Source organism: Camelus bactrianus, chromosome 2 (genome assembly GCF_048773025.1).
Source record: "Camelus bactrianus isolate YW-2024 breed Bactrian camel chromosome 2, ASM4877302v1, whole genome shotgun sequence".
NCBI lineage: Eukaryota > Metazoa > Chordata > Mammalia > Artiodactyla > Camelidae > Camelus > Camelus bactrianus.
In genome coordinates this window covers 82,482,728-82,554,816 of record NC_133540.1, presented here as the reverse complement: position 1 = coordinate 82,554,816, position 72,089 = coordinate 82,482,728, and the positions used below count along the sequence as shown (strand labels likewise).

Sequence of the window (72,089 nt, the reverse complement as noted above, 5' to 3'; positions counted from 1 at the left end):
AAGGTTCCCTTTTCTCCACAGCCTCTCCAGCATTTGTCATTTGTGGATTTTTGAATGACGGCCATTCTGACTGGTGTGAGGTGATACCTCATCATAATTTTGATTTGCATTCCTCTGATAATTAGTGATACTGAGTATTTTTTCATGTGCCTATTGATCATATGTATTTCTTCCTTGGAGAATTGCTTGTTGAGGTCTTCTGCCCATTTTTGGATTGTGTTGTTTTTTTTTTTTTTCTTATTATGTCATATAAGCTGCTTATATATTCTGGAGATCAAGCCTTTGTGGGTTTCATCATTTACAAAAATTTTCTCCCATTCCATAGGTGGTCATTTTGTTTTGCTTATGGTTCCCTTTGCGGTGCAGAAGCTTGTAAGTTTAATTAGGTCCCATTATTGCTTTTATTTCTATTGCTTTTGTAGACTGTCCTAGGAGAAAATCTTTGAGATGTATGTCAGATAATGTTTTGCCTATATTTTCTTCTAAAAAAGGTTTATTTTATCTTGTCTTATGTTTAATTCTTTGATCCATTTTGAGTTTATTTTTGTATATGGTGTAAGGGAGTGTTCTAGCTTCACTGATTTACATGATGCTGTCCAGTTTTCCCAACACCATTTGCTAAAGAGACTGTCTTTATTCCATAGCATATTCGTGCCTCCTTTGTCGAAGATTAGTTGACCAAAAGTTTGTAGGTTCATTTCTGGGCTCTCTATTCTGTTCCATTGGTCCATATGTCTGTTTTTGTACCAATATCATGCTGTCTTGGTGACTGTAGCTCTATAGTATTGTCTGAAGTCTTGGAGAGTGATTCCTCCAGCCTCTTTCTTTTTCTTCAGTAATGCTTTGGCAATTCTAGGTTTTCTGTCATTCCATATAAATTTTATTATGATTTGTTCTAGCTCTGTGAAATATGTCCTGGGTAAATTGGGACAGATTGCATTAAATCTGTAGATTGCGTTGGGCAATGTGACCATTTTAACAATATTGATTCTTGCAATTCAGGAGCATGGGATATCTTTCCTTTTTTCTTTAAGTCTTCCTTAATTACCTTAATCAGTGTTTTATAGTTTTCCACTTATAAGTCTTTCACCTCCTCGGTTAGATTTACTCCTAGGTATTTTATTACTTTGGGTGATATTTTTAAGGGGATTGTTTCTTTACTTTCTTTTTCTGTTGATTCATCATTAGTGTAAACAAATGCAACTGATTTCTGAAAGTTAATCTTGTAACCTGCTACCTTGCTGAATTCTTCGATCAGCTCTACTAGTTTTTGTGTGGACCTTTTAGGGTTTTCTATACATAGTATCATGTCATCGGCATTTAATGACACTTTTACCACTTCTTTTCCAATTTGGATCCCTTTTATTTCTCTCTCTTGCCTGATCGCTCTGGCTAGGACTTCCAAGACTATGTTGTATAGGAGTGGTGATAGTGGGCAGCCTTGTCTTGTCCCAGATTTTAGTGGGAAGCTTTTGAGCTTTTCACCATTGAGTACTAGGCTGGATGTAGGTTTGTCATATATAGGTTTATTATGTTGAGATATGTTCCCTCTATACCCACTTTGGTGAGAGATTTTATCATAAATGGGTTTGAATTTTATCAAATGCTTTTTCTGCATCTGTTGAGATGATCATGTGGTTTTTGTCCTTTCTCTTGTTGATGTGATGTATTACATTGATGGATTTGCATATATTGAACCACCCTGTGTCCTTGGGATGAACCCCACTTGGTCATGATGTATAATCTATTTCATGTGCTGTTGGAGTCTATTTGCTAATATTTTGGTGAGGATTTTTGTATCTATGTTCATCAGTGATATTGGCCTATAATTCTCTTTTTTGGTGGTGTCTTTGCCTGGTTTGGTGTCAGGGTGATGGTGGCTTCATAGAATGAGTTTGGGAGTATTCCCTCCTTTTCAATCTTTTGAAAGAGTTTGAGAAGGACTGGTATGAATTCTTCCTTGTATGTTTGGTAGAATTCCCTGGTGAAGCTGTCCAGTCCTGGACTTTTATTTGTAGGGAGGATTTTTATTGCTAATTCAATTTCATATCTAGTGATCAGTTTGTTCAAGTGGTCAGTTTCTTCTTGGTTCAGTCTTGGTGGGCTGTGTGTTCCCAGAAACTTGTCCATCTCCTCTAGGTTATCCAGTTCGGTTCCATATAGTTTTTCATAATATTCTTGTATGATATCCTGTATTTCTATGTTATTTGTTGTAATTTCTCCATTTTCATTTCTTATTTTGCTGATTTGTGCTCCCTCTTTTTTCTTCTTTGTGAGTTTGGCCAGAGGTATGTCCATTTTATTTACTTTTTTGAAAACCAGCTTTTGGTTTGATTGATTTTTTATTGTTTTTTTAAACTCCATTTTATTTACTTCCTCCCTGATCTTTATTATTTCATTCCTTCTGCTGCCTTTCGGACTTTTTTGCCCCTTTGTCTAATTCTTTTAGCTGGTGGGTTAGATTATTTGAGATTGTTCTTCTTTTTTGAGGAAAGCCTGTATCGTTCCTTATAAACTTCCCTCTTAGCACTGCCTTTGCTGCATACCATAAATTTTGTGTGGTTGTGTTTTCATTTTCATTTGTCTCAAGGTATTTTTTTAATTTTAACTTTGATTTCATCATTGACCTATTAGGTTTTTAATACCGTCTTGTTTAATCTCCATGCTTTCCTTTTTTTCTTTTTTGTTTCTCTGTTGTTGATTTCTAGTTTCATGGCATTGTGATCAGTAAAGGTGCTAGAGATAATTTCTATCTTCTTAAAGTTGATGAGGCTTCTTTTGTGCCCAAGTACATGATCAATCCTAGAAAATGTTCCATGTGCTCTTGAAAAGAATGTATATCCTATTTTTGAGGGGTGTAATGCTCTGAAAATATCCACCAAATCTAATTTTTCTATTGTATTCTTTAATTGCTCTGTTGCCTTATTTACTTTCTGTCTGGAAGATCTGTCTAGTGATGTTATTGTGGTGTTAAACTCTCCGACTACGATTGTATTCCCATCACTTTCCCCCTTTATCTCTGTTAGTAATTGTTTTATGTACTTAGGTGCTCCTATATTGGGTGCATGTATATTAACGAGTGGAATATCCTCATCTTGTATTACTCTTTTAATCATTATAAAATGTCCTTCTTTATCTTTCTTTATGGCCTTTGTTTTAAAGTCTATTTTGTCTGCTACATGTGCCTTTTTGGCTTTTCCATTTGCATGGAATATCCTTTTCCATCCTTTCACTCTCAATCTATATGTGTCCTTCTCCCTAAAGTGGGTCTCTTGTATGCAGCATATTCAAAGTTCTTGCTTTATTATCCAGTCTGCTACTCTATGTCTTCTGATTGGAGCACTTAGTCCATTAACATTTACAGTAATTATTGATAGATGTGTGTTTATTGCCATTTTGAACTTATTTTTGCAGTTGATTTGGTATTTCCTCTTTGTTTCTTTCTTCTTTCTTTTGTAGTTTGGTAATTTTCCTTTGTATTATCATGGATTTTATTTAGTTTTTGTGACTCACCTGTAACTTTCTGGCTTGTGGTCACCCTTTTTGTAAGTCTATTAACCCATTACTATAACTGTTTGTATTAAACAGTAATACGAGCTCAAACCCATCCTACAGAGAACAAAAAATTTTAAAAATGAAAAAAAATACTCTATATTTTCTTGCTTCCCTCTTCCACTGTTAAAGATTTAGATGTCTTCTTTTATAATTTCATGTTTACTTTATTTGTAATTCATGAGTTATCACCTTTCCAGTTGTGTGTTTCTCATTTCTGTAGCATCCTGCTGCTTTTCTATTTAGAATAGCCCTTTCAATATTTCTTTTAGCATGGGTTTAGTGTTGCTAAACTCCTGCAGCTTTTTTTTTGTCTGTGAAACTCTTTATTTCTCCTTCTATCCTAAAGGATAGCCTTGCTGGGTAAAGTATCCTAGGCTGCATCTTTTTTTCATTCAGGACTTTGAATATATCTTGCCACTCCCTTCTGGCCTGTAGTGTTTGTGTAGAGAAATCAGCTGAGAGCCTTATGGGGGTTCCCTTGTAACTCACTCTTTGTTTTTCTCTTGCTGCCTTTAGGATCATTTCTTTATCCTTGACTCTGGCCATCTTGATTATGATAAGTCTTGCTGTGGGTCTGTTTGTGTTCTTTCTGTTTGGGACCCTCTGAGCTTCCTGCACTTGAATATCTGATTCTTCTTTATGGTTGGGACGTTTTCAGTCATGATTTCTTCAAATACCTTTTCAATTCCCTTTGGTCTTTCTTCCCCTTCTGGAACCCCTATTATGCATAGATTGGCATGCTTCATATTATTCCATAGGTCCCTTATATTGTTTTCATTTGTACTTATTTGTTTTTCTCTCAGCTATTCTGATTGGGTGCTTTCTGTTGCCCTGTCTTCTAGGTCACTTATTCATTCCTCTGCATTATCTAGCCTGCTTTGTACAGCCTTTAGATCTGTTCTCATCTCAGCCAATGCATTTACCAATTCTACTTGGCTCTTCTTTATAGCTTCAGTTTCGTTTTTGACATATTCTATACCTTTAAACACTCTCTTTTAGTTCCTTCAGTACTTTGATCAGTCCTTTTTTGAAATCTTCATCTAGTAGGCCATCAACGTCTATTCCACTGATTGTTCTTTCAGGGGATTTCTCTTGCCCTTTTAATTGGAAGTGGTTCCTCTACTTCTTCATATTGCTCATATCTCTCTGGCACTGTGGCTTATGGAGTATCAGTTATCTATTGTGGTCCTTAAGGAGTTAATTTATTTATCTAAAGCCTATGCAGAAATAAAGCTTAAAAGAGAGAGAGAGAGAGAGAACTTTAAAAGAAGGGAGAAAAAAATGTTTGAAAACAGTAAAATCAATAATAGAAGAGCAACTTGAAGCAGAATGGCATTCGAGTTGAGATGTCTTTTAAAAACCTTAAAAAAGGAGAAAGAAAATCAAAATGCAATATTTGAGACCTGTGTATAATCAATTACAGAAGGCCAATACCAAGAGAAATAAAAATGAAATGAGGTGGATTTTTAAAAATAATAATAATAAACAGATTTGAAAAGAAAAATTTAAAAAGGATTAGAACTGTAGATATATACAATTGTTTAAAAAGTAAAGATTAAAAAGGTAATAAAAAATAGAAGAGATAAAAAAAAGATTTAAAAAAAAAAGGGATTCGTTCTCCTGGAGACTGTGTACTCTTAATGATTTTATCAAGAGGTCTTTCTGTCTTCGCCTTTTTCGCGAACTCAGCTTGCAGTTTCCAGAGGCCCTTCATTGGCGCCCTCATCTGTACTGCTCCCAGTGCCTGTCAGCAAACAGATCATGCCCCCTCCCAACAGTGGGTCAGGTGCTTTACTCCTTCAGGGTGGGCGGGCTGGTCACTCCTCCTCCTGATGCTGCAGTCAGATGCTGAGCTTGGGCGAGGTAGGCGGGCGGATCGTGCCCCCTCCCAGCACCATGGTCAGGTGCTGCATTCCTGCCAGGAAGGGGGGTGGCCACCTGTGCACTCCTGGCACAGGTCGCTCCCCTGCTCTATTCAGCTGCCCACTCTGCCTTGGGTCAGCATCTGTAGGTGGGCTCAGGGAAGAAAGCAGAAGTGCCCCACCCCTGTTCCATGCCAAAACTCAGCTCCTTGTTTGTCTTGGTGGAGCAAGTTCTCTGAGGTGCCAGGGCAGAAAGATCCTATCTTCCTCGGGCTGTAAACAAGGCTCAGTCCTACCTAGGAGGTTGCAGAGCCCCCAGGTGCGGATTCAGGGCTAGGCCCCACTCCAGCCCAGGCGCTGCACACAGGAGGATATGGCAGCTGTGGCTGCGCCCTGCCTCTCTTCTCCCCAGTCTCTCTTTTCCCAGGAAGTGCCAGTAATGGTGTTGCGGGTCTGAGAAGACAAAGGCTATGGCACCCCTCCCTCCAGGGCACACCAGCAGTGTTGCTTTGCTCTTTTTTTTTTTTCGTAATTTTTGGGGGCCCAGGTTGTTCTGCTCCATATGCCCTACCAGCCATGGTGCGCAGCACCCTGCAGTCCCCCGGGGCTGCCTCAGTACAGCCGCCCCAGTCCTCCGCCTGGCTCGGGCAGCCTGTCCCGGCCCCAGCTGCTGGCTCGCTTCTCAGGCTGGGTGTTGCGGGGACCCTCTGTGCCCGTTTAACTTAGTTCTGTCGGACAAGGGGTGCTCTGTACAGATCTGAGCCTCGGAGGCTCCCTGCCACAGTCCCACTGGCCTCTCCGTTGGAGAGGAGAGACCCAGCGGACGAGCACTAGTCCTCCTTTGCCACTCCCTCCCCGCAGGACCTGTCCTGCACTGTTTTGCTTTTTCTTCTTTTTTTTTTTTTTTTTTTTTTCCTTTTATCCTACCAGATTCGTGGCGTCTTTGTCTTTTGAAGAGGGCGATGTTCTGTTGGAGTTCAGCAGGTGCTCTGGTTGGCTGGGTGGGTCCGTTGATATGAGTTTTGGTGTATTTGTGGGACAGGGTGAGTTATGAGCATCCTTCTACTCTGCCATCTTGGCCCCTTCTCTCAGCATTGTTAATTGGAAGAAAAATGCAGAACAAAACTACAATGAGATATCACCTCACACCAGCTAGAATGGCCATCATTAAGAAGTCTACAAGCAATAGATGCTGGAGAGGATGTGGAGATAAGGGAATCCTCCTACACTGTTGGTGTGAGTGTAGATTGTGCAGCCACTATGTAGGACAGTATCGAAGTTCCTTCTTGTTTTTTGTTTTTTTTTTAATTGTTATTATTTTTTACTTTTTTTTTTTTGGAGGGGGCGGTAATTAGGTTTGTTTGTTTGTTTTTAATGGAAGTACTGGGGATTAAACCTAGGACCTCATGCATGCTAAACACACCCTCTACCACTGAGCTATACCCTCCCCCTGCCACAAACTTTGTGAACGCACTTCAGCATTTTTTTCTCCCTTCGGCATCTGTTCTGATCTTATTTGAGATCAAAGAAGTTCATAGCACAAAACAGAACAGAAATCACTGTATTGTGATAATACATGGATACAAGGCTCTCTCAGAAGTTAGTTGCAGTGGCGCATTATAAATCATCCAGTAATACATAAATTAGATAAGATACAGTTCTATTTCAGTCATTTAAGTTGCCTGATCTCACTAGCTAGGCTTGAAAACAAATATAGTAAAGTCAATATTAGAGAGGAAGTGCCTGGTTGGTATTAACCTACAAGTAGATCAAATAAATGTTAATTAAGATTTTTTATAATTTAAATTATGAACTCGAGTTAGTTCATAGTGTGATCAGATGTTTTAATCAATAAATTACAGAGAGACGGAGAAGATGGCAGAGTAGAAGGACACTCGCACGTTACCCTCTCCCACAAATACACCAAGACCCACATCTACAGACCCACTCAGCCAACCAGAGCACCTGTGGAACTCCGACAGAACATCGCCCTCTTCAAAAGATAAAGACGCCAAAAATCTGATAGGAGAAAAGGAAAAAAGAAAGAACAAAAGGCAAAGCAGCACGGGACGGGTCCCGCGGGGAGGGAGCGGCAAAGGAGGACTGGCGCTCGCTCGCTGGGTCTCCCCTCTCCAACTGAGAGGCCAGCAGGACGGAGGGGGAGCCTCCGAGGCTCGGATCTGTACAGAGCAGCCCTTGACTAACAGAACTAAGTTAAATGGGCACACAGCGTCCCCCCGACACCCAGCCTGAGACGCGGGCCGGCAGCGGCGGGCAGGGCCAGGCTGCACAAGCCGGGCGGAGGACGGGGACGGCTGCACGGAGGGAGCCCCGGGGGAACGCAAGGGGCTGAGCGCCGTGGCTGTGGGCGCACAGGGCAGAACAACCTGGGCCCTCCATAAAACAGCAAGGTTGATGTGCTCTCGGGGGAAGGGTGCACACCCCCATCTCTGAAAACCCACGGAAAGTTTTTGGGGGAAGAGAGGCAGGGCTCAGGCACAGCCGCCATATCCTCCGGCACTTAGCACCCAGGCAGAGGCAGGGGCGAAACCTGCATCCGCACCGAAGCGCTTAGCAGCCTCAAAGGCCAGACAGACTGGCCTGCAGCCTGGGGCAGATAGGATCCTCCATCCTGGTCCCTCAGAGAACTTGCTCCACAAAGACAAACAAGGAGCTGGGTTCTGGCTCGGAGCAGGGCCAAGGCTGTCCCTGGGTCTTCCCCCGAGCCCACATGCGGAGCGCCGACCAGGGCAGAGCGCGCAGCCGCACAGAGCAGCGGAGCTACCGGCGGCGCAGGTAGAGCGAGAGCAGCCCCCCGCCTTTTGGGCAGGAACACAGCCCCTGACCGAGGTGCTGGGAGGGGGCACGACCCGCCCCCCTACCCGGCCAGTCTGCAACATCTGACTGCGGCATCCGGAGGGGCAGCGACCCGCCCGCCCACAGCAGAGGAGAGCTGCACCTGACCCAGTGTTAGGAGGAGGCGCGATCTGCTTGCGGACAGGTGCTGGGAGCAGCACAGAAGAGGGCGCCAACGGAGGGCCTCTGAAAACAGTAAGCTGAGCTTCCAAAACAGGACGAAGACAGAAAGACTTCACATTAAAAGCACACAGACTCCAGGAGCACACCGCGACAAACCACCCCCCCCCCTTTTTTTTTAAATCTGTTTTTACCTGTTCTATTTTCTATTACTCTCTTAATTTTTACTTCTTAATTCATTTCTATTTCTCTTGGGTTTTGATGTCCTGTTATTGATTAGACACAGGTTTCAAATACATCGATTCATCTCCCCCCCCCCTTTTTTTTGTTAAGGTTTTAAAAGGACGTCTCAACCCGATTAATACTCTGCTTCAACTCGCTCTTCTATTATTCATTATACACTGTTTTCAAACCCTCTTTCTCCCTTCTTTTAAAATTCTTTCTCTCTCTCTCTTATTTATTTTTTCTTTTTTTCCTAAGTTCTATTCCTAAATAGGCATTAGATAGATAAAATCCTTAAGGACCAAAATAAACAACTGATACTCCATAAACCACAGTGCCAGAGAGGTATGAGCAAGATGAAGAAACGGAAAAACCTTTCCCAATTAAAAGAACAAGAGAAACCCCCTGAAAGAAAGATCAACAAAATAGACATTGATAGCCTACTAGATCAAGATTTCAAAAAAGGAGTGATCGAATTGCTGAAGGAATTAAAAGAGATAGTGTTTAGAGATATAAAATATGTCAAAAATGAAATTGAAGCTATAAAGAAGAGCCAAGTAGAATGGGTAAACTCATTGACAGAGATGAGGAATGATCTAATAGCTGTGCAAAGCTGACTAGATAATGCAGAGGAACGAATTAGTGATCTAGAAGACAGGGCAATAGAAAGCACCCATTCAGAAGAACTACAAGATAAGCAAGTAAAAAATAATGAAAATAGCATAAGGGACCTATGGGATAACATAAAGCGTCCCAATCTTCGCATAATAGGGGTCCCAGAAGGAGAAGAAAGATCAAAGGGGATTGAAAAGGTTTTTGAAGAAATCATGACTGAAAACTTAGAGTCAAGGATAAAGAAATGATTCTAAAGGCAGCAAGAGAAAAGCAAAGAGTAAGTTACAAGGGAACCCCCATAAGGCTCTCAGCTGATTTCTCTACACAAACATTACAGGCCAGAAGGGAGTGGCAAGATATATTCAAAGCCCTGAATGAAAAAAAGATGCAGCCTAGGATCCTTTATCCAGCAAGGCTATCCTTTAGGATAGAAGGAGAAATAAAGAGTTTCACAGACAAAAAAAAGCTGCAGGAGTTTAGCAACACTAAACCCATGCTAAAAGAAATATTGAAAGGGCTATTCTAAATAGAAAAGCAGCAGGATGCTACAGAAATGAGAAACACACAACTGGAAAGGTGATAACTCATGAATTACAAATAAAGTAAACATGAAATTATAAAAGAAGACATACAAATCACTGAGAGTGGGAGAGGGAGGCAGGGAAATATAGAATATCTTTTTCTTTCTTCTTAAAATTTTTTTAACAGTAGGATGGGTTTGAGATCATATTACTATCAGTTTAATAAAAACAGTTATAGTAATGGGTTAATAGATTTACAAAAAAGGGTAACCACAAGCCAAAAATTTACAAAGGAGTCACAAAAACTAAATAAAATCCATGATAATACAAAGGAAAATTACCAAACCACAAAAGGAAGAAGAAAGGAACAAAGAGGATATACCAATTCAACTGCAAAGATAAGTTCAAAATGGCAATAAACACACATCTATCATTAATTACTGTAAATATTAATGGACTAAATGCTCCAGTCAAAAGAATAGAGTGGCAGACTGGATAATAAAGCAAGAACCTTCAATATGCTGCATACAAGAGACCCACTTTAGGGAGAAGGACATATATAGATTGAGAGTGAAAGGATGGAAAAGGATATTCCATGCAAATGGAAAAGCCAAAAAAGCAGGTGTTGCAGTACTGATTTCAGGCAAAATAGACTTTAAAACAAAGGCCATAAAGAAAGATAAAGAAGGACATTTTATAATGATTAAAGGAGTGATACAAGATGAGGATATTACACTCGTTAATATATATGCACCCAATATAGGAGCACCTAAGTACATACAAGAATTACTAACAGAGATAAAGGGGGATATTGATGGGAATACAATCGTAGTCGGAGAGTTTAACACCACAATAACATCACTAGACAGATCTTCCAGACAGAAAATAAACAAGGCAACAGAGCAATTAAATACTACAATAGAAAAACTAGATTTGGTGGATATTTTCAGAGCATTACACCCTCAAGAAATAGGATATATATTCTTTTCAAGTGCACATGGAACATTTTCTAGGATCGATCATGTACTTGGGCACAAAAGAAACCTCAACAATTTTAAGAAGACAGAAATTATCTCAAGCATCTTTACTGACCACAATGCCATGAAACTGGAAATCAACAACAGAGAAACAAAAAAGAAAAAAAGGAAAGGATGGAGAGTAAACAACAAGTTATTAAAAAACCAATGGGTCAATGATGAAATCAAAGCTGAAATTAAAAAATACCTTGATACAAATGATAATGAAAGTACAACCACTCAAAACCTATGGGACACAGCAAAGGCAGTGCTAAGAGGGAAGTTTATAGCGATACAGGCCGTCCTTAAAAAAGAAGAACAATCTCAAATAAACAATTTAACACTCCACCTGAATGAATTAGAAAAAGAAGAACAAAAAGCCCCAAAAAGCAGTAGAAGGAAGGAAATAATAAAGATCAGAGGGGAATTAAATACAATAGAGATTAACAAGACCATAGAAAAAATCAACCAAACCAAAAGCTGGTTTTTTGAAAAAGTAAATAAAATCGACAAACCTCTGGCCAAACTCACAAAGAAGAAAAAAGAGAGAGCACAAATTAGCAAAATAAGAAAGGAAAATGGAGAAATTACAACAAACAAAATAGAAATACAGAATATCATACGAGAATATTATGAAAAACTATATGGAACCAAACTGGATAACCTAGAGGAGATGGACAAGTTTCTGGAAACATACTGTCCACCAAAACTAAATCAAGAAGAATCTGAACACTTGAACAATCCGATCACTAGAAAGGAAATAGAAATAGCAATTAAAAACCTCCCTACAAATAAAAGTCCAGGACCGGACGGCTTCACCAGGGAATTCTACCAAACATACACAGAAGAACTCATTCCAGTCCTTCTCAAACTCTTCCAGACGATTGAAAAGGAGGGAATACTCCCAAACTCATTCTATGAAGCCACCATCACCCTAATACCAAAACCAGGCAAAGACACTACAAAAAAGAGAATTATAGGCCAATATCACTGATGAACATAGATGCCAAAATCCTCACCAAAATTTTAGCAAATAGAATCCAACAACACATAAAAAAGATTATACATCATGACCAAGTGGGGTTCATCCCAGGGACACAAGGCTGGTTCAACATATGCAAATCAATCAGTGTAATACATCACATCAACAAGAGAAAGGACAAAAACCACATGATCATCTCAATCAATGCAGAAAAAGCATTTGATAAAATTCAACACCCATTTATGATAAAAACTCTCGCCAAAGTGGGTATAGAGGGAACATATCTCAACATAATAAAAGCTATATATGACAAACCTACAGCCAGCATAGTACTCAATGGTGAAAAACTCAAAAACTTCCCACTAAAATCTGGGACAAGACAAGGATGCCCACTTTCACCACTCCTATTCAACATAGTCCTGGAAGTCCTAGCCACAGCAGTCAGGCAAGAGAAAGAAATAAAAGGGATCCAAATTGGAAAAGAAGAGGTAAAAGTGTCATTATATGCTGATGACATGTTACTATATATAGAAAACCCTAAAAGGTCCACACAAAAGCTACTAGAGCTGATTGAAGAATTTAGCAAGGTAGCAGGTTACAAAATTAACGTTCAAAAATCAGTTGCATTTCTTTACACTAACGATAAATCAACAGAAGAAGAAAGTAAAGAAACAATCCCCTTTAAAATAGCACCCAAAGTAATAAAATATCTGGGAATAAATCTAGCCAAGGAGGTGAAAGAATTATACAGAGAAAACTATAAACCATTGATGAAGGAAATTAAAGAAGACTTTAAAAAATGGAAAGATATTCCATGCTCTTGGATTGGAAGAATCAATATTGTTAAAATGGTCACACTGCCCAAGGCAATCTACAGATTTAATGCAATCCCTATCCAATTACCCAGGACATATTTCACAGAACTAGAACAAATCATAATAAAATTCATATGGAACCATCAAAGACCTAGAATTGCCAAAGCATTACTGAAGAGAAAGAAAGAGGCTGGAGGAATAACTCTCCCAGACTTCAGACAATACTATAGAGCTACAGTCATCAAGACAGCATGGTATTGGTACCAAAACAGACATATAGACCAACGGAACAGAATAGAGAGCCCAGAAATGAACCCACAAACTTTTGGTCAACTCATCTTTGACAAAGGAGGCAAGAATATACAATGGAATAAAGACAGTCTCTTCAGCAAATAGTGTTGGGAAAACTGGACAGCAGCATGTAAAACAATGAAGCTAGAACACTCCCTTACACCATATACAAAAATCAACTCAAAATGGATTAAAGACTTAAACATAAGACAAGATACATTAAACCTCCTAGAGGAAAACATAGGCAAAACATTATCTGACATACATTTAAAAAATTTTCTCCTAGAAGAAATAAAAGCAAGAATAAACAAATGGGACCTAATGAAACTTACAAGCTTCTGCACAGCAAAGGTAACCAGAAGTAAAACAAGAAGAAAACCTACGGAATGGGAGAAAATTTTTGCAAGTGAAACCGACAAAGGCTTGAGCTCCAGAATATATAAGCAGCTCATACGACTCAATAAGAAAAAAATAAACAACCCGTTCCAAAAATGGGCAGAAGACATAAATAAGCAATTCTCCAAGGAAGACATACAAATGATCAAAAAGCACATGAAAAAATGCTCAATATCACTAATTATCAGAGAAATGCAAATCAAAACTACAATGAGGTATCACCTCACACCAGTCAGAATGGCTGTCATTCAAAAATCCACAAATGACAAATGCTGGAGAGGCTGTGGAGAAAGGGGAACCCTTCTACACTGCTGGTGGGAATGCAGTTTGGTGCAGCCACTATGGAAAACAGTGTGGAGATTCCTCAAAAGACTAGGAATAGACTTACCATATGACCCAGGAATCCCACTCCTGGGCTTGTATCCAGAAGGAAATCTACTTCAGGATGACACCTGCACCCCAATGTTCATAGCAGCACTATTTACAATAGCCAAAACATGGAAACAGCCTAAATGTCCATCAACAGGTGACTGGATAAAGAAGAAGTGGTATATTTATACAATGGAATACTACTCAGCCATAAAAACCGACAACATAATGCCATTTGCAGCAACATGGATGGTCCTACAGAATGTCATTCTAAGTGAAGTAAGCCAGAAAGAGAAAGAAAAATACCATATGAGATCGCTCATATGTGGAATCTAAAAAACAAAACAAACAAACAAACAAAAACAAAGCGTAAATACAGGACAGAAATAGACTCACAGACAGAGAATACAGACTTGTGGTTACCAGGGAGGTGGAGGGTGGGAAGGGATAGACTGGGATTTCAAAATTGTAGAATAGATAAACAAGATTATACTGTATAGCACAGGGAAATATACACAAAATGTTATGATAACTCACAGAGAAAAAAATGTGACAATGAGTGTGTATATGTCCATGAATGACTGAAAAATTGTGCTGAACACTGGAATTTGACACAACATTGTAAAATGATTATAAATCAATAAAAAATGTTAAAAAAAAAAAAAAAGACAGAGAATAAACCAGTAAGCAAATAAATATATTATGTACTGCCAGGTACTTAAAAAAAAAAAAAAAAAAACTTATGCAGTAAAAGCCACCCAGAATAAATAGTTTACAGGCCAAATTTGTGACATTTATTATAAATCACAGCCTTAATTCCCTTAAAATATCTGGGCCAATATCAGAAATAAAATTAACTTTATACTCAAAATTTAAGTGTCCCACATAAAAATAATGTTAATATATGTTATTGCCATTCATTAGGTTTTGAATGAATGAAAATAGGAAGAAATAAACAATAAGAAACTTTGAAAAGCTATTTTCTTAAGAGGTGAAATTAATAAAGCAAGTCAAATATAAGAGCATGAGGCAGAGATAAAAAGAATATAAGACTTAAAATCATTTTTCCTAAGTCTGTCTCTCAATCAATTAATGTACTATTACAAGAAAAAAAAAAAGTTTAATAGATCAGAATCTTAACTGAGGCTTAAACTTAGGGGACTTGTCTGTGTTGGAAATATGAAACACCAGAAAAAGTTGCAGTTAATAACCTGAGGGTTCTTTTTTATGTACATAGAGGTGATTTAACAAGAGCACTTTCCATCTTTTACCAAATCAATTACATGTAACCTCACAGTCAGTTGTATATCATATGTAGCCTATATAATCAGAAAAGCCCACACACCAAGAGACTTCCTGGAAATGCCAAGAAGAAAAGTAGACCAACTCAGTAACCGATGCATTGGACTTGGATGGCATACAAATTCAAGAAGCTGAGCTACATAGACTCCTTTCATTTTGTTCAAGGATCTATTTCCTATTTCCTATTTCAGATTATTTTAAATACTTGTCTTCTATCAACTCCTCCAAAACAACAATAATACAACAAAACAAACAAAAAACCCCACAGTTAATCAAGCAGGGCTAGGTTTATGTGACTTATTACAGGAAGGGGGAACTGCGTTTTGGTACTGTTTCAGAAGAGAGAAGTCATGGGAAGGTAATTCTAAGGTGTTGGGGCCTGGTTGGTGATATCTTCAAGAGCTTTGTAAAGGAAGGAACTGGTTGGAAATGTGCAGAGTTCAGGACAGAACTTTGGATTGCTGGATAAGGTGAGGTGAGGTGAGTTCCTGAACCTTGTCCTGTTGCACAAGCCATGTGTTTTAATAATTACACAATTTGACTTGGTCAAAATCCTGTTATCCTGGGACTAACTGCTAAGTCATTGTTGTTGGATCTTAGTATTATTTAATACAGAACTAGAAAAAAAAAATTCCTGGTCCTACTGTTTGAGACATGGAATAAAATTTACACTGTTTTTACAACTCACTGAAGAAAATTAAACCTGTGTCATCACAATGTGAAAGGTTCTTCACGAGAGACTTTCTCTTTGCTGCCATGTCTTACTGATAACTAATAAATAAATCATCATACTTGCCTAGTAATCAATGATTATACACTGGTTAAAGAAAATAGATTTCATACCACACATCTCTTTCTAAAGGGTTCTATTGGTTTGCATGTTAGAAGATAAGACAATTCTAACAGTGCTTCTCTCTTTAGAAACATGCATTCATTCTCTTCAAACAAACTGAAAAAAGAGAAAATAATTAAATAAACAAGAACTCTCTCTTCGCTGATGCCCTTTCACAGTACAAAAACTATTACTTTTCAGGAGATCGAAGAGTTTATCCAGAGCTCCAGAGAAGATGGCATTGTAGTATTTACTTTGGGGTCAATGGTCCAAAACCTTCCCAAAGAAAGAGCTAGCATGATTGCATCAGCCCTAGCCCAGATTCCACAGAAGGTCTGATAAATTGCCTTCGTACTGAACAACTACTTGAGTGAGTCTCTAAGTTTGGTAGAGTGGATCCATTAACATCGTTTTTGAAAAGAGAGAGAATTTCATAAGGCAGTTAAGTCAAAATGAACTGGTATGATTGTTTTTCTCTTTAAGTTGCATCTTAAAATGGTGCAAGGGGAACACATTTGCTTAAATATTCCTTTCAAGTTTTACTTTGTTCTCAGAGACATTCATATATTAAAGATCAGTGCTATTAAGTTAATAGGAAGAACACAAGGATGCCCAAAATTTACCCCACATATCAAAATTTTTCCCAGTGGACTTCCTGGGGGGCTGTGGAAATTATGAGCAGCAGAGCAGCATCACAGAACTGTTCAATTGGTAGCTGTGCTCGATATTCAATGTTCAAAATAGAATTTTGCTGAGTTGAAGCAAAAAGATTTCAAGTCCTTCCCTTCTTCTCCTCCTCCCTCTTCTCCCAAGATGAAAACAGCATATATCTTAAAACTAATCCTTGAGAAAAAGACCAAAAGAGAAGCCTGAGGGCCAGGCTTTCTTTCCTGTTACAGCAGGAAAGGGCAACAGGAAGAGGCACCGGCTCTGACTTTAAGGTCTCCTAGTCCTGCCCATTAGCAGCTTGGCCTAATCAACATACTGTTCTGACCAACTGGATTAACAACTACTTTCTGAGAGGTGGGGAGGAAGAGGAGAGGCAAAAACCAGGAAGGCACGGGGAGAGTCAGGGTTAAGCACACAGAAAATTACAGAAGTCCTCCTTCCCATAAAATGCTGTAGTTATGTTTATGACAGTACAAGTTCAGTCTGCACTCTCTCACTAGCTGTGAACTACTTGCCACCTTCGCGCATGATATAAACTGCCCCAGACAACCCACAGTCCTTTTACCTTTGAAAGCCTGGAATCGGGCTGACTGCCTTGACAAGTAATAGACAGTCATCTATCTGCCTTTAAAAAAAAAATGAATTGAGAAGTATTTCAGCATCAGTCATTTCTTAGGGCTGGATATAGCATCTTTAATACATTCTAAATTAGTGTTTTCTATTGTATAAAATGCAATTCTTGCTCTTGACAGCACAAACTGCTAATCTGCCTACTTTAGCTTATAATGATCAAGGAAAATTAATGTGGCTTTGTTCATTTTTTAAAAAATGTTATCACTTGTATAATTCTGCAGTTACTAGCTTTGTATAATAAATATGTAAAACTGTGCATGGATATTTCCACTATTAATGCCTTGGTAGGAAAAATACTGAGATAATGCCAGGGAAATTTACACTTAAAAGATTATATGAAGCAGTGATTTTCCAACATTTAACCTAAAATACTTTATATTCCCTCTATCAGTAGAAGAAACTTTATCCCTTTTTCCCAAGTAGAAGAAAGTATACTTCTGAGAATACAGAATAGAAAGACATAAATATTCATTAAAATACTTCATGAAGAACGTGAACATAGCAAATTCTCACTTATTCTTCCCAGAAACTGCTAAGCAAGCAAAGCCTCCTCCAGAGTAAAACCACAAGGTTGCTGTATAAGATAGTCGCATGAAACAAAGTGGTAGAAATTTCAGTCAACTTTGTGTTTACACTCCAGTTCTGATTGATTCATGAATGCTTTTAACTATTAAAATACATCATTTACAAATGAATTTACCTCAGCTCTTTACAACTAATAATAACATGTTGTAGTAAACTCTACGAAAAGATAGTTGATAAACAGGTTCCCAGGTTTTTGGTACTTTAATTTTTTTTAAACTATACAACAGCACTCATTATTTAACATTTCTGGGAAGAAATGTTCACATCTGTTAATTGAAGGAAGCTGGGCAAGACGCCTTCCTAGTAGACTTTAACCTCTATAATGCTCTAAGCCTGTGATCATATTCACGGAGTAGAGCATTTTCTTTGTCTTAACAGGTTCTGTGGAGGTTGAGGAGAAGCCAGACACACTGGGAAACAATACTTGGCTCTATGAGTGGATCCCACAGAATGATCTTGTTAAGATGGTGGCAAACAAGTAGTAAATTCTAATTAAGAGAAAATCTCAGGGAAAATAGTGGAACAGCAATGTAATGCACCATTTGCTTTTGAAAACATCCACAACCAGGTGCTAACTGTCTCTCACCCGTAAATTTTCAATAGCTTCTTGACTGATCTTCTTGCCTCCACAGTCTTCCACCTCATATATCTACTGCTATTCTAGTTCTTTTGTCTAATTTAATATTGGAAATATCCATACTGTTCTATGAACTTTCCGTGCCTCACACTGCCTACAAAATAAAGTACATCCGATAGAATATGACTTTTTGATCAACCCATCCATTATTTGTCCTCTATTCCAAACATCCCCTGAGATTCTCCATATATTATCAGAACAAATCATTCCCTGTACATTTAAGAGACAATGGTTCTTCACTCCATGATTCTGAACATGGTGTTTTTTGAATCAGGAACCACTCCCACACTTGTCAACTGGCCAAAACAACACTATACTAATATGCCTTCTAAGGTAATTTTCCTTTCTTTCATTTCCTCAGACAGACTTTCTTTGGAAATCCACAAATGTTTATAGAATCCCATGAGCATAGTAGTCCTATGCAGAAAATATTGCCCTCTTTATTGGCTTATACTATCAATTTCTAACGATGGGACTTAGAATTTACTGTTTTCATTGATCTCTTTCTTAGGTCACCCCAAAACCAAAGCTTTTATTACTCATGGTGGTGTCAATGGCATCTATGAAGCCATTTACCATGGGATTCCCATTGTGGGACTCCCCACGTTTGTTAACCAACCTGATAACATTGCTCACATGACGGCCAAGGGAGCAGCTATTAGACTGGACTTGAACACAGTGTCAAGTACAGATTTGTTTGATGCATTTAAGACCATCATTAATGACCCTTTGTGAGTATAAACTTTTTTAACTGAGTAGTATTTATAGATAAGTTCTCTTTTCAAGTATGAGCTTTTTTCTCCTTATTAAAAAACTGATTTTGAAGTAATTAAAATGATATAACCAAACTGAAATTCACTTTTACATTCAACCAGTTATTTCAAAGTAGCATTTTAATCCTCTGGATTGATAAGCAACTAGTTAGTGCAACAATTTTCCATGCAAAGAAAAAATTCAAAGCTATATAGTTTATATTAAGGCACACATTTTTATGTTGTATTAGTTGCTGATGTACAGCATGGATGGACTTGGAAGGCATCATGCTAAGTGAAATAAGTCAGACAAAGACAAATAGTATAAGATACCACTTACATGTGGAATCTAAAAAAATACAACAAACTAGTGAATATAACAGAAAAGAAACAGACTTAACAGATGTAGAGAAGGAACTAGTGGTTACCAGTGGGGAGAGAGAAAAGAGAGGGGGAAGATGGAGGTGGAGGATTAAGAGGTACAAACTACCAGGTATAAAATAAGCTACAAGAATGTATTGTACAACATGAGAAATACAGCCAATATTTTATAATAACTATAGATGGAGTATAACCTGTAAAAATTGTGAATCACTGTATTGTGTACCTGTAACATATAATATTGTACATTAACTATATCTCAGTTTAAAAATATGATACTGTAAAAGAAATACATACATTTTAAAAAGTAAAGAGCAAAAAAAAAAGCATGTATTTTTAAAAATATGACTGAATCCACAGAAGACTGAAAAATGTTAAAGAAAATAGTTTAATTTAATACTTCAAATTTCCAAAACTATAAAAATACTAAAAATGACTAATCTTTCTGCCTCTATGGAGCTGCCTATTCTGAACACTTTATATAAATGGCGTCATCCAGTATGTGGCCTTTTGCAATTGACTTCTTTTTCTTAGCAACTTTAACTTTTTAGTTGCATTCACATTCCAGCATGTATCAGTACTTTGTTCCTTTATATCGTTCAGTAATATCCTATGGCATGAATATAACACATTCATTATTAATGTACCACATTCATTATTAATGTGGTATTAATTTTAATTAATTATTATGAGCTATTAATATATTCACCAGTTTTGTCTATCATGAACAATGATGCTACAAAACACTGTTATACATATTTTGGTGTGAACATATGCTTTTATTGCTTTTTGGTATATATCTTGGTATCATATACTGGGTCATATGATAACTTTATGTTTATGAGGAGCTACCAAACTATCTTCCAAAATAGTCACATCATTTCACATTCCCACCAACAGTGTCTAAGAGTTCCAATCCTCTGTAACATTGCCAATACACATATTATATATTATTATAATTTTATTATAGTCATTCTAGTGGGTGTGAAGTGGTCTCTTTGTGGTCTTGATTTGCATTTTACTCATGTTTACTAATGTTGAGAATATTTTCATGTACTTATTGGCTATTTTTATATCTTCTTTGGAGACATTTCTCTTCCAATTCTTTACCCTGTTTTTAGTTGGGTTATCTGTCTTTTTATTATTAAACTGTTAGAACTCTTTTGTATCATATACACATGTCCTTTATCAGATAAATGATTTGAAAATATATTCTCAAGTAGTAAGTTATTTTTCTTGCCAGTGTCCTTAGAAACACAATTTTTAAAAAAATTGATGGAATAAATCTTTAATAATTAAGTGTTTCCATACTCAGCTGAGTCTGTTAAAACTGTTAAAACTTCCTAGAAAGGCAACTCCCAGCACAGATGCCTTCACTAGTGAATACTTTCAAGTACTTAAAAAAGAAATACCACCAATCTTCCACAAACTCTTCCAGATAATCTCATACTAACACTCTCCAAGTCATTTTATGAGGACATAATATCCTTAATATCAGACCCAGATAAAGATATTACAACACAAAAGAATTTAAAAACAATTCCTTCCCTAAATCAAATATAAAAGAACTAAATAGAGTATCATATGAAAAGAACAAAACATCATGGCCAAAATGGGTTTATTACAAGATTCCATTATTGTTATTCCATTTTTCCATATTATTCCATTATTCCAAGATTCCTATATGTATAAAAATCAATAAAAATTATTCAATGAATTGTCAAAATAAAAGAAAAAAAAATATTATGACCATTCCAATGTTTCAGAAAAATTGATAAAAGTCAACATCCATTCATAATACTTTAAAAAAAAAAAAACCTTTTGCAAACTAGAAATAGAAAGAAATGCCCTTAATCTTATAATGATTATATAAAATCCCTATAAAATATTACACTCACTGGCAAAATATATACAGCTTTATCCTCTTCATTAGTCATCAGGAAAATATAAACTAAAACTTCACTATTAACTCATCATAAAAACTAAAATTTAAGGACTATCCCTATCAAGCATTGACAAGAATGTGGAGAAATAGGGACTCTCCCATACTACTGGTGAGAACACAAGTTAATAAACCACTTCAGAAAACTGTTTAGTGATAGCAACGAAACCCAAACATACATGCACCTTTCCCTCAGCCAATCCATTCCTTGATATATGACTAACAAAAATGTATAACTATGTAAACCAAAAGACATATACAAGAGTTATTGCAACCACATTAATAGTAATGGCCAAAAAACTGTGTATAATCTAAATGTGCATTGATCAAAGAATGAATTAATTATTTGTGGTATTGTCATACATGGGAATACTATACAACAATGGAATTAGCCACCATTTGCTACACAGGACAGACACAGAAAAGTATATACTAAATGATTCCAATATATATACAAGTATAATACTTCTATGGTGTTAGAAGTCAGGCTACTACTTACTTTGGGGAAGACAGAAGTGACTGGAGGCATCCACAAGGAAGGGGTACTTCTGGGGAGCTTACAGTACTCTATAGCATGATCAGGGCAGGGAGCTATCATTGTGTTTCACTTGGTGATCATTTTCTAGCTAATTTTGAATTTTGAGCTCTTTGCTTGGGATTTGTGCAGTTTTCATACATATTTTATACTTAAAGGTTTTAGAAAATATAACATTTAAATTTTCCTGCACATTAAATAGCAAAATAAACAACAAAAACAATAGAAGAAATGCCCACAACTACTATCGTAATGTGGTCAGGAAAATCCACTCTGAAGATGACACTGAAGCAAAGTCCTCAATCAAGAGGTAGAAGCAAGACCCAGGGGGTTGTGGGGAAGAATAATCCAGGAGAAGGACAGAGGGGACTGACAGTGCAAAGGTGCTGAGGTGAGAACATATTTGCAACGTGGAGGAACAGAAGGCCAATGTTCCTACAACCACAACAGAGTGTGCATGGAACAAAGTGACCAAGGAAGAGATTGCCAGGGGTCTGAACATGCAGGATGCTATCAGTAAAAGAGCAGCTTTGGGTTTTATTCTAAAAGTGATGAGAAGTCAGATGGAAATTTTGAGTAGCGGGGTATAATAATCTAAGACGTGTTTCCAAAAAATCATTCTGGCCACTGGTAGAAGATAGCTGGTAGAAGAGAGAAGAGTCAAAGCACCAGGATTGATTAAGAGTCATTTCACTATCCATGATTCAATTACTCTTTAAAAACTATAAGAGCATCATCCTAAAATGATACTTCCACCACCCAATTTATAGTGATTAGACTGGCTCATATCAATTCTGCCACTAGAAAAGACTGAATTTTCCCACCTGACCTTCCATTTTCACTGTTTAACTATTTGTTTATCAGAGAATTTTAAGTTAAGAGCCAAACTTTCTATGATGACCCAAATAAAAATGTCTACTATTTCTGTAACTGTATGACATTTATTTTGAATAATTCGTACGACATCTTGGAAAAACTATTTATGCTATTAGTATGCTAAAGCAAATTAACTATATTTAAATGTTGATATCTTTGTGCTTCTCCTTTAGCTATAAAGAGAATATTACGAGGTTATCAAGGATTCCCATGATCAGCCAGTGAAGCCCCTGGACCGAGCGGTCTTCTGGATAGAGTTTGTCATGCGCCACAAAGGAGCAAGCACCTGAGGCCAGCCACCCACAACCTCACCTGGTACCAGTACCACTCTCTGGATGTGACTGGCCTGTGTGGCAACTGCTGTCTTTGTCATCACAAAATGCTGTCTGTTTTGCTGCCAGAGATTTCCTAAAGCAGGAAAGAAGAAAAAAAGGGAGTAGCTCTATCTGAGGCCTAAAACAGGAATGCCCCATACATGACCCTCTTTCAGCTGACTCGAGCAAGAAGGAGTTATGATGAGGTTCCTGTCCTCCTGTGACAAATGGACTTTTCACAATTTAGCTTCAAAGGTCAAAATTTGCTTTCAAGGGGTTTTCATCCTGCTTGAGAGTTAGAAATATGTTGTGAAAAGAGAAAAGCTGCTGAAAATTAAATAAAAATAAAACTATAAGGGTATATATATTGAAATTGATTATTTTAATTAAAATTTTATACTAAAAAGAAATCATTGAATTTAATTCCATTTCACAAGATATGCACGGACAAAAGAACCATAACAAGTCTACTCACAGTATCAATATTATTTTGTAGATATTCAGAATATTTTAACTTTATTTTGGTGCAGAATTTTATAGTTTTATCTTGCTACAGAAACTGTTCAATACTTGAAATTGTGTAAAAGATACACTCTTCCATTTCATTTGTGAGTCCATGAACACTTCTTGGATTTTACTGTGCATCCAGCCTCAGCATCACTCCTTACCTAAAGCCATGGCAACTCACTTGCATTCCTCCGGGTTAAGTCATGTCCCAGTGAAATGTCTGTGGAATCAGTCATACAGCAACTGCTACCTGCTTCCTATTATAAAACTGAGCCATTTGTGAAAATCTTTGATTTCATGACTGAATTTTCTTTTTCTCCTTAACTTTAAAAATATTCACCTGATCTCTTTCATTCTTATATTCAGCCTTTGATAATAGATAAAACTTTTCAATTGTAAACCAAGAAAATATACAACCTGTACTCTACAGGGAATTACTGAATTTTCATTCTCTCCAAATGTACCTAAATATATTACATACCATATCTATATCTATATACATTCCTTCAAAACAAGACAGAGCATCACTTAGCTACTTGCAAAACAGTGTGAAATTCAATGTGTTTGTTAAACACAGAATGAAATAATTACTATTGTCCCATATACCATACTTCAGATTATGTGTGCCATTCTTCTGTCTCTTTTCTCAAGAGCTTAGTTCTCCATCTGTCCCACAACAATTATCTGTAAACATTCAATCCTTTGCCAAAACCAAAAATAATAAAAGCATCATTTTCTTTAAACCTAGGTCCTCCTTGACTTATGTAATCGGTAACAGTAGGTAGAATACAAAAATTATATAAATTTTATGGAAAATTGGTAAATCAAATGAAAGAAATCTTAAGGCACTCTTGAAAACTGCACATCAAGAAAGGACTTTAGTATCAAAGTGATCAGATGAGAAAAAGCATAATTGTCTTATTGGTCAAAACTATCATCTAAATCATATGACAATCATTCCTCAGCCTAAGGCATAATTTATTTTTAAAATAAATTACAACATTGATGTCTAGGGAATTATTGAAAAAATGTGCCACAGAATTTTCAATACAACTCATACATATACTTGACACTTTAAAAAAAAATGGAACTAATATGGTGTCATAGTATATAATATTTTTAAATCACATATCTAGACTTAAATAATTTTCTTCAAATTGATTCTACAACATGTGTAACAGAGAAAAGATTGGTAGTCATTGTCCAGTGAGAACTACTTCTAATCTCCAATAAAAAGTCATTCAATATGAAATTAGATGAAGCATATGAATTTTCAGGATTTTCCCAGAAGTGAAATTGCCAATGATATATGAAAGGTGACATAGGTCACTGATGAATTTGGAAACAAAAATTAAGTCAGTGAATTATTTTCCTGGAGATGATCTGCAGAACAAATAAACTTGGGGCACACCTTTTCTGAAGTATACTGTGGAAATACCCGTTTAAATAAAATATAAACATACTGTTTGAAATTGCAACTCTACATCTAGGAATCTTCATGCAGAAACACTTGTTTATGTTCATAATTATATTCTGAATATTCCCACTAGATTTTAAATGGCTATTCATTAGTGAGCATGGCTACAACATGGTATGCGTAATACAGCCAGGAGAGGAAGCACAGATTATGGGTAATACTGTTGAATGCTCTCCATGTCACTTTACTAAATAAAGAACAAGTCCAGAGATTACAAAAAAAGAGAGCATGACATTCTCCTTTGGAAATAAAATTAAATATATGTAAATTTGTAAACCATAGAGGAAATTCTCTTAAAGAATACACTGAATTCCCAATGATGAGAATTAAAATTTTTATTCTCTGGACATTATTATTTGACCTTTCACAATAGTTTTCATTTGTTAATTACATGGTTTAAAAATTAGTGAAATCAACATATTGATTCAAGATATTAAGTTCTATAATTTTCATATCTTATTATCAGTGTATTAGTTTCACTCAGAACACTTTACTGGAAACCTGACATACTATGAAATATATCAAATTAGGGCCTTTTTATAGTACACCAATTTCAGGTTTTATAGAGAAATATATTACATGTATTTGCAATTTCAATAGTCTTAAACGTCCTGACTCACAAAAATTTAATGACTTTACTATGGTTTTAATGTCAATACTGGAATAATTTTAGAATAGCTCAGGGACCTCTGCCAGCTTACTTCAAATATTTATATTTATAGTGTTTTATATAACTAAAAATACTTTGACATCTCTCCCATCAAGTAATTTCCACTCTCTTGACCTTTAGAAAGTCTTGTTGCTGGGAGGGGAAGGGTATAGCTCGGGATGCTGTGCGTGCTTAGCTTGCACAAAGTCCTGGGTTCAAACCCCAGGACTTCCATTAAAATAAGTAAATAAACCTAACTACTTCCCTTTCAAAAAATTTTTTTAAAGTTTAAAAAGAAAACTTTGTTGCTGTCTCACAAATGTTGCAGTCTAACCTCCAATACTCAGTTACAAAATGCAACACATTGTCTATTTATTTGTCTGTCTTTCTCTCTCTCTATCTGCCTCTCTCTTCCCTCCCTAGCTCCCTACTCATCATGGAGCCCTGAACCACACCCAAAGTCCCCATGGTAAATGATCATTTGTGGAGAGTTCATAGATATGTCTGAAAATATCCAGTACTTCGGCCCTCCAGCAGATTGAGTCTTCTAAAACCAATCACCAGATATGTCCAGATAATTACAACCCCAGCCACACAGGATTGTAACCAACTGAGAAACCTCCTACAACACTCCTGTAGCTAAGCGTAGACAACACCCAGAACTATAACAGATAAAAATAAAATGAGGACTGCTATTCTAAGCCCCTACTTTTAAGGGCACTTATTACGCAGTAATACCCCACTGGGAAAATAATTATACTTTTGTCGTAATATTACAATTAAGATATAGCTTAATAATGGGACATTATCAATGTTACGCCTTGGAAAACTGTAACCCAAAAAGGAGATCCACTATATCAAAACGGTTAAGAGGTTGCACTCTGTACTCAGACAGCATGGATTTAAGTCCCCGAAGAACTGCCACAGACTTGTGTGGGCTTGGGAGTGTTACTGTATCTCCCTAAGCCTCAGCTGCCCCATCAATGAAATGTAGATAAAGTAATGATATTAACCACTTCATGGAGTTGTTGAAAGTCTGAATACACTAACCTTGTAAAGCACTAAACGTAGTTGGTGTATATAGTGGAATATAGTTTACATTAACTATTCCCATTTAAAGGAATAGAAACATGTTCACAATACTTTTCATCCTCAGGTTTATGTAATATGTATTTTAACATAACTTGTTTCAAATGTAAATAATGATAATAACAGCATTTCCTGTAAATATGCAGAAATTAAATGAGGAATAAATCGATGGCACAGGACTGTGCCAAGAGTAGGAGGACATGGAGCTCACAATCCTCACAAACACATCAAAAATACATCTTCATGTGGAACAACTATCACAGAAAACTAACTGTAAACTGACAGAACTACAAAAGCAAAGCTACAAAAGTGTTCCCTATAACCAGATATGATGGAAAAAAGGTAAAGGATTGGGACCTCTGTCCCTGGGAAGGATCTAAAAAGAAAGGGTGGACCCTCACCCTATGGAGCTAATGAGTGGAGCCACGGACGGGGTGTCCCAGTCCTGGTGTTCTATTTGGAGAAAACAAGACTCTTAGATGCTGGGGAACTACTTAGACAAACAGCAGAGCTGGAGAGTCCATCAATCCACTCTCAAAAAATGCACAGGTGCTGGCTGGCAAAAACAAACAAACAAACAAACAAAACAGTAAGGATAAACTCTACACTGGCAGCTGTTGCCTTGCCAAAATCCCAGATATGAGGGAGGCAAGTATCCCATCCTGTTCATTCCACACCATAGATTGACACAACATCTGGAATAGCTGGACCCTGGGAAAAGGCTCAGTCTAGCTGTGCAGAGAATGCTTGGGCCTTGGGTGTCGTCTGGTTGTGGAGGCCGTTTCCAGTGCTGTTGCTTATTAGCCAGCGTTACAAGAGTCACAGGGACCAGCAAGTGACAGTCCATCTACCAGCTGAACAAGTGCTCTGGCCCCACCTACTCCACATCTCAGTTTTGCAATACATCTGGTACAACCACAACAAGGTGAGGGACACAAACCAGGGCTGCACCTGAGCAGAGCCAAAGATGCCTACACACGTGGTATATCTTGACATCTGTGAGCACACAGGCCTTGCTTGCTTCAGCACTCCCTGCCCTTGGAGCAAGGAACACTATCAAAAAGAAAGGCCATGATTGTGTCCAAACATCCAGGCTTCTACTCCAACAACTGTGGAGCAGACATTCCCCTGCACAGGTTTTAGACAGCCACAACACTCCCTATCAAGGCAATAATGGCCAGCACAAACTAAGGAAAGACGTAGCTGACTACCATTTCCAATGAGGGCTCACATCAAAGACACTGGAAACATGCAGTTTACACAGGGATGCTCCCACATAAAAACACCCCTTCAAGACCACAATACAGAAGAGTTTCTCCTAAATTCAGAGACAGAGAAAGTTAACTGAAATGAAAAAGCAGGGGTGATACTTCCAATTCAAAGAGTAAGAGAAATTCCCTTAAAGAAGAAATAATGACACAGGAACACAAGTCTACCAGACCTTGAGTTCAAAAAGTAGGTAATAAAATAATCTAAGTGAATTCAGAAAAATTATAGATATAAATACAGATCACTGTAACAAATAGAAGTTATGATGACCAACTAGTCAAAAATAGATAATTCAATTTGTGAGATAAAAATTAGCACACAGAAAAACAATTTTAAAAAATGAAAGCAACATATGAGATCAATAGGATTATATAAAAGCACTGAATAATATAAAGCAAATACTAACAGAAATTAAGGCAGAAATTGATAGGAATACAATAATAGAAGGAGATTTATAACACCCCACAGACATCAATGGACAGATTGTTCAGACAGAAAACCCATAAGGCAACAGAGGTCCTAAAGACACAGTAGAACACTAGGATTAATATCTACAGAACACCACATCCAAAAAAGCAGAACACAGATGCTTTTCAAGCACATATGGAAGATTCTCTAGGAGACACCACAGAGTAGGTCACAAAACAAACCTCAAAAAATTAAAGAGGATAGAAATTACATCAAGCATTTATTAAACCACACAATGGTATGAAACTAGAAATCAGCTACAGAAAGAAAAAGAGTAAAAGGATGAACACTTTGAGGCTAAAAACATGATACTTAACAATGGATCAAAGATGAAATCAAAGAAGACATAAGAAAACATCACAAGACAGGGGGTAGGGTGTAGCTCAGTGGTAGAGTGCCTGCCTAGCATGCATGAAATCCTGGGTTCAATTCTCAGCATCTCTGCTAAAAATAAATAATTGATTAAATAAATAACCAATTACCTCTCCCCATTAAAAAAAGTTTTTTTAATCACAAGACAACTGAAAATGAAAACCCAACTTTACAAAATCTATGGGATGAAGCAAAAGCAGTTCTAAGAGGGAAGGTCATAGTGATGCAGGCCTTCCTCAAGAAAAAAGAAAAATCTCAAATAAACAACTTAACATACCTAAATAGACTTTAAAATAAAGACTGTTACAAGAGACAAAGAAGGAAACTACTCAATGCTCAAGGGAACAATCCAAGAAGATGTTAATATATATGCACCTAATACAGGAGCACCTCAACATATAAGGCAACTGTTAACAGACATACAAGGAGAAATCAACAATAACACAATAATAATGGAGGACCTTCGCACCTCACTTACATCAGTGGACAGATTATCCAGACAAAAAAATCAATAAGGAAACACAGGCCTTAAATGATGCATTAGGCCAGGTGGCCTGAATTGACATTTATAGAGCATTCTATCCAAAAGGAGCAGAATACACATTCTTCTCAAGTGCATGCGGAACATTCTCCAGAATAGATCACATGCTATCCTACAAATCAAGCCTTGGTAAATTTAAGAAAACTGAAACCACATCAAGTATCTTTTTCAACTACTACATCAGGAGATAGGAAATCAATGACAAGAAAAAAATTGCAAAAACCACAAACACACGGAGGCTAAACAATATGTTACTAAACAAACAATGGATCAGTGCAGAAATCAAAAAATACTTAGAGACAAATGAAAATGAAAACATGATGATCCAAAATCTCTGGGACACAGCAAAAGCAGTTCTAAGAAGGAAGTTTACAGTGATACAAGCTTACCTCAGGAAACAGAAACTTCTCAATAAACAACCTAATCTTACAGCTAAAGCAACTAGAGAAAGAACAAACAAACCCCAAAATTAGTAGAAGGAAAGAAATCATAAAGATTAGAGTAGAAATGAAACAGAGACCAAAAAAAAAAAAAAAAAAAAAAAAGAAATAGAAAAGATCATTGAAACTAAAAGCTGGTTCTTTGAATAGATAAACAAAATTGATAAACCTTCCATCAGACTCATCAAGAAAAAAAGGAAGAGGGCCTGAATTAATAAAATCAGAAATGAAAAGAAGTTACAAAGGGATCATAAGAGGCTTCCATGAGCAACTATATACTAAGAAAAAGGACAACTTAGAAGAAATGGACAATTTCTTAGAAAAGGACAACTTGCCAAGACTGAACCAGGAAGAAATAGAAAATATGAATAGACCAATTACCAGTACTGAAATTGAATCAGTAATTTAAAATTCCCAACAAACAAAAGTACAGGACCAGATGGCTTCACAGGTGAGTTCTACCAACATTTAGAGAATAGTTAACATCTATTTTTCTGAAACTATTCCAAAACTTTGTAGAGGAAGAAATACTTCTGAATTCATTCTGTGAGGCTCCCATCACACTGATACCAAAACCAGAAAAAGATATCACAAAAAAAATTATAGCCAATAGCACTTACGAATATAGATGCAAAAATCCTAAACAAAATACTAGCATATCAACTCCAACAGTGCATTAAAAGGATCATACATCATGATCAAGTGGGATTTACCCCAGGGATGCAAGTATTATTCAATATCTGTAAATTAATCAATGTAACACACCACATTAACAAATTTAAGAATAACAACCATATGATCATCTCAATAGATGCAGAAAAACTTTTGATAAAATTTAACATCCACTTATGATAAAAACCCTTCAGAAAATGGGCATAGAGGGAACATAGCTCAACATAACAAAGGCCATATATGACAAACCCAGCTAACATCATACTTAATGGTGAAAAACTGAATGCATTTTCTCTAAGATCAGGAACAAGACAAGGATGCCCACTCGTACCACTTTTATTCAACATAGTTTTGGAAGTCCTAATTACAGTAATCAGAGAACAAAACAAAAGAAATCCAAGTTGGAAAAGAAGTAAAACTGTCACTGTTTGCAGATGACATGACATTATACATAGAAAATACTAAAGATGCTACCAGAAAACTACTGAAGCTCATCAATGAATTCAGTAAAGTTGCAGGATACAAAATTAACATACAGAAATCAGTTGCATTCCTATACACCAACAACAAATAGCAGAAAAAGAAACTGGGGAAACAATCCCATTTACCAAAGCATCCAAAAGAATAAAATACCTAGGAATAAACATGCCTAAGGAGGTACTTGCACCAAAAAAGACACATAGATCAATGGGACAGCATGGAAAGCCTAGAAATACACCTACACACTTATGATGAATTAATTTCTGATAAAGGAGATAAGAATATACAATGTGGAAAAGAGAATCTCTTCAATAAGTGGTGATGGGAAAACTGGACAGCTACCTGTAAAAGAATAAATTAGAACATTCTCTAACACCATATACAAAAAAGTAAACTCAGAGTGGATTAAAGACCCAAATGTAAAACTGGATACTCTCAAACTCCTAGAGGAAAACATATGCAGAACACCCTCAGGCATAAATTACAGTGATATATTTTTTGAACCAGCTTCTAGAGTAAATGGAAATCAAATAAAAAATAAACAAATGGGAACTAACTATACTTAAAGGCTTTTGAACAGCTAAGGATACCATCAACAAAACAAAAAGACAACCTACAAATTGGGAAAAAAATATTTGCAAATGATGCAACTGACAAGGGACTAATTGCCAAAATATACAAACAGCTCATTCACATTAATATTAAAAAAATTTTTAAAAATGGGTGGAAGAAATACACAGACATCACTCCAAAGAAGACAGATAAATGGCCAATAAGCATGTGAAAAGATGCTCAACATCACTAATTGTTATAGAAATGGAAATCAAAACTACAATGAGATATCATCTCACACCAATCAGAATGGCCATCATTAAAAAGTCTCCAAATGATAAATGCTGGAGAGGTGGTAGAGAAAAAAAAAACCCTCCAGCACTGTTGGTGGGAATGTAAATTGGCGCAGGAGCTATGGAGGTTCCTTAAAAAACTAAAAATAGACTTACCATATGATCCAGCAATCCCACACTATTTACAACAGTCAAGACACGGAAACAATCCAAATATCCATCTAAAGACGACTGGATAAAGAAAATGTATAAATACTATACACCCTAAAAAGAGAATAAAATAATGCCATTTACAGCAACATGGATGGACCTGGAGATCATAATTCTAAGTCAGCCAGAAACAGAGAGAAAAATATCACATGATATCGCTCATAGGTGAAATCTGAATAAAAAAAAGACACAAATGAACTTATTTATAAAAAGAAAAACTAACTCACAGACATAGAGAACAAACATATGGTTACCAGGGGAGGAAGGGGCTAGGAAGGAGTAAATTGGGAGTTCAAGATTTGCAGATATTAAATACTATATATAAAATAGATAAACAACAAGTTTATATTATATAGCACAGGAAACTATATTCAATATATTATAGTACCCTCTAATGAAAAAGAATATGAATATTTGTATACATACGTATGACTGAAACATTATGCTGTACACCAGAAATTGACACAACATTGTAAACTGACTATACTTTAATAAAAAATAATGAAAGTTTTAAAAATAAAGTATCCCTGCAGAAGAGCCTGAGCTTTTGGGGCTCAGACTCTGGAGCAATCTATGCTTCCAAGATATTCTCATCAACTATAGCCCAATTACCCAACAATTGGTGAAAGCAACAGTAAGAAAACAGACAGTCAAAAGGAGGTCCCTACTAAAACCTGAGGGTATAACTTCCAACTAGCCACATCAGAGGTTTTACACAGTAAAGGGAAGAGACTTCAGTAAAAGTCAACTTAGTCACTAAGCAAATAACAGCAACAATACATGGAACTGGAAAGAACCAGTATCCAGTGTTGCTACACTCTATTATCTAAATGTTCCTCTTTTTAGGAAAACTTTCACAAGACATAAAAAGAAATAGGAAAATGTGACCAACATGAGAGAAAAAAAAAAGCAAGCAATGGAAACTTCCTGTGGCAGGAACAAATGGTTGGCTGTAAGGGGGAAATTTTTCAATTTATCTGTTGTACATGGGTTCAATGACTTAAAGAAAACTACCAAGAAGACAAAACACTCAAAAATAAATAAATAAAATGAGAAACTAAAATAAAAAATATGAATGATCATAAGAGACTACTGTGAATCACAATATTCCTACAAATTGTACAAATTAGAAGAAACGCAAAAATTCCTCGAGGCATACAACCTACTTTCAGGAAACCATGCTTTAAGAAGAAAGGTATTAAAACAATATCCTAAGAACATCTATAAACAAATTGTATTTAACAAAAGAAACAAATGGAAATTGTGGAGCTGAAAATTATGGTATCTGAAATGAAAAATTCACTGGAGGCAGTCAACAGTAGATTTGAAGGAGTTGATAAAAAACCTGCAAACTTGAGATAGATCAAAGGATAACATAATCCAAATAAGAGAGAGAAAAAAGAATGAAAAAAATGGAGAGGCTTAGAGATAGTGGCAAAAAGAAAGAGGAACAGAGCAAAATATTCGAAAAACAGTTTCTGAAGACATCCCAGGTATAATGAAATATATTCATCTACAAATCTCAACAATTTCAGGTAAGATAGAGAAGAGCCACACGCAGACACAACTAAAATGTTAGAAGCTAAAGACAGAAAATGTTCAAGCAGTAAGAAAAAAGTAATTCATGCACACCAGCAAATTCCAATATGATACTGCTTCTATCTCATCAGAAGCAATGGAAGCTCTATGACTGTGGGATGACATATTCAAAGTGCTACAAACCTATCAATCAAAAACTCTGTATCAAACAAACCTACTTTCAAAACTGAGGGCAATATACAAATATCCCTCTATCTCATACTCCACCAAAATAGAATTCATTGGTGGGAAATCTGCCTTACAGGAAAAACTGAAGGAAGATCTTGATGCAAAAGAAAGTAAACCCCGACTGCAGTTCTACTCATCAGGATAAACCAGAGCACAGGTGAAGACAATTAACTAATTATACAACACAGTATAAGTGCACATTTCTTCTCCTTTCTTCTCTTAATAAATATAAAAATTAACTTCCAGGGGGTGGGGTGCAGAGCAGCAGCGGTGTGGCCCTGGTAACGGTGGGGCAGAGCGCTGGCTGAAGACCCAGGGTGAGGGGCAGAGCGCAGCCCTGCGGCCCCAGCAATGAGAGCTTAAAGCCCTGACTCAGGACTCACGGAAGGTGCGTACAGCAGCAGCAGCTCAGCCTAGGGAGTGGCCAGTCAGAGCCACAAGTAGGAATCCAGGGTGAGGTCCGAAGCAGTAGCAGCAGGGCCACATTTATGGCAGGACGCAACCCTGACTCGGAACCTGGGGCTCGGCGCACAGCAGCAGCTCCAGTCACACAGATGGCAAGGCCCGGTGGTAACTCCATCAGGGAGAGCAGGTTACAGGAGGGATGGGGCCCCAGGGTCAGGTCACACCACAGCGACATTTCCAGCCTCAGGAATGACGCAGAAGCAGGGACTCTGGGCAGCTCTGTCAGCTGGAATCTGTGTTGGTGAAGATCTTGGAAGTCCTCGGTGTCAAAGGCCACAAACACCTAGGGTGGAGAGGCTTGCTGGGGTCCTCCTGGTCTCTTCTTCCCCAGGGGGTGAAATGCCTTCAGGGCATCTCTGCTGTGACAGGCTGCTCTGAACTGGGGGATGAGGCGAGGTAGGTAAAGTCTTTCCTGTGCTTTCCTACATGGCCATCGTCAGTTTTGTACTCTGCAGGGATTCTGCTGCCTCTTCATTGTAGTCCAGAGATTTCCCAAAGTAATTCACATTGGTTGCCCTTGCTCATTTACAGTTTCTGCTGTTCTTGTGGAATACAAGTATTGGACTTTCTAACGTAACCCTCCATCTTGCTGATATCACTGTATCTAAATTCTGCATCAAGGAGACTGCAGACAAAAGAGCCTTTCGCTTCCTATTGTTCTCCATCAATCTTATTACTTACATAATACAGCTGACTTGCATGTGCAAGGTCATCGACATTTAGAGGGGTGACAGCACTGACAACACAACAGTAAACACACTGTAGAAACACCAAGTGTTCTACACTTTGCCCTTTCACTTGATTTCCACAGCTGCTGACTACTCATATAATGTACTAGTAGAGATTTAGAAGTTGTATTTTAACTTCCAGATTGATTTCTCCTTCGATATAAGCATGAGCGATAGCAAAAGAATACAATAATCTTTTAACAGCATTGCATCTGAACAAGATGTCTCTGAAATGGATCTCACTTCTGCTGCTGCTGCTGCAGCTGAATTGCTTCTTTAGCTCTGGGAGTTGTGGGAAGGTGCTGGTGTGGCCAGTGGAATATAGTCATTGGATTAATATGAAGACAATTCTGGATGAACTTGTCATGAAGGGTCATGAGGTGACTGTCCTGACATCTCAAGCTTCTGTTCTGATTGATCCCAGCAAACCATCTGCTATTAAATTTGAGATTTTCCCAACACTCTTAACCAAACATGATTTTGAGAATACCATTGAGCATATGCTCAATAAATGGACGTATATGGTAAAAGATTCATTTTGGACCTATTTCTCAACAGTACAAAGTATCTTTCGCGAATTTTTTGATATGCAAATGAAGATCTGTAAAGATGTTGTATCCAACAAGAAACTTATGACAAAACTACATGAATCAAGGTTTGACGTTGTTCTTGCAGATGCCATTGGGCCCTGTGGTGAGCTGCTGGCTGAGATACTTCAAATCCCGTTAGTGTACAGTCTCCGCTTCTCTCCGGGCTTTGCACTGGAGAAGTATGGTGGAAAACTTCCACTCCCACCATCCTACGTACCGGTTATCATGTCAGAATTAGGTGATCAAATGACATTCATGGAGAGGGTGAAAAATATGATGTACGTACTTTATTTTGACTTTTGGTTCCAGACATTTAATGAGAAGAATTGGAATCAGTTTTACAGTGAAGTACTAGGTAAGTCATGTTTCACTTGGTGGCATGAAGTCCTAACTTTTTAGTGCCTTGGGAGATGAAATCGTATAAATCAAAGTCACAGAAATTTATGTTCTATAAATTTGAACATGAAATGATGAAATGAAAATATAAAATTCGGCCTCAGTTTCATAATAAACATGGAAACATTAAGTTACAGGGCAAGGCATGACCCTGTGGCCCATTACTAGTGCAGCACACTCCGAAAAGTCATGAAACACAAATTGAAGCACTTAAGACATCTCCAAGCAATTATGTAATCCATCTTACTAAACTTCATTTTCTAACTTAAAAAAGGTCACTAGAAACCTCCTAAAATATCCTGAAAATAAAAACATGTAGATTTAAGAGCTATGTGCATATTCATACCACAAGTATCTGGATAGCATTTAGAAATACTTTCTACTTGTGTAGCACAGTTTCCGTGTTACAGCATAGTACAGATAATTAAAAATAGATTTGCTTTATCAAAAATAGACACATCTTTGGCTACATCCTTCCAGGTTCCATTTCAGAAATTATCTAACATTTTCACATGATAGTATTGCCATTTAATCTAACATTTGTTCTTTTTGTTCTCATTTTTCCTTTAAGGAAGACCCACTACATTACTGGAGACAATTGGGAAAGCTGACATGTGGCTCATTCGAACCTTTTGGGATTTTGAATTCCCTCGCCCACTGCTACCAAATTTTGAATTTGTTGGAGGCCTCCACTGCAAACCTGCCAAACCTCTGCCTAAGGTCACCTATTCCTGTGTGTTTTGTTTTTGTTACTTTTGCATTTTCAAGAGGAATACTTATGCATTCTTTGTTTAGAGTGATTAATACAGCAGAGAAATGTGCGTAGCTGGATAAACTGACTTGCTTATTAGAAACACATACATTTCTATACCAACACAAATATCTGAATTTCATTATCATTACAGAACAAATTGGGATGATTTGAAACTTTGTTAAACTACAGCCTTCATTATTCAACATATAATAACGCATCAGACAGTCATTAAAAGAATAATTATGAAGGGTCTAGCATCTTCCAGAAGTGAGTGCTCATATGCAGAGAAATAGTATAGACCCAGTTTCTGCTACTTGACAGTCCACCTGAAAAGACAGAATACAGGCAAGTCATAAACACTGTGTGAAGAGGGTTACAATAAGGAAAGACCACAATGCTAAGGAAACATTCACAGAAATCATAGAAAGTATCTCTGATTCTTTGATAATTAAGGTCAGATCTGAACATGTGCAGGAATAAGCAGAAGGGGTAGGTCAGGGGTGGAGGAAGATGCAAAAGACAGCCAGGCAGAGTAGTTAGTGACACTTCCGAAGAAGTCCAAGTTTAGTCTGAAAAGGAAGAGGCTGAGTAAAGACGCAGATGGTGCTGGAGAGATAAGTTTGGAGACAGACATTCTAAGGAGTTTGAAGCATTGAGTAAGACATTAGGGAGAAAATAAGAAGGTTAACCACGGAAGAGGTACGATCACATTTTTAAAAAGAAACAGCCAATGTAGTCACTGGGTTGGTATATAAAGGGGTAAGAGTGCAAAGGGAGACCATTTCACAGGTTGCTGAGAGATACAGGCAACAATGCTGAAAAAGTAGACTACAGTGTTCATAGAGACATGACCACGCTGACTCATGGTAAAAGTGCCAACCTCAAAAAGTTGTAGTGGGGAAAAAATTGTTAGTACACATGGAACATCCAAAATGTCTGGCATACTCACTGATTCAGAAGAAATACTGACTATTGTCATTATTGTTATTTTGTTACTATTACATACTAATAATAAACTAACGTGTGCCAGCCACCTAGATCTAATTCTTAATTGAATAGGAACTGGTTTTCCAAAACATCAAGATTATATCCTCTAGCAAATTCCAAGAGAGTAGATACTCCATGGAGGGCTTGAAAACTAAATTTTAAAATTTTTAATTAAAAAATTAAGTTAATAACAGTAATTTAGTAAAAACTTAAATAAAATGTAATTAATAAAATTAAGAATGTTTTAATGTTAAGAGTTTTTAAGGTTTTGGCAATCTGATGAGCAAGACGACAGGCTAAAATTTTTTTCTAAGGATTGAGGCACTTCACCAGGGCTATAGCTAAAAAGATCATTCCTCAACAATACAAATGTATGCGCTAACAATTTTTGCAGCCAAATCCAAAATTTCCTTCTTTCACAACAGCATTTCAGCCATTCCTTCATTTGAAATCTGAGAATTTTATATCTTACAGCATAAGAGACATAACTTAGTTTATTAGGGCAGGTGTTTTCTGCCTCAACTAACCCTATAGAAGACGTCAGTACAGCACTCTCAAGAATGTAGGTCTCAACCTTGTAGCTGCTGACAGAATGAGCACAGAGAAAATGTACACTGAGTATACAAGCACCATAAATTCTGGACATAAATAACGAAGGGCAAATAATTTCTATCACTGGAATCTGAAAACTTCCCATAGTGTCAAATTATAAAAAATTCTCTTCAGTTTATAGGATGCTATTCCTTATGAAAGGAAGCAAGAATCTAATCTGTTTTACATTAATATGATGTTTTAAATGAATTTAAGACATTAATAGGAGGCAAGCAATCTTTAGCAAACTATCTTGTGAACTTAGGAGATCCTTATTATTTTTTATTGGTGGAAAAATGAAACTGATATCTTTTTCAATGATAAAAATAATAAAATTTTGGACTGCAAATTCTTTTAACATTTTTTATTGAATTATAGTCATTTTAAAATGTGGTGTCAAATTCCAGTGAAGAGGGCAATTTTTCAGTTATCATGAACATACATATATTTGTTGTCACTTTTTTTTTTTTTTTTTTGCTGTAAGCTACAAAGAGATCTTGATATATTTTCCTGTGGTATACAGTATAAACTTGTTTATCTATTCTGCATAAGCCTGTCAGTATCTACAAACTTTGAAATCTCATTCTGTCTCTTCCCACCCACCAGCCCCCTTGGCAACCACAAGTTTGTATACTGTTCCTATGAGTCTGTTTCTGTTTTGTATTTATGTTCTTTTTTTTTCTTTAGATTCCACATATGAGCAATTTCATATGCTATTATTCTTTCTCTTTCTGGCTTACTTCAGTTACCATGACATTCTCCAGGAGCATCCATGTTGCTGCAGATGGTGTTATGTTGCCAGTTTTTACGGCTGAATAGTATTCCATTGTAGAAATATACCACATCTTCTTCATCCACTCATCTGTTGATGGATATTTAGGCTCTTTCCATGACTTGGCTATTGTAAACAGTGCTGCTATGAACATTGGGGTGCAGGTGTCTTTTTGAAGTAGGGTTCTTTCTGGATATATGCCCAGGAGCGGGATGACTGGGTCATAAGGTAAGTCTATTCCTAGTCTTTTGAGGAATCTCCATACCATTTTCTACAGTGGCAGCACCAAACTGCATTCCCACCAGCAATGTAGGAGGGTTCTCTTTTCTCCACAGTCTCTCCAGCATTTGTCATTTGTGAACTTTTGAATGATGGTCATTCTGATTGCTGTGAGGTGATAACAAACTGTAGTTTTGATTTGCATTTCTCTGATAATTAGTGATACTAAGCATTTTTTTCATGTGCCTATTGATCATTTGTATGTCTTCCATGAAGAATTGCATGTTTAGGTCTTTTGCCCATTTTTGGATTGGGTTATTTGTTTTTTTCTTATTAAGTTGTATGAGCTGCTTATATATTATGGAGATCAAGCCTTTGTGGGCTTCATTGTTTACAAAAATTTTCTACCATTTTGTAGGTTGTCGTTTTGTTTCACTTAAGGTTTTCTTTGCTGTGTAGAAGCTTGTAAGTTTAATTAGGTTCCATTTGTTTATTCTTGCTTTTATTTCTACTGCTTGGGTAGACTGCCCTAGGAGAAAATCTTTGAGATGTATGTCAGATAATGTTTTGCCTATATTTTCTTCTAGGAGGTTTATTGTATCTTGTCTTATGTTTAATTCTTTGATCCATTTTGAGTTGATTTTTGTGTGTGGTGTAAGGGAGTGTTCTAGCTTCATTGCTTTACATGCTGCTGTCCAGTTTTCCCAACACCATTTGCTGAAGAGACTGTCTTTATTCCAATGTATATTCTTGCCTCCTTTGTCGAAGATTAGTGACTAAAAGTTTGTGGGTTCATTTGGGCTCTCTATTCTGTTCCATTGGTCTATACGTCTGTTTTTGAACCAATACCATGCTGTCTTGATGACTGCAGCTCTATAGTATTGTCTGAAGTCTGGGAGGGTTATTCCTCCAGCCTCTTTCTTTCTCTTCAGTAATGGTTTGGCCATTCTAGGTCTTTTGTGGTTCCATATAAATTTTATTATGATTTGTTCTAGTTCTGTGAAATATGTCCTGGGTAATTTGGGAAAGATTGCATTAAATCTGTAGATGATGGCCTTGGGCAATGTGACCATTTTAACAATATTGATTCTTGCAATCCAGGAACATGGGATATCTTTCCATTTTCTTAAGTCTTCTTTAATTTCCTTCATCAATGGTTTATAGTTTTCCATGTATAAGTCTTTCACCTCCTTGGTGTGATTTATTCCTAGGTATTTTATTACTTTGGGTGTTATTTTTAAGGGGATTGTTTCTTTACTTTCTTTTTCTTTTGATTCATCATTAGTGTAAACAAATGCAAGTGATTTTTGAACATTAACCTTGTAATCTGCTACCTTGCTGAATTCTTCAATCAGCTCTAGTAGTTCTTCTGTGGACCTTTTAGGATTTTCTATATATACTAACATGTCATCGGCATTTAGTGACACTTTTATCTCTTCTTTTCCAATTTGGATCCCTTTTATTTCTCTCTCATGCCTGATTGTTGTGGCTAGGACTTCTAAGACTATGTTAAGTAGGAGTGGTGATAGTGGGCAGCCTTGTCTTGTCCCAGATTTTAGTGGGAACCTTTTGAAGTTTTCACCATTGAGTACTATGCTGGCTGTAGGTTTGTCATATATACGTTTTATTATGTTGAGATATGTTCCCTCTATACCCATGTTGGTGAGAGTTTTTATCATAAATGGGTTTGAATTTTATCAAATGCTTTTTCTGCATCTATTGAGATGATCATGTGGTTTTTGTCCTTTCTCTTGATGTGATGCATTACATTGACTGATTTGCGTATACTGAACCACCCTGTGTCCTTGGGATGAACCCCACTTGATCATGATGTATAATCTTTTTTATGTGCTGTTGGATTCTATTTGCTAATATTTTGATGAGAAATTTTGTATCTATGTCCATCAGTGATATTGGCCTATAATTCTCTTTTTTGGTAGTGTCTTTGCCTGGTTTTGGTATCAGGGTGATGGTGGCTTCATAGAATGAGTTTGGGAGTATTCCCTCCTTTTCAATTTACTGGAAGAATTTGAGAATGACTGGTATGAGTTCTTCCTTATATGTTTGGTAGAATTCCCTGGTGAAGCCATGCAGTCCTGGAATTTTATTTGTAGGGAGGTTTTTTATTGCTAATACTATTTCATTTCTAGTGATCGGTTTGTTCAAGTGGTCAGTTTCTTCTTGGTTCAGTGTTTGTGGACTGTATGTTTCCAGAAACTTGTCCATCTCCTCTAGGTGATCCATTTTGGTTCCGTATAGTTTTTCATAATATGCTCATATGATATTCTGTATTTCTGTTATTTGTTGTAATTTCTCCATTTTCCTTTCTTATTTTGCATATTTGTGCTCTTTTTTCTTGTTTGTGAGTTTGGCTAGAGGTTTGTCCATTTTATTTACTTTTTCAAAACACGAGCTTTTGGTTTCATTGATTTTTTTCTATTTTTTCTTAATCTCTATTTTATTTATTTCCTCCCTGATCTTTATTATTTCCTTCTGCTGCCTTTTGGGGTTTTTTTGCTATTCCTTGTCTAATTCTTTTAGCTGGTGGGTTAGACCGTTTATTTCAGATTGTTCTTTTTTAAGGAAGGCCTGTATTGCTATAAACTTCCCTGTTATCACTGCCATTGCTGTGACCCATAAAGTTTGTGTCGCTGTGTTTCCATTTTCATCTGTCTCAGGATATTTTTTAACTTCAACTTTGATTTCATCATTGACCCATTGGATTACTATTACCATGTTGTTTAATCTCCATGCTTTCCTTTTTTTCTCCTTTGTTTCTCTGTAGTTGATTTCTAGTTTCATGGCATTGTGATCAGTAAAGTTGCTAGAGATAATTTCTATCTTCTTACAATCATAGAGGCTTCTTTTGTGCCCAAGTACATAATCAATCGTAGAAAATGTTCCATGTGCACTTGAAATGAATGTATATCCTATTTATGGGGTATGTAATGCTCTGAAAATATCCACCAACTCTAATTTTTCTATTGTATTATTTAGTTTCTCTGTTACCTTATTTATTTTCTGTCTGGAAGATCAGTCTAGTGATGTTAATGTGGTGTTAAAATCTCCAACTAGGATTGTATTTCCATCAATATCCCCCTTTATCTCTGTTAGTAATTGTTTTATGTACTTAGGTGCTCCTATATTGGGTGCGTATATATTAACGAGTGGAATATCCTCATCTTGTATTGCTCCTTTAATTCTTATGAAACGTCCTTCTTTATCTTTCTTTATGGCCTTTGTTTTAAAGTCTATTTTGTCTGAAATCAGTACTGCTACACCTGCGTTTTCGGCTTTTCCATTTGCATGGAATATCCTTTTCCATTCTTTCTCTCTCAATCTATATGTGTCCCTCTCCCTAAAGTGGGTCTCTTGTATGCAGCATATTCAAGGTTCTTGCTTTATTGTCCTGTCTGCCACTCTATGTCTTTTGATTGGAGCATTTAGTCCATTAACATTTACAGTAATTAATGATAGATGTGTGTTTATTGCCATTTTGAACTTACCTTTGCAGTTGATTTGGTATTTCCTCTTTGTTCCTTTCTTCTTCCTTTTGTGGTTTGGTAATTTTCCTTTGTATTATCATGGATTTAATTTAGTTTTTGTGACTCCCTTGTAAGTTTTTGGCTTGTGGTTACCCTTTTTTGTAAGTCTATTAACCCATTACTATAACTGTTTGTATTAAACAGATAGTAATATAAGCTCAAACCTATCCTACCGAGAACAAAAAATTCTAAAAAGAAAGAAAAAATACTCTATATATTCTTACCTCCTTCTCCCACTGTTAATGATTTAGAAGTCTTCTTTTACAATTTTGTGTTTATTCTATTTGCAATTCAGGTAGTTATCACCTTTCCAGTGATGAGTTTCTCTTTTCCGTAGCATCCTGCTTCTTTTCTATTGAGAGTAGACCTTTCCATATTTCTTTTAGCATGGGGTTACTGTTGCTAAACTCCTCTAGTTTTTGCTTGGCTGTGAAATTCTTTATCTCTCCTTCTATTCTAAAGGATAGCCTTGCTGGGTAAAGTATCCTAGGCTGCATCTTTTTTTTCATTCAGGACTTTGAATATATCTTGCCACTCCCTTCTGGCCTGTAGTGTTTGTGTAGAGAAATCAGCTGAAAGCCTTATGGAGGTTCGCTTGTAACTCACTCTTTGTTTTTCTCTTGCTGCCTATAGGATCATTTCTTTATCCTTGACTCTAACCATCTCGATTATATGTCTTGGTGTAGGTCTGTTTGGGTTCTTCCTGTTTGGGACTCTCTGAGATTCCTGTACTTGGATATCTGATTCCTTCTTTAAGTTTGGGAAGTTTTCAGTCATGATTTCTTCAAATACCTTTTCAAACCCTTTTGGTTTTTCTTCCACTTCTGGAACTTCTCTTATGTATAGATTGGCATGCTTTATATTATCCCATAGGTCCCTTATACTGTTTTCATTTGTACTTATTTGTTTTTCTCTCAGCTGTTCTGATTGGGTGCTTTCTGTTGTCCTGTCTTCTAGGTCACTTACTTGTTCCTCTGCATCATCTAGCCTGCTTTGTACAGCCTTTAGAACAGCTCTCATCTCAGCCAGTGAGTTTACCAATTCTACTTGGCACTTTATAGCTTCAGTTTCATTTTTGACATATTTTACATCTCTAAACACTATCTCTTTTAGTTCCTTCAGTACTTTGATCACTCCCTTTTTTTTGAAATCTTGATCCAGTAGGCCATCAATGTCTATTTCATTGATCGTTCTTTCAGGGAATTTCTCTTGCTCTTTTAATTGGGAGTGGTTTCCTCTGCTTCTTCATATTGGTCAGATCTCTCTGGCACTGTGGCTTATGGAGTATCCAGTTACCTATTGTGGTCCTTAAGGAGTTTATTTATTTACCCATCTATAGCCTTTGCAGGAATAAAACTTTAAAAAGTACAATTTAAAAAGAAGGGAGAAAAAAAGGTTTAAAGACAGTGTATAATCAATAATGGAACAGCAAGTTGAAGCAGAACAGCAGTTGAGACATCTTTCAAATCCTTAAAAAAAGAGAAAAGATTAAAATATATATATGTTTGAGACCTGTGTATAATCAATTACAGAAGGTCAATACCAAGAGAAATAAAAATGAAATGAGATGGATTTTTAAAAATAATAATAACAAAAATATTTTAGAACAAAAATTTAAAAGGGATTAGAACTGTAGACATATACAATTGTTTAAAAATTAAAGATTAAAAAGGTAATATAAAAGAGAACAGATAAGAAAAGATTTTTTAAAAAAGGGATGTGTTCTCCTGGAGACTGTGCACTCTTTATGATTATATTGAGAAATATTTCTGTCTTCACCCTGTTTCGCAAACTCATCTTGCTGTTTCCAGAGGCCCTCCATTGATGACCTCATCTGTGCTGCTCCCAGTGCCTGTTAGCAAGCAGATTGCACCCTCTCCCAACACTGGGTCAGGTACTGCCCTTTTACAAGGTGGGTAGCAGGTCACTCCCCCTTCCAATGTCGCAGGCAGATGCTGTCTGTGCTCAACCGAGTTAAGCGGGCAGATCGTGCCCCCTCCCAGCATGGCGGTCAGGTGTTGCGTTTCTTCCAGGAAGGCTGGTGGCTGCCTGCCCTCTCCTGGTGCCAGTTGCTCCGCTGCTCTGTGCAGCTGTCCGCCTAGCCTCCGATTGGCACTCCATAGGCCGGCTAGGGGGAAGACCGTGAAACAGCCCCGTCCCTGCTCCATGCCAAAACTCATCTCCTTGTTTGTCTTGGCGGCCCAAGTTCTTTGACGTACCAGGGCAGAAAGATGCTATCTGCATCAAGCTGTAAACAGACCTCAGTCATGCCTAGAAAGTTGCAGAACCCCCAGGTGCGGGTTCAGGTCTTGGCCACACTCCCACCCAAGCATTGCACACAGGAGGATATGACAGCTGTGGCTGGGCCCCGCCTCTGTTCTCCAGAGAAGCGCCAGTAATGGCTCCGCGAGTCTGAAGAGACAAAGTCTACAGCGCCTCTCCCCCCAGGGCACACCAGTAGTGTTGCTTTGTTTTTGTTTTTTTTAGTAATTTATGGGGGACCCAGGTTGTTCTGCTCTGTATCCACTCCAAGCCATGGGGCACAGCACCCTGCATTCCCCCCAGGGTGCCTCAGTGCAGCTGCCCCAGTTCTCCGCCCAGCTTGGGCAGCTTGTCCTGTCCCACAGCTGCCGGCTCATGTCTCAGGCTGGGTGTCACAGGGACACTTAATGCCCGTTTAACTTATTCCTGTCAGTCAAGGGCGGCTGTGTACAGATCCGAGCCTCGGTGGCTCCCCCTCCGCTGCACTGGCCTCTCCGTTGGAGAGGGGGAGACCACATGAATGAGCACTATTCCTTCTTTGCCACTCACTCCCCATGGGACTGGTCCCGCACTGTTTTGCTTTTTCTTCTTTCTTTTTTCCTTTTCTCCTACAAGATTCATGGCGTCTTCGTCTTTTGAAGAGGGCAATGTTCTGTTGGAGTTCAGCAGGTGCTCTGGTGGCTGGGTAGATCAATGGATGTGAGTTTTGGTGTATTTGTGGGAGAGGGTAAGCTATGAGCATCCTTCTACTCTGTCATCTTGGCCCCAAGTTCTGGATTACAAATTCTTTCATTTATTTACGGTAACATTCTCAGTGTCCATAGGCTGAAACAACATTAGTAAAAGTTCTGTGCAATCTAACCCTATTTTTAAAAGACATATTCATTCCCATTTCAGGAAAGTCACAGTGTTTGTAAAAGGAGAAGTTAGGAGCAGAGAAAGGACAAATAGATGATTTGTAGTATAATGATATTAATTAGTAACTGTAGCTGTTTTATTAAGTTGCAAAACAAGATCTGAATCCAAGAGGATGACTGTGAATTTTCATTATATAAAAAAATCTATTCCTTCAAACTACTAATTTTTCCATTAGTTTTGAGTTTCACATAAAATTTCTGAGGAGTGTTATGGTATCCGGTCTTATGTTTAAGTCTTTGATCCATTTTGAGTTAACTTTTGTAAGAGAGAGAGATTCAAAGCAAGATGGTGGAGTAGAAGGATGCTTGTAGCTCACCTTCTCTCACAATACACCAAAACTCACTTCTACAGACCTACTCAGCCAACCAGAGCACCTGCCAAACTCCGACAGAACATCGCCATGCTAAAAGAAATATTGACAGGTCTACTATAAATAGAAAAGAAGCAGGATGCTACAAAAATGAGAAACTCATAACTGGAAAGGAGATAACTGCCATGAATTACAAAAACAATAAACATAAAATTGTAAAAGAAGCCATCAAAATCATTAAGAGTGGGAGAGGGAAGCCAGGAAAGCCACTGTGGAAAACTGCATGGACATTCGTCAAAAGAGTAGGATAGATTTACCATATGACCCAGGAATCCCACTCCTGGGCATAAATCCAGAAGGAATCCTACTTCAAAATGACACCTGCATCCCAATGTTCATAGCAGCACTATTTACAATAGCCAAGACATGGAAACAGACTAACTGTCCATCAACAGATGACCGAGTAAACAAGATGTGGTGTATTTATATGATGGAAAACTATTCAGCCATAAAAACCAACAACATAATGCCATTTGCAGCAGTATGGATGTTCCTGGAGAATGTCATTCTAAGTGAAGTAAGCCAGAAAGAGAAACACAAATACCATATGAAATTGCTTATATGAGGAATCTAACAACAAAACAAAACAAAACAAAAAACATAAATAGAAAATAGAAACACACTCATAGACAGAGAATACAAACTTGTGGTTGCCAAGGGGGCGGGGGATGGGAAGAGACAGACTGGGATTTTAAAATGCAGAATAGATAAACAGGATTCTACTGTATAGCAAAGGGAAATATAAACAAGATCTTGTGGTAGCTCACAGCAAAAAAAAAAAGTGACAATGAATATATAAATATTCATATATAACTGAAAAATTGTGCTCTACACTAGAATTTGACACAACATTGTAAAATAACTATTACTCAATAAAAAATGTTACAAAAATTTTTTTGTAGGAGAGTCTAAAATAGGGGTCCCTTTTCATTTTGTGCATTTGGTTATCCACTTTTCTGAGAAGAAAAAGAGACTAACTTTTCCCCACTGAGGGACTTCCCTCCCCTGTTGGATATTAGTTGACTATATATGTAGAGGTTTAATTCTGGACTTTGCATTCTGCTTCACTTGTCAAACTCTCTATTTTTAGGTCAGTACCATATTGTTAAATATGATAGCTTGTACTGCGATTTGAAATTGGTAGGTGTGACGCCTTGGGCTTTGGGTGGTGTGGATAGTTTAACAAGATCAATCCTTCTGACGCATGAACAAATGATGCCTTTCCATTTATCTCTCTTTTTTTTTTTTAACTTTCAACAAATTCTTATAATTATTACTGTACTAATCCTTCACTTCATTGGTTAAATTTATTTTTAGTTATTTTATTGTTTCTCATGCTATATTGAATGAATAGTTTTTCATATATTGCATTATTAATATAGAGAAATGCACCTAATTTCTGTATGATAATTTCTTTATCCTGCAACTTTACTGAATTCATTTACTACTTCAGGTTTTCTTTGACTCTCTGGAATTTTCTGTACAAAAAAATGGGTAATCTGCAAAAAAAAAAATGAATATTTTACTTCTTCCTTTCTGAATTGAGTGTCTTTTAATTCTTTATCTTGCTTAGATGATCTAAGCTAGGACTTTTAGTTCTATGTTGAATGAGTGTGACAGTGGGAACCCTGGCCTTTTCCCGATCTTAGAAGAAAAGCTTTCAAGTTTTCACTGATGATGATAATGTTACTTTTGGGTTTGTCACATATGGCCTTTATTATGCTGAGGTATGTCTTCTATATACCGAACATGTTGAGGTTTTTTAATCATCAAAGACTATTGTATATTTTCAAATGCCCTTCTTTCTCTTGAGATGATCAAGTTATTTTATCTTTCATTCTATTAGTGCAATGGCCTATACTTATTGATTTGGGTATGTTGAGCCATTCTTGCGTTCCATGGGGAAATCACACTTGGTCATGGTATATAAAATTTTCAGTGTGTTTTGAATTTTAAATTTGGCTGGCTGATATTTTCTTGAGAATTTTTGCATCTATATTCATCTTGCATATTGGCTTATACTCTTCTTTATTTGTAATGATCTTATCTATTTGGTATCTGCATAATACTGTCCTTGTAGAATGAGTTTGGAAAGGTTCCCTCCCTCTTTCTAATTTTTGGAAGTGTTTTTGAAGGACTGGCATTAATTACTCCACAAATGTTAGAATTTAACAGTGAATCCACCTGGCCCTGTGGTTTTCTATGCTGGGCAGTTTGTGATTACTGATTTAAACTCTTCACTCATTATGACTGTTCACATTTCCTAAATCTATCTGTTTCAGTATTTACAGGTTGCATATTTCTAGAAATCTACCGATTCTTCTCGGTTATGTATTTTGTTAGCACGTAATTCTTCATAGAAATCCCTTATGATCCGATGTATGTCTGTAGGCTCAGTTGTAATGTCTCCTCTTTCATTTCTAATTTTATCTGAGTCTTCTTTCTTAGTTAATCTAGCTAGAGGTTATCATCAGTGTTCATCTTTTTGAAAACACAGAGCAAAACAAATACTGTATGATACCTTTATATGTGGAATCTAAAAAAAGTAAACTTGTAAAAACTGAGAGTAATACAGTGGTTACCAAGGGCTAGGGGATGGGAGAAAAGGAGAGATGTTATTTAAGAGTAAAAACTTGCATCTTATAGTAAATTACCCCTAGAGATTTAAGGTAAAGCATAGTGAATGTAGACAACAATTTTATAACCATCAAACTTGGTAAGAGACTAGATCTTAGTTATTCCAACTACAGAAAGGAATAATAATCATGTGTCACGATAGATGTGTGATATAACATCAAAACGGGAATCTTATTAAAATATATAAATGTATCAAATCAATATTCTATACAACTTAAATTCAATAATCTTACATGTCAAATATATTTATCTTTTAAAAATGACATAGCATTTTAAACTAAGGATCGAGAGTATAGATAAATCTTATTTAATTTTTATACATTTTCACATTTTGCATACTTTCATGCCATGAACTTTTATTTTCATAAAGATGTCAGACAATGAGAATAACCAGTCCACAACGGCAATTAAATTTTAAAGAAAGGATGTATTACAACAGTACGACAGAGATCCATCATCCCCAGGAGACATGAAGCAGCTTTGGGGGGCAAGCCAATGAGAAAAAAAACGCTGAAGACATAACACTTTAAATGCTGGAACATGGTCACAGGGAATACACACATTATCTGGATACACCATTAGACTCACAGGAAAGTTCAGCGAAATCAAAACTGAAACTGATCATCAGGGTGCAAATATACTTTTGAAGAATAATCTACACAATACACAAGCCTGGAGGGTAAGAGTTTGAAAAAAATTCCCTCTTGTCTTGTTCCTATTAAAACTAGTTTTGAAAAGAAGTTTTTAAAGAAGTTTCTACTCTATAGCACAGAGAAGTATATTCGATAACTTCTAATAACCTATAATGAAAAACAATATGAAAAGGAATGTGTATATATAACAATCACAATGCTGTATAGAAGAAATTAATATAGTAGAGTAAACTGACTATACTTTAATAAAAAATATGACATTAATCATGATCATAAACTATACATTTTAAACGGAAAGATGGGGTCAGAATTTTCCAGAGAGAAAATAATAGTGAATGTTAAAAAGAAGAAAGACATTTCAAAGAGAGCAGTATATGGTTTCATCAGATAATCAGGAAAATTTTGCTCCTCTGCATTTTTTTTCAATAGAGAATATTGAACATTGTGGAACTATTCTAGTGCAGAGTAAGAAATTTTTTTAATTAGGGTCAAGGACTACAAGACAAATTAATTCTGAGAGAATTCCAATCAAATACAGCTTCACCAGGAGCTTTATTTAGTCTGACATGAACTACTCACAGGTGACCAGATCTCTGCTACAGAAAGCCTGGTGTTCCTCTCCCACTGTGGGGCAGGTGCTCCCCCAGGGATTTAGTGAGGTGATGATGAGGGTCCCTCACAGCCCCTTGCACATAGCACATCCTACTGTGACAGCAAATATACAAGGTGATTTCAGAGCAGAGGGTGTCCTATGGAAACAAACCCAGCAGTATGCTCACTCAGAAATGCAACTACACAAGCATATCTCTTGCTTATTAATAGGACACACAGGGCTGTTTCACAGAAATTCTAAACTATAATACCAGACTCCTCAATGTCAGTGACTCGTAATTTAGAGACAGATTTGGGGAACTTCTGAGTAACTTAAAGTTAAGGTATGAGGATTATAGATCTGTGAGAAGGATAAAGTCATTCAAATCCTAACTTTTTCTTAGTGATCACAGTCAGGGAAATGAAATACTAATGACTACTCCAAACTAATTCTCTAGAAAGGGCCTGGAATAAACAAAGGATTTAGTAGAACTATAATAAGAAAGAATTAAAGATGAGTTAAGATCCTGCTGTGTGACCTCCTTCCAAGGATCTATGTTAGTAATTAATAACATGACTGATGAAGAGTCTAACACTGTTTACCAGTGTGTCCTCCTCACTACTGTGTACTGCCTCTATCTCATTTCTTCCTTATACGCACACATTTGCACACATACATATAACAGAAGAAACCGACCTCACATCACACATCTCCTTCCCAAGGACCTCATGGATGAGGCCTATTAAAAACAAAGCCATTACTAAAAACATTTCAGGAGTTTCCTCAAAAAATATAAAATAGAATTACCATATGGTCCAGCTATTTCTCTTCTGGATGTGTATACAAAAGAACTGAAGCTAGCACCCTAAGGAGATATTTGCACACCATATTCATAAAGGCATTATTCACAAGAGCCAAGAACTTGAAGCAACCCAATTCTCCATGAACAGATAAAGCAATAAACAAAGTATGGAATACAAAAACACTCGAATATCACTCAGTCTTTAAAAGAAGATTCTGACACATGACACAACATGAATGAACCTTAGGATAAGGGAAGTAAGCCAGTGACAAAAAGACAAGTACTTTACAACTCAACAGATATGAGGTATGTGGAGTAATCAAATTTGTAGAAACGTAGAGTAGAATCATGATTACCAGGGGCTGGGATCACAGAGGAAAATGGAGTTTTTAATGGGCACAGACTTCCAGTTTTGCCAGATGAAAAAGTTCTACAGATCGGTTCCACAATGTGAATGTACTTAATACTTTTGAACTACAGACTTAGGAATGACTAAGATGGTAAATTGTATGTTACATATATTTTATCAGGTTTTTTTTTTCAAAAAGCCACTACTGAAATAATTCCTGATTGTATCAGAATTTTTACTATTCAGCTGTTTGTAGCAATCCTTTCAATAACGTTTGCTATGCTGTTGCTCATTTGTAATGGAGAAAATTCTTTTTTGACAGGAAATGGAAGAGTTTGTCCAGAGCTCAGGAGAAGATGGTATTGTGGTGTTTACTTTGGGGTCGATTGTCACTAACATAACAGAAGAAAGAGCCAATGTGATTGCATCAGCCCTTGCCCAGATTCCACAAAAGGTAGATAAAGAAACATAATAGTAGACAACTATAAAATCAGACAGTTAAATCTTGTAAAAAGTTTGACTATAAACATACTTTGCAAGAAAGGTAAATTATTACGATAGCTCCAACATGTCTCAAATATTTAAAAGCCAGAATATACATAGCAGGTGCTGCAATAATACAGACAGTGTCTTGACAATGATTTTGGATACACACTATAATCAAGTAAATATACATGAGAGATGCAGTGCGAAATCTGGTTAGTATAATGGTACTGTGGGCAGGTAGAGAAATCACCAAATTCTGCCTTGTCATCGCTGCTTTCCTTGAAGGATTCCTGAGGACACAGTACACACACAGAAGTTCTCAGGAGTTAAATTTTAACAGTAATTGTACTAGCACAGTAACGTTGGGCAATATTGATAAAAGTCGGAAATGTGCTATGCAGTTTATACTTGCCAGGTAATCCTGGCTGCCTTTATTTTCCCTAAATTTTGGAACAGATCTATTCAGTGTGCTTTTCAGGGTGCTATTCAGAGAAAAGATGATCAGGGCTCCCCAAGCTGCCTGCAGACACCCAGTCAGGCACCATGATTTACACAAAAACAAACATCAGCCTGCCCTGGGTGCCTTGGTCCTACCAAAGCCTGAAGCAGGAAGATAAAAGAGAAACAGTGAAGATGGGGTTCTGCCCTGAAGGTGAACCCTGTGCACTGTAAAGGGTGGACTATAACGGACTCTGCATCCAGCCTATCAGATTACTCTTCCTGACTGAGGAGGGAGAATGGACTATTTGAGAAAGTCAAGCATAAGGAAGACTGGCATGGAAAAGATTCTACTGCCTCCTTCCCCATATTATACAGCAGTAACTTACTCTCTACAAAATAAAATACACCTGGGATCTTTGGCTATTTGTGACCTACTTGTTAGTTTACTATCTGATATTGTAGTCTTCTCTTAAACAACTGAGCTAATTTTTTGCTGAGAACATAACGTCACTTTCACTCACACAGCAAATAGAAATTGGACACCAGGAAATTATAATCCAATGTGTAAGAATTACTTGGAAATCCAAAATGGGTGGCTTATTTTGGTGCTGAATATGAAAACCGCAATAACCACTGCTGTCAATGCACTGTGCTTCACTGTTGAAGTGTTCAGGGTCAGCTGAATAATTTTAGCATCCCACTTTTGGAGCTTTTCCAATACCTTATTGTTACTTGTAAATTACCACATGCTCCTCCTTTCTAAACTTAAATGTTTTCACACCTACTAATAGTGGTAATAATCTGGATTTATGTCAAAAAATACCAATTCTCATTTTTTTTGGAAAAAGCACTTAACAATTTGTAATCTAAAAGAAGTTTTACTTTCTAAGCAGCATTAATTGTCTTATTATTAATAAATTATAAATAAGCAGAAATACTTACTTCTCTTAAGTGGCTAACTGCAGGTACTTTCTATTAGTAAATCAAAACATGTAAAATTCTAATAAAATAACTTGTCACATTAACGAGTGGATATACGTAAACTCCATTCCTTAAGAGTCGATAAGAAATAACTCAGCAAATAACAACTTTGAAAATAAGAGCTAGTATATAAAATAAAGCAAAACAAATGTGTAGATTATTAGTAATTTGCCACTGTTTTGCTTTTTCACTAGAATCCAGACTACCTAACAATTTCATAAATACTTGAATTTGTCATTGAAAAATTCATTTGTCAATGACATCATGTGTGATATGTCATGATTCATTCCATACCTCATTGAACATAAAAATAAGTACACAGAATGTGGGTATTCCTATTGATGTCAGTGCATTACTAGTCATCCCTACTTAGGATCTGCTGTCTTCATTTCCTGACCTGTCGTATGGAAGGCATTTAACTGGATGTCTTTTCATCTCTTTAGAATTCTAACGTGCTATAACTTTGAAGTTCAACTCATGAATAAGCTATCTACTTCACCCTAACAGGTTCTTTGGAGATACCATGGCAAGAAACCAGATACCTTAGGACCCAATACTCGGCTGTACAAGTGGATCCCCCAGAACGACCTTCTTGGTGAGACCTGGGAGAACAAATGTTGGAAACAAGGGTAACAGCTGAGGGAGTGACAGCACTGGGACAGGAAACCTACTTATCCGCACTTATTATTCAAACATGCAAAAATTCTTCAATGTTGTTTCCAGTCCTAGTGGGAAACCAGAATAAAACATAATAGTTGGTTTTTTATTGAAGAGTCACATCTTTTATGGACAGAATCTTTATTTTGGCTGTAATTACTTCTCACAGTAAAATTATCAAGAACACCCTGGCTTGTTGCTGTGTCTCTGAACTCACTCCTTATACACACACATCTTTCCCCCTCTTACGGGTATTTTAAATGTTCCTGAAAAACAGCGGCTCCTTTTTATTATCCCCATTTTCTGTAGGAAAATACTTTTAATTGTTTTCATGAAGCTGTCAACACAATTCATGATAAAATGTAGCTTTTCCTTTCTCTGGTCTCAGTGTCACGACCATTATCTTCCGTGTTGCCTTGACACCCTTCCTATCAGACTAAATGTCTTACTATTTCTTTAAGAGACTATGTTTTCTGACATGCCCTCACCCTTTTGTAGCTCATGTGGTTTTTTCTACCAGAATGGTCTTTCCATTTGTTCACCTGACAATCTGGAGTACATTTGTGAATTCAACTCACACAGCACTCCTTTCATGAAGGCTTCACTTCCCTCTCCAGCAGACTGAGTGGTTTCCTGATCTGAGATCTGAAAGCAGTTGGAATGCAGTTTCATGTGTATAATCATCTGTTATCGAAAGGACACTGCTTCTTTCACTGCCTTTTAATGGCCAGTTCTCATTTGATTTCTAACTATAATTAACCAATTTACTGAAATTCACTCAATCCTAGGTCATCCAAAAACCAAAGCTTTTATAACTCATGGTGGAGCCAACGGCATTTATGAGGCCATCTACCACGGGATCCCTATGGTGGGCATTCCTTTGTTTGCTGACCAACCCGATAACATCGCTCACATGACGGCCAAGGGGGCAGCTGTCAGGTTGGACTTCAATAAAATATCAAGAATAGATTTGCTCAATGCATTGAAGCAAGTCATTAATAATCCTTCGTGAGTACATATGTATATTTTTCTACTACATACTCTGTCTAGAGAAGTTCTCATAGGGAGGCCAGGGAGGCAGTAATACATTTTCACATAAACGCAATGAGGAGTAAGTGCTGGTCAATGCTTTGAACAGTCAGTGACAGCCTACTGTCAATGTTACATTAAGGTTTTGTTTTGGGGGGGGGGTGGGTTTGGCGGCTTAATGACAAAGCTTCCTCAAAGGTTTAAGGATAGTGGAGAAATTTGAAAGGGCTAATCATTAGAATGAGAAGAGTCACCAAAATGGTAACAGAAGGATTAAGAGGAAGCTGGACGAACAGGGTTCAGGATGGGAATCATGAGGTTATAAGAGTACCCACCCGCACAGTTATGACTTTCCTTCAGCATAAGAACTCCTCAAGTGTTTTAAACTCTTCCAAGATGCCTGTGCCATGTAAACTACATTCATATTCAATTTCAAATTCTTATTACATTCAACAACTTCCATGTTTTCTGTGCTAATATTCTGAACCCATTGCTGATAAGTAGTAAACAACTAGAACTTTATATAGATATAAAAGCAGTGTTATCTATTTTCATTTTAGCCCATCTATTCTCCTAAAAGAGCAGCATAAGGAGCACATTTTCCTCTTTTCTTAGGACATCTATCTTTCATTTGGTGGTTTTATGTAAAAGCACATTTCTCTAATATCATTATACCTTTTTAATTTTTAATAATGTAAAGCTGATGTCAGAAAATGAAGATAAGTTATTAGGTGCTACGTACAGAATGTTTACTACATGCTACACATTGTATGAAGTCCTTCGCACGTATTGAGTAACTTCTTCATGTTGGTCTTTCCCTATTGTATTACAAAAACTTCAGCATAACTTCCTCCTCTGAAAAACCCAAGGCTCGCCCAGCACATGAAGAGAATGTGCCTCCAAGGCTATTGCTACAGAGCCATGCTATCGCACTTTGTGATTCAGACTGCGTGAGCCATCTCTCCTTATTCCTCCTCCCCTCTGGTCTGTTAGTCCATAACCATTTCAGCAGTAACTGCGACACCTGAAACTGAAAGGTTGAGTACTTCCCAGATTCTAAAATCACTAACAAGAAAAACAACAATACTAGCAATGACCTACTGAGAGTGAATTGTGCACTACAAATACCTCTAAGAATCGATATTATTCCCCCAAATAATCACATGAGATCCTATTCCTAACCATTCCACTTAACAATAAAAACCTGAGGAAAGAAGAATAACAAAGCAGGCAACAAGGTAAGTGCCAGAGTCAGGATTCAAACCAAGGCAATCACTTCCACACTTTAAACCACCACTTCACTAATAAGACGTCAATACCAGTTCCTGCTCACTACCAGCTGCTGCCCAGCCCCACCTGGACGTGTCTCTGAACCTCGACACGGATTTTCCACCTATCTCTGGATTATTATAGTATTTCAAAACTTGTCTGTGAACAATCACTTACGGGGTCGTTCACTAGCTTGGAACACTCAAATCACGTTTTCTTGTTTGTTTTTTACTCTTGTGTCTCAACTCATTCCATTCTTTAGGCTAGAAATACTCCTCCTCTCCCAGTTTCTCTCTCTTTCCATAGCCTGAAATCAAATGCATTTAACAACCTCTAGCCATTAGCTAAGATCTCTATAATCATCTCTGAGGAAGATAATCTTTCCTTCCACTCACTGTGGCACTCATTCTTACCACCTGCATGAAAATCTTGCAGACTTTAATTTTCTAGATCACTCTCTAAATTGATGTCTATTTGTTTTTCCTTCAGCTACAAGCAGAATGCTATGAGGTTATCAACCATTCAGCACGATCAGCCAGTGAAGCCCCTGGACCGAGCAGTCTTCTGGATCGAGTTTGTCATGCGCCACAAAGGAGCTAAGCACCTGCGGCCAGCCGCCCACAACCTCACCTGGTACCAGTACCACTCTCTGGATGTGACTGGGTTCCTGCTGGCCTGTGTGGCAACTGCTATCTTTGTCATCACAAAATGTTGTCTGTTTTGCTGCCAGAAGTTTCCCAAAGCAGGAAAGAAGAATAAAAGGGAGTAGTTGTATCTGAGGCCTGATACAGGAACGCTCCATACATGGATCACTTCCAGTTGATCCCAGCAAGAAGGAATGAGGTTCCTGTCTTCCGGTGACAAAAGGACATTTCTCAATTTAGCATCAAAGATCAAAATTTGCTTTCAAGGGGTTTTCGTCCTGCTTGAGAGTTAGAAATATGTTGTGAAAAGAGAAAAGCTGCCAAAAATTAAACAAAAATAAAACTATAAGGGTATCTATTGAAATTTATTATTTTAATTAAAAACTTATGCTAAAAAGAAATCATTGAATTTAAGTCTGTTTCACATGGTATGCACGTACAAAAGAACCATAACAAGTCTACTCACAGTATCAAAATTATGTTGTAGATATTCAGAATATTTTCACCTTATTTTGGTGCAGAATTTTATAGTTTTATCTTGCTACAGAAACTGTTCAATACTTGAAATTGTGTAAAAGATTCACCCTTCCATTTCATTTGTGAGTCCACGAACACTTCTTGGATTTTACTGTGCATCCAGCCTCAGCATCACTCCTTACCTAAAGCCATGGCAACTCACTTGCATTCCTCCGGGTTAAGTCATGTCCCAGTGAAATGTCTGTGGAATCAGTCATACAGCAACTGCTACCTGCTTCCTATTATAAAACTGAGCCATTTGTGAAAATCTTTGATTTCATGACTGAATTTTCTTTTTCTCTTTACCTTTAAAAATATTCACCTGATCGCTTTCATTCCTATATTCAGCCTTTGATAATGGATATAACTTTTCAACTTTAAATCAAGAAAATATACAACCTATACTCTAAAGGGAATTATTGAATTTTCATTCCCTCCAAATGTACCAAAATATATCTATATCTCTATATATTCCATCAAAATAAGACACAGCATCACTTAGCTTATTGCAGATACACTATGAAATTCAATGTGTTTGTTGAACACAGATTGAAATAATGGATATTACTCTACATAACCATACTTTGGTTCAGTATAGCTCATTCTTTTGTCTCTTTTCTCAGGAGCCTATTTCTCCATCCATTCCATAACAATTATCTGTAAACACTCAATCCTTTGTCAAGAGAAAAAATAATAAAAGCATCATTTTCTTTAAACCTAGGCCCTCCTTGACTGACATAATTGGTAACAGTGGGTGGAATACAAAAATTATATAAATTTCATGGAAAATTGGTAAATCAAATGGAAGATATCTGAAGGCACTCTTGAAAATTGCACATCAGGAAAGGACTTTATTATCAAAGTGGTCCAGATGAGGAAAAGCATAGTTGTCTTATTGGTCAAAACCATCATCCAAATCATGTGACAGTCATTCCTCAGCTGAAAGCATAATTTATTTTAAAAATAAATTAAAACATTGACGTTTAGGGAATTATAGAAAACATGTGCCACAGAATTTTCAATACAATTTGTATGTATAACTGACACCTTGTATTTAAAAATGGAACTAAAATGATGCCATAGTATATAATAGTTTTAAATCACACATCGAGGCTTAAATAATTTTCCTCAAATTGATTCTGCAACATTTAAATATTATAGATAAATGTATTACTACTTGTATTTAAAATTTCAATAGTTTTAAAAATCTTAACTCACAAAAATTTAATGCCTTTACTTTGGTTTTAATGTCAATATTGAATTAATTTTACAATAGCTCAGGGACCTCTGCTGGCTTACTTCCAATACTTACATTTATAGTGTTTCTGAGATATCACTACAAATATTTTGACATCTCTCCCATCAAGTAATTTCCTCTCTTTTAAAGTTTAGAAAGTCTTGTTGCTGGGAGGAGAAGGCCATAGCTCAGGGGTAGTGTGTTTGCTTAGCATGCACAAGGTCCTGGGTCTAAACTGCAGTACTGCCATTAAAATAACTAAATAAACCTATCTATCTCCCTTCCAAAAAAAAAAAGTTAAAAAACAATTTTGTACTTGTCTCACAAATGTTGCAGTCTAACCTCCAATAGTCAGTTACAAACTGCAACATATTGTCTATTTCTTCGTCTGTCTCTCTCTCTCTGTCTCTGTCCACTCCCTACTTCCCTACTCACCACGGAGCCCTGTACCACACCCAAAGTCCCCATGGTGAATGATCATTTGTGGAGAGTTCATAGATATGCCTCAGAAGTCCTAGTACTTGGCCCTCCAACAGATTGCATCTTCTCAAACCAATCACCAGATAATTACAACCCCAGCCACCACAAGACTGTAGCCACCTGAGAAACCTCCTACAATAATCACTTAGCTGAGCCTAGACAACACCCAGAACTATAATAGATAAAAATAAAATGAGGACTGCTCTTCTAAGCCCCTACTTTTAAGGGCACTTTTTATGCAGTAATACACCACTGGAAAAATAATTATACCTTTGTAATAATATTACAATAAAGATACAGCTTAATAATGGGACATTATCAATGTTACATTTTGAAAAACTGTAACCCAAAAAGGAGACCCACCATACCAAAATGGTTAAGAGTTTGAACTCTGTACTCAGACAGCATGGATTTAAGTCCCCGAAGAACTGCCACAGACTTGTGTGGGGTTGGGAGTGTTACTGTATCTCCCTAAGCCTCAGCTGCCCCATCAGTGAAATGCAGATAAAGTAATGGTATTAACCACTTCATGGAGTTCTTCAAAGTCTGAATATACTAACCTTGTAAAGCACTAAATGTAGTTGGTGTCTATAGTGCTATGTAATTTACATTAACTATTCTGATTTAAATGCATGGAAATACATTCATAATAATTTTAGTCCACAGGTTTATGCAGTACATTTTATGTAACATGTTTCAAATGCAAATAATGATAATAACAGCATTTCCTGTAAATATGCAGAAACTAAATAAGGAGAAATAAATTTGTGGTACAGGACTGTGCCAAGATGCCAGAGTAGGCGGACATGGTGCTCACGATCCTCACAAACACATCAAAAATACATCTTCACGTGGAACAGCTGTCACAGAAAACTGTAAACTGACAGAACTACGAAAACAAAGCTACAAGAAAGAGTTCCCTGTAACCAGGCACGATGGAAAAAAAGTAAAGGGGCAAGATGGTGAAGCGATAGGACCATGAGCTCGTCTCTCCTTGCAACTACAACAAAACCACAAATGACTGCTAAACAACCATCAAAAAAAAAAAAAAGAGTGGAATCTAGCGAAAAAAAAAAAAAAACTTTTTCAACTCTAAACATAAAGAGGGAACCACAGTGGGATGGTAGGAGGGGCATGCTTCCAATATTATCAGGCTCCATACCCCTGGGTTGAGTGACCCACAAGCTGAAAGACGATTAAGTTGCAGGGGCGCACCCACAGGAGTGAGACTTCTCAGCCCCACATCAGACTCCCCAGCCCAGGGTTCCAGCATTGAGAGGAGGAGGAGATCCCAGGACATCTGGTTTTCAAGGCCAGTGGGGCTTAGCTCCAGGAGCATCATGGGACTAGGGGGAAACAGAGACTTCATTCTCTAGGGAATAGAACACAGAATCTCACGTGTGCCAGGTCCAAGGGCAGAGGCAGTGATTTCATAAGAACCTGGGACAGACCTGTCTGCTGGTTTTGGAAGGACTCCTGGGGATGTAGGGGAAAGCTGTGGCTCACCTAGGGGACATAAAAGCTGGTGCTGGACATTACAGGAGTGTTCATCTGCATGAGCTTTCCTGGAGGCTGGTATCATTATTGGATCACTAGCACCAAGAACTAGCCCCACCCAACAGCCTGTAGGGAAACCTCAAGCCAAAAAACATACTGGGTGGGAACACAGCGCACCCATCAGCAGACTTCCTAACCCCACAAACACCTCTAGACAGGGCCCTACCCACCAGAGGTCCAGAACCAAGCTGCACCCAGCAGTGGGCAGACACTAACTCCTCCTGCCAGGAAACCTGCATAAGCCTCTAGTTCCTCCCTCATCCACCAGGGGGCAGGTACCAGAAATAAAAAAACAATCCCAAAGCTTGTGGAAGGAATCCACAAACACAGGCCAGACTCTACACTGGGACCAGCTGGACCCTGGCCCTTGAGTAACAAGAGAGGAGTGTACCGCTGGGATGCATAGCACATCTCCTACAGAGGGCCACCTCTCCAAGGTCTACAAATGTAACTGACCTACCTAAAAACACAAATAGAAAGACAGACAATATGACATGGCAAAAGAATACTGCCCAGACCAAGGCACAAGATAAAATCTCAGAAGAAATAAGTGATGAGTTGTGGGAGCCCATGACTGGGTTAACAAACTGTAATAATCCCAGTCACTTACCTCCTTAAAGAAGATGTGCTTAGTACCTGCCTTGAGGTTTTAGCAATGACACAGGCCCCCAGCTATAAACGCTGGGCATGCCTGGTGTTAGTCTTCTATCCCCAAAACAGCCTTGGGCTGGAATGGTAAACAACTTATAGAAAGCTGCAGACTCAGAGGTGAGAAGGCTGGTTAGCCAATGACAGGTAAGACCCCCTGAGGGGGCAACCTAAGACAGGCACAGCCACCTGAGTCCAAGAAAATCTTGTCAAGCAAGCTGATTCTCATACGTTCCGCCCTGATAAGCTGAAAGGCTCAACACGATTATGATTCACCAAAAAGGGTCTTCTGACCTTGAGCCAAACACCAACAATAAACAAAGCCTTTGTACTCATTGTGATCCTACCCTGTACTTCCCTAAATTCCTGCTTCAACTGTACTCAGTAAATATGAGAGATTTGAGAGGCTTGTGGAGTTGGCTCCCGACTCCCTCTCGCTCTCTTGACATTTCCCCAGAGTCTTGAGTAATTCATTCCGTCTCGGTGGGACTTCTGCTGGCCAGAACCCACAAATGGTGACGAACCCACAATGAGAAGAAGGCAATTTATCTGAGGAAGGAGTTTAAAGTACTGATGGCAAAGATGTTCAGAGAGCTCAAGAGGTGTACAGATGCACAGAGGGAGTTTTTTAGCAAAGACTTGGAAAATACAAAGAATACCCAAACACAGTTGAAGGATAAAATCACTGAAATGAAAAACACACTAGAAGGAAACAAGAATAGACTAAATGAAGTATAAAAATGGATCAGTGACCTACCAGACAGATTAGTGGAAATTACTACAGCACAACAGAAAAAAAAAAAAAGAAAAGAAAGGAAGATAATTTAAGAGAACTCTGGGACAATGTGAAGCACACTAATTTTCACGTTACAAGAGTCCCAGAAAGAGAAGAGAGAGAGAAAGGACCTGAGGAAATTTCTGGAGAGATAATCACTGAAAACTCCCCCAACTTGGGAAAGGAAACAGTCATCCAAGTCCAGGAAGCTCAGAGAGTACCACACAGGATCAACCCAAAGAGGAACACACCAAAGCACACAGTCATCAAATTGATAAAAATTAAGGATAAGGAGAAAATATTAAAATTAGCAAGAGAAAAGCAAACAATAACATACAAGGGAACTCCCATAAGGTTATCAGCTGATTTTTCAGCATAAACATGACAGGCCAGAAGGGAGTGGCACAATATATTTAGAGTGATAAAAGGGAAAAACTTGCAACCAAGAATACTCTATCCTGCAAGGCTCTCATTTACATTTGATGGAGAAATCAAAAGCTTCACAGGTAAATAAAAGCTAAAAGAATTCAGCACCACCAAACCAGCTATACAACAAATATTAAAGGAACTTCTCTAGTCATCAAACCATAGAAAACAGAACAAAAAGAAGAAAGATTTAAAAAAAAAAAAAAAACCTACAAAAGATTGCTTTGGCAGTTCCAAGGCTTTTGTGGTTCCATAATATACTGTATATGTGCAGTCAAATTTGTAACAATTCTATATAATAAAATTGAAAAATGAAAACCGGAAGGTAAAGGGTTGGGACTTTGCCCCTTGGAAGGATCTGGAAGAAAGAGAAGTTCCTCACAGGTGGACCTTCACCCTGGGGAGATAATGAGCAGAGCTACAGACTGGGCACCTCAGTCCTGGTCTTATACAGAGGAAACAAGTGTCTTGGATGCTGGGGAACTACTTAGACAAATAGCAGGGCTGGAGAATCCATCAATCCACTCTCAAAAAATGCACATGTGCTGGCTAGCAAAAAAAAAAAAAAAGTAAGGTCAGACTCTACAGTGGCAGCTGTTGCCTTGCCAAAATTCCAAATCTGAGAGGGGCAACTATCCCACCCTGTTCATTCCACACCATAGATTGACACAAGATCTGGAATAGCTGGACCCTGAAAAAAGACTCAGTCTAGCTGTGCAGAGAATGCTTGGGCCTTGAGTGTCGTCTGGCTGCGGAGGCCGTTTCCAATGCTGTTGCTTATTAGCCAGCGTTACAAGAGTCACAGGGACCAGCAAATGACAGTCCATCTACCAGCTGAACAAGTGCTCTGGCCCTACCTCTTCCACATCACAGTTTTGCAATACATCTGGTACAACCACAACAAGGTGAGGGACACAAATCAGGGCTGCACCTGAGCAGAGCCAAAGATGCCTACACACGTGGTATATCTTGACATCTGTGAGCACACAGGCCTTGCTTGCTTCAGCACTCCCTGCCCTTGGGGCAAGGAACACTATTAAAGAGAAAGGCCCTGACTGTGCCCGAATCTCTAGGCTTCAACTCCAACAACTGTGGAGCAGGTACTACCCCTGACAGGGTGGTGATAGTCATGGAGCAGAGAGCAGTCTCACCCCTGCCCAGGTTTTAGACACTCCAATAGCCACAACACCCCCTATTAAACTGATAATGGCCAGCACAAACTAATGAAAGATGTAGCTGACTATCATTTCCAAATGAGAGCTCACACCAAAGACATTGGAAACATACGGTTTACACAGGGATGCTCCCACATAAAAATACCCCTTTGAGATCACAATACAGAGTTTCTCCTAAACTCACAGAGGCAGAGAAAGTTAGCTGAAATGAAGAAATAGGGGTACTACTTCCAATTCAAAGAGTAAGAGAAATCCCCTTAAAGAATAAATAATGACACAGGAACACAAGTCTACAGACCCTGATTTCAAAAAGGAGGTAATAAAAGTCTAAGTGAATTCAGAATAATTTTAGATATAAATAGAGATCACTGTAACAAATGGATAGAAATTATGATAATCAACTGAAAAATAGGTAATTCAATTTCTGAATAAAAATCAATCTAGAAGCAATGAACATCTGACTAAAATACACAGAACAATGAATAGGTGATCTGGAAGATAGAATAATGGAAATCACCCAATTGGAACAGCACACAGAAAAACAATTTTAAAAAATGAAAGCAACATAAGAGATCAATAGGAATATATAAAAGCACCTAAAAATATAAAGCAAACACTAATAGAAATTAAGGCAGAAATTGACAGGAACACAGTAATAGAAGATTTATAACAGCCCACTGACATCAATAGACAGATTGCCTAGACAGAAAACCCATAATGCAGCAGAGGTCCTAAACACACAGTAGAACACTAGGACTAATATCTACAGAACACCACTTCCAAAAAAGCAGAACACAGATGCTTTTCAGGCACATATGGAAGATTCTCTAGGAGACACCACAGAGTAGGTCACAAAACAAACCTCAAGAAATTAAGGAGGATAGAAATTACATCAAGCATTTATTAAACCACAATGGTATGAAACTAGAAATCAGCTACAGAAAGAAACAGACTAAAAGAATGAACACATTGAGGCTAAAAACATGATACTTAACAATGGGTCAATGATAAATCAAAGAAGACTTAAGAAAATATCACAAGACAAATGGAAATGAAAACCCAACTTTACAAAATCTATGGTATGAAGCAAAAGCAGTTCTAAGAGGGAAGTCATAGCAATGCAGGCCTTCCTCAAAAAATGAGAATGATTTAATCTACTACCTACAAGAAAAAGAAAAAGAAGAACAAAGACCAAACATGGCAGATGGAATGAATTAATAAAGATGAGAGAGAAAGTAAATAAAATGGACATTAAAAAATCATTAGAAAAGATAAAAAAAGGGAATCATTTTTAAAAGATAAACAAAACTGACAAAACATCAATTGTGCTCAAAAAGAAGAGAGAAGACCCAAATAAACAAGATAACAAGTGAAAGAAAAAGAATACAACCCAATACCACTGAGATACAAAAAAAATCATAAGAGAATACTATGAATAGTTATATGCCAACCAATTGGACAACCTAGAAGAAATGGATGAACTTTTAGAAATACACTACTTGACGAGACTAAATAAAGAAGAAAGGGTCAATTTGAACAGAGTGATCACCAGAAGTGCAATAGATTCTGTAACTTAAAAAAGACAAAATTTGCCTGTAAACAAAAGTCCAGAACAGGGACTTCAACCAAACATATAAAGAAGAACTTATACTTATCCTTCTCAAACTATTCCAAGAAATTAAAGATGATAGAATACCCCAAATTCACTTTACAAAGCAACAATTAGCCTGATATCATAACCAAATACATTACAAAAAACTACAGGCCAGTATTTTTTATGAATATATATGCAAAAATCCTCAACAAAATATTAGCCAACAAAATCCAAAAATACATTAAAATAACCATTCACCTGATCAAGTTACAATTATTTTAGGGTCACAAGGATGGTTCAACAGAGGCAAATCAACCAGTGTGATACTGCTGTCAACAAAAGGAAACTCAAAAACTACATGATCGTCTCAATAAAATAAGATTTGATAAAAACATACATGAATAAAAACTCTCATCAAAGTGGATATAGAGGGAATATATCTCAATGTAATAAAGGCCATTTATGACATACCAACAACCAACAACCAACATAATACTCAACAGTGAAAATCTGGAAGACTTCCCACAAAATTCAGGTACTAGACAAGAATTCCCACTCTCACAGCCTCCATTTAACGTGGGATGCTATGTTCTAGCCACAGCAATCAGACAATAAAAAGAAAGAAAGTTATCCAAAATATAAGGTAAGAGGTTAAACTGTCACTATGTGCAGATGACATGATACTCTACGTAGAGAATCCGAAAGTCTCCACACAAAAACTGTTAGAACTAGGAAATGAATTCAGTAAAGTGGCAGGATACAAGATTTATATACAAAAATCTATTGCATTTCTACACACTAATAATAAAACATAAGAAAGACAAAGAAAAAGCAATCTCATTTAAAATTATATCAAATAATAAAATCAAATAAACTATCTAGGAATCAACTTAACCACAAAGTGGAAGGCCTATACACTGAAAACTATAAAACACTGATGAAGGAAACTGAAGATAATTCAAAGAAATGGGAAGATATCTCTTGCTCTTAGATTGGGAGAATTAATAATGTTAAAATAGCCATACTACTCAAAGCAATCTACAGTTTGTATGCAATCCCCACCAAAATTCCCAGGATATGTTTCATAGAACTAGAACAAATAATACTAAAATTTACATGGACCACAAAAGACCTCCAATGGCAAAACATTCTGGAGAACAAAGAACGAAAAAGGTGATATAACCCTTCTTGTCATCAGTCAAAACTGCAAAGCAATAGTAATGAAAACAGTGTGGTACTGGCATAAAAACAGACACATAGATCAATAAAAAAGAATAGATGGCCCAAAAATAAACGCATGCACCTACGGTCAATCTATGACAAAGGAGGCAAGAATAGACAAAAGAGAGAAGAGTCTATTCAACAAATGGTGATGAAAAAATGGACGGCCACATTAAAAACAATGATATAAGAACATTCCATCACGTCAAATACAAAAATAACCACAAATTGGTTTAAAGACCTAAATATAAGTCTTGACAACATGAAACATCTAGAAGAAAACATAGTCAAATCTTTGGCAAAAATCATAGCAAAATTTTCTTAGGTTAGTCCCCCAAAGGGGGAAAAAATAAAAGCAAAGTAAGCAAATGAGGCCTAATGAAACTTAGAAGTTTTGAACAGCAAAGGAACCGTGGACAAAATGAAAACACAACCTGTGGGATGCAAGCAAATAGTTACTAATGATGCGAACAAAAGGAGTTATTCAAGTACACAAACAGCTCATACAACTGAATAGCAAAAAACAATCCAATCAAAAAATGAGCAGAAGACCTGAATAGACATTTTTCTAAAGATGACATATACATCTGACAATCACATGAAAATGTGAAAAACACTGTTAATTATTAGACAAATGCAAATGTGCAGAAAAGGAATACCTCATACACTGTTGCTGGAAATACAAATTGATGCAACCACTATGGAAAATTTATGGAGGTTCCTTAAAAACTGAAAATACAACTGCCACAAGATCCAAAAACTCCATTCTTGGGTATATATATGAAAAAATCAAAAACTGTATTTCAAAAAATTACATGAATTGCAATGTTCATAGCAGCACTAATTACAATAACCAAAACATGGAAGCAATCCAAATGCACATCAACAGACGATAGTCTTAAGAATTCATGATGTATGTGTACCAAGGATTATTACTCAGCTGTAAGAAAGAATGAAATATTGCCTTTGGGAGCAACATGGATAGATCTAGAGAAAATTTGGCTTAGTGAAATAAGTCAGACAAATGTAAATATGCTTTAAGTTATCAATTAAATGTTAAGTCTAAAAACTAAAACTATATACAAAACAGAAACAGATTCAGGAAATAGACAATAATGTATGCTTACCAAAAAGGAGGATGAATGGACAAATTAGGGGTATGTGGTAACAAAGTACTATGCATAAAATAGATAAAAAACAAGATTTATCATGGACCATGGGGAACTATTTCCAATATCTTATAATAACCAGTAATGGAATATAATATACCAAAACACTGAATAAATATGCTGTAACTTGAAACTGAACAAAATTGTATATCAGGTATACTTCAACGCAAGCAAGTAAATGAATGACTGAAAATTTAATTAATTAATTAATTAATAAAATTATGTTACAAACTAGGGCTGAAGCCCACTGTCAGGACCCAAGGAGTGAGGTGCAGAGTAGCAGCACCTGTTCTCAGTAATGGCCTGTTAAAGCCCCCTGTCAGGACCCAGGGGGTGGGGTGCAGACCAGCAGCAGTGTGGCCCTGGTAACGGTGGGGCAGAGCGCTGGCTGAAGACCCAGGGTGAGGAGCAGAGCGCAGCCCTGCGGCCCCAGCAATGAGAGCTTAAAGCCCTGACTCAGGACTCACGGAAGGTGCGTACAGCAGCAGCAGCTCAGCCTAGGGAGTGGCCAGTCAGAGCCACAAGTAGGAATCCAGGGTGAGGTCCGAAGCAGTAGCAGCAGGGCCACATTTATGGCAGGACGCAACCCTGACTCGGAACCTGGGGCTCGGCGCACAGCAGCAGCTCCAGTCACACAGATGGCAAGGCCCGGTGGTAACTCCATCAGGGAGAGCAGGTTACAGGAGGGATGGGGCCCCAGGGTCAGGTCACACCACAGCGACATTTCCAGCCTCAGGAATGACGCAGAAGCAGGGACTCTGGGCAGCTCTGTCAGCTGGAATCTGTGTTGGTGAAGATCTTGGAAGTCCTCGGTGTCAAAGGCCACAAACACCTAGGGTGGAGAGGCTTGCTGGGGTCCTCCTGGTCTCTTCTTCCCCAGGGGGTGAAATGCCTTCAGGGCATCTCTGCTGTGACAGGCTGCTCTGAACTGGGGGATGAGGCGAGGTAGGTAAAGTCTTTCCTGTGCTTTCCTACATGGCCATCGTCAGTTTTGTACTCTGCAGGGATTCTGCTGCCTCTTCATTGTAGTCCAGAGATTTCCCAAAGTAATTCACATTGGTTGCCCTTGCTCATTTACAGTTTCTGCTGTTCTTGTGGAATACAAGTATTGGACTTTCTAACGTAACCCTCCATCTTGCTGATATCACTGTATCTAAATTCTGCATCAAGGAGACTGCAGACAAAAGAGCCTTTCGCTTCCTATTGTTCTCCATCAATCTTATTACTTACATAATACAGCTGACTTGCATGTGCAAGGTCATCGACATTTAGAGGGGTGACAGCACTGACAACACAACAGTAAACACACTGTAGAAACACCAAGTGTTCTACACTTTGCCCTTTCACTTGATTTCCACAGCTGCTGACTACTCATATAATGTACTAGTAGAGATTTAGAAGTTGTATTTTAACTTCCAGATTGATTTCTCCTTCGATATAAGCATGAGCGATAGCAAAAGAATACAATAATCTTTTAACAGCATTGCATCTGAACAAGATGTCTCTGAAATGGATCTCACTTCTGCTGCTGCTGCTGCAGCTGAATTGCTTCTTTAGCTCTGGGAGTTGTGGGAAGGTGCTGGTGTGGCCAGTGGAATATAGTCATTGGATTAATATGAAGACAATTCTGGATGAACTTGTCATGAAGGGTCATGAGGTGACTGTCCTGACATCTCAAGCTTCTGTTCTGATTGATCCCAGCAAACCATCTGCTATTAAATTTGAGATTTTCCCAACACTCTTAACCAAACATGATTTTGAGAATACCATTGAGCATATGCTCAATACATGGACATATATGGCAAAAGATTCGGTTTGGACTTATTTTTCAACGGTGCAAAGTATCTTTCAGGAATATTCTGATATGCAAATCAAGGTCTGTAAAGATCTTGTTTCCAACAAGAAACTTATGACAAAACTACATGAATCAAGGTTTGACGTCGTTCTTGCAGATGCCATTGGGCCCTGTGGTGAGCTGCTGGCTGAGATACTTCAAATCCCGTTAGTGTACAGTCTCCGCTTCTCTCCGGGCTTTGCACTGGAGAAGTATGGTGGAAAACTTCCACTCCCACCATCCTACGTACCGGTTATCATGTCAGAATTAGGTGATCAAATGACATTCATGGAGAGGGTGAAAAATATGATGTACGTACTTTATTTTGACTTTTGGTTCCAGACATTTAATGAGAAGAATTGGAATCAGTTTTACAGTGAAGTACTAGGTAAGTCATGTTTCACTTGGTGGCATGAAGTCCTAACTTTTTAGTGCCTTGGGAGATGAAATCGTATAAATCAAAGTCACAGAAATTTATGTTCTATAAATTTGAACATGAAATGATGAAATGAAAATATAAAATTCGGCCTCAGTTTCATAATAAACATGGAAACATTAAGTTACAGGGCAAGGCATGACCCTGTGGCCCATTACTAGTGCAGCACACTCCGAAAAGTCATGAAACACAAATTGAAGCACTTAAGACATCTCCAAGCAATTATGTAATCCATCTTACTAAACTTCATTTTCTAACTTAAAAAAGGTCACTAGAAACCTCCTAAAATATCCTGAAAATAAAAACATGTAGATTTAAGAGCTATGTGCATATTCATACCACAAGTATCTGGATAGCATTTAGAAATACTTTCTACTTGTGTAGCACAGTTTCCGTGTTACAGCATAGTACAGATAATTAAAAATAGATTTGCTTTATCAAAAATAGACACATCTTTGGCTACATCCTTCCAGGTTCCATTTCAGAAATTATCTAACATTTTCACATGATAGTATTGCCATTTAATCTAACATTTGTTCTTTTTGTTCTCATTTTTCCTTTAAGGAAGACCCACTACATTACTGGAGACAATTGGGAAAGCTGACATGTGGCTCATTCGAACCTTTTGGGATTTTGAATTCCCTCGCCCACTGCTACCAAATTTTGAATTTGTTGGAGGCCTCCACTGCAAACCTGCCAAACCTCTGCCTAAGGTCACCTATTCCTGTGTGTTTTGTTTTTGTTACTTTTGCATTTTCAAGAGGAATACTTATGCATTCTTTGTTTAGAGTGATTAATACAGCAGAGAAATGTGCGTAGCTGGATAAACTGACTTGCTTATTAGAAACACATACATTTCTATACCAACACAAATACCTGAATTTCATTATCATTACAGAACAAATTGGGATGATTTGAAACTTTGTTAAACTACAGCCTTCATTATTCAACATATAATAACGCATCAGACAGTCATTAAAAGAATAATTATGAAGGGTCTAGCATCTTCCAGAAGTGAGTGCTCATATGCAGAGAAATAGTATAGACCCAGTTTCTGCTACTTGACAGTCCACCTGAAAAGACAGAATACAGGCAAGTCATAAACACTGTGTGAAGAGGGTTACAATAAGGAAAGACCACAATGCTAAGGAAACATTCACAGAAATCATAGAAAGTATCTCTGATTCTTTGATAATTAAGGTGAGATCTGAACATGTGCAGGAATAAGCAGAAGGGGTAGGTCAGGGGTGGAGGAAGATGCAAAAGACAGCCAGGCAGAGTAGTTAGTGACACTTCCGAAGAAGTCCAAGTTTAGTCTGAAAAGGAAGAGGCTGAGTAAAGACGCAGATGGTGCTGGAGAGTTAAGTTGGAGACAGACATTCTAAGGAGTTTGAAGCATTGAGTAAGACATTAGGGAGAAAATTAAGAAGGTTAAGCAAGGAAGAGGTACGATCACATTTTTTAAAGAAAACAGCCAATGTACTGACTGGGTTGGGTTATAAAGGGGTAAGAGTGCAAAGGGAGACCATTTCGCAGGTTGCTGAGAGATACAGGCAACAATGCTGAAAAAGTAGACTACAGTGTTCATATAGACATGACCACGCTGACTCATGGTAAAAGTACCAACCTTATAAAGTTGTAGTGGGGATAAAATTGTTAGTACACATGGAACATCCAAAATGTCTGGCACACACTGATCCAGAAGAAATATTGACTATTGTCATTATTGTTATTTTGTTACTATTACCTACTAAAAATAAACCAACATGTGCCAGCCACCTAGATCTAATTCCTAAGTGAATAGAACTGGTTTTCCTAAACACAAGATTATATCCTCTAGCAAATTCCAAGAGAGTAGATACTCCATGGAGGGCTTGAAAACTAAATTTTAAAAAATTTAATTAAAAAATTAAGTTAATAACAGTAACTTAGTAAAAACTTAAATAAAATGTAATTAATAAAATTAATTAAGAATGTTTTAATGTTAAGAGTTTTTAAGGTTTTGGCAATCTGATGAGCA

General features: G+C 37.3%; 2 protein-coding genes and 1 pseudogene across 4 annotated transcripts in view; all 3 read left to right on the top strand.

Annotated features, from left to right (window-relative positions):
* LOC105063911 (UDP-glucuronosyltransferase 2B9-like) overlaps nt 1–23,204 on the top strand; it is a 25,014-nt pseudogene extending 1,810 nt beyond the window's left edge.
* Nucleotides 23,205–35,229: 12,025 nt separating this feature from the next.
* LOC105063909 (UDP-glucuronosyltransferase 2B31) lies at nt 35,230–58,237 on the top strand. 2 transcript variants are annotated; one of them, XM_010948604.3, is made up of 6 exons: nt 35,237–36,002; nt 36,615–36,763; nt 51,817–51,948; nt 53,910–53,997; nt 54,848–55,067; nt 56,847–58,237. In XM_010948604.3, exons 1-6 carry the CDS (start codon nt 35,279–35,281, stop codon nt 57,124–57,126), a joined length of 1,593 nt encoding a protein of 530 aa, XP_010946906.2. In that variant the 5' UTR covers nt 35,237–35,278; the 3' UTR covers nt 57,127–58,237. The 2 variants fall into 2 exon arrangements, with proteins under 2 accessions (XP_045367866.1, XP_010946906.2); XM_045511910.2 differs by lacking the exon at nt 54,848–55,067 and having other exon boundaries at nt 35,230–36,002; nt 56,847–56,999.
* An 11,010-nt stretch (nt 58,238–69,247) lies between these two features.
* LOC141573305 (UDP-glucuronosyltransferase 2B31-like) overlaps nt 69,248–72,089 on the top strand; it is a 15,633-nt gene continuing 12,791 nt past the window's right edge. Inside the window, exons 1-2 of one of the 2 annotated variants that reach the window (XM_074344376.1) lie at nt 69,248–70,021; nt 70,634–70,782. In XM_074344376.1, the coding sequence (XP_074200477.1) occupies nt 69,298–70,021; nt 70,634–70,782 (873 nt within the window). In that variant the 5' untranslated portion in view covers nt 69,248–69,297. The remainder of the gene's footprint in view (nt 70,022–70,633; nt 70,783–72,089) is intronic. The other variant, XM_074344379.1, reaches the window with a different exon arrangement.

What these genes read in the sequence shown, in the direction of transcription:
- LOC105063909 (XM_010948604.3), top strand. Translation starts at nt 35,279, where the DNA reads ATGTCTCTGAAATGGATCTCACTTCTGCTGCTGCTGCTGCAGCTGAAT. An exon ending in GTTTTACAGTGAAGTACTAG is followed by an intron (nt 36,003 to 36,614) that starts GTAAGTCATGTT and finishes TTTTCCTTTAAG; the next exon opens with GAAGACCCACTACATTACTG. An exon ending in CAAGTCATTAATAATCCTTC is followed by an intron (nt 55,068 to 56,846) that starts GTGAGTACATAT and finishes TTTTTCCTTCAG; the next exon opens with CTACAAGCAGAATGCTATGA.